The sequence below is a fragment of the Myxocyprinus asiaticus genome, chromosome 48 (genome assembly GCF_019703515.2).
Source record: "Myxocyprinus asiaticus isolate MX2 ecotype Aquarium Trade chromosome 48, UBuf_Myxa_2, whole genome shotgun sequence".
Lineage (NCBI taxonomy): Eukaryota > Metazoa > Chordata > Actinopteri > Cypriniformes > Catostomidae > Myxocyprinus > Myxocyprinus asiaticus.
The window spans coordinates 22087421-22159509 of record NC_059391.1 but is presented as its reverse complement, the minus strand read 5'-3'; the positions used below and the strand labels follow the sequence as shown (position 1 = coordinate 22159509).

General features: G+C 37.7%; 4 protein-coding genes across 4 annotated transcripts in view; all 4 read left to right on the top strand.

Moving 5' to 3' along the window:
- The window catches only part of LOC127437683 (aminopeptidase Ey-like), a 12459-nt gene extending 823 nt beyond the window's left edge, over window positions 1-11636 (top strand). The window contains exons 2-20 of the mRNA XM_051692751.1: window positions 474-616; window positions 797-933; window positions 1033-1159; window positions 1599-1753; window positions 1961-2074; window positions 2958-3101; window positions 3248-3313; window positions 3469-3534; window positions 3845-4017; window positions 5846-5922; window positions 6127-6260; window positions 6460-6515; window positions 6609-6756; window positions 8535-8623; window positions 8735-8845; window positions 9359-9526; window positions 9622-9762; window positions 9868-9949; window positions 10337-11636. Coding sequence (XP_051548711.1) covers window positions 474-616; window positions 797-933; window positions 1033-1159; window positions 1599-1753; window positions 1961-2074; window positions 2958-3101; window positions 3248-3313; window positions 3469-3534; window positions 3845-4017; window positions 5846-5922; window positions 6127-6260; window positions 6460-6515; window positions 6609-6756; window positions 8535-8623; window positions 8735-8845; window positions 9359-9526; window positions 9622-9762; window positions 9868-9949; window positions 10337-10492 — 2287 coding nt within the window. The 3' untranslated portion in view covers window positions 10493-11636. The remainder of the gene's footprint in view (window positions 1-473; window positions 617-796; window positions 934-1032; window positions 1160-1598; window positions 1754-1960; window positions 2075-2957; window positions 3102-3247; window positions 3314-3468; window positions 3535-3844; window positions 4018-5845; window positions 5923-6126; window positions 6261-6459; window positions 6516-6608; window positions 6757-8534; window positions 8624-8734; window positions 8846-9358; window positions 9527-9621; window positions 9763-9867; window positions 9950-10336) is intronic.
- Window positions 11637-12221: 585 nt separating this feature from the next.
- On the top strand, window positions 12222-24185 carry LOC127437684 (aminopeptidase N-like). Its single transcript, XM_051692752.1, has 20 exons — window positions 12222-12812; window positions 13252-13394; window positions 13653-13786; window positions 13957-14083; window positions 14377-14531; window positions 14634-14747; window positions 17598-17741; window positions 17851-17916; window positions 18047-18112; window positions 18311-18483; window positions 18577-18653; window positions 18909-19042; window positions 19154-19209; window positions 19548-19695; window positions 21033-21124; window positions 21275-21385; window positions 21559-21726; window positions 21867-22007; window positions 22325-22406; window positions 23304-24185. Exons 1-20 carry the CDS (start codon window positions 12283-12285, stop codon window positions 23454-23456), a joined length of 2814 nt encoding a protein of 937 aa, XP_051548712.1. The 5' UTR covers window positions 12222-12282; the 3' UTR covers window positions 23457-24185.
- A 16494-nt stretch (window positions 24186-40679) lies between these two features.
- LOC127437556 (major histocompatibility complex class I-related gene protein-like) lies at window positions 40680-46763 on the top strand. Its single transcript, XM_051692550.1, has 7 exons — window positions 40680-40786; window positions 43924-44166; window positions 44675-44941; window positions 45382-45662; window positions 45763-45877; window positions 46045-46077; window positions 46214-46763. Exons 1-7 carry the CDS (start codon window positions 40729-40731, stop codon window positions 46279-46281), a joined length of 1065 nt encoding a protein of 354 aa, XP_051548510.1. The 5' UTR covers window positions 40680-40728; the 3' UTR covers window positions 46282-46763.
- A 9087-nt stretch (window positions 46764-55850) lies between these two features.
- On the top strand, window positions 55851-57460 carry LOC127437363 (major histocompatibility complex class I-related gene protein-like). The gene is made up of 4 exons (XM_051692185.1): window positions 55851-56121; window positions 56544-56834; window positions 56928-57041; window positions 57417-57460. The coding sequence occupies exons 1-4, from the start codon at window positions 55905-55907 to the stop codon at window positions 57458-57460; spliced, it is 666 nt and encodes a 221-aa protein (XP_051548145.1). The 5' UTR covers window positions 55851-55904.
- The last annotated feature ends 14629 nt before the right edge of the window (window positions 57461-72089 follow it).

Genomic DNA, 72089 nt, shown 5'->3' with positions numbered 1-72089 from the left:
GGGTGGTACCCTCAACAAGACTTTTTTTTTTTTTTTTTTGTACACTGCAAAAGGAATTTTTTTTACTGGTACTTTTGCCTTTTTGTCTTGTTTTCAAAGAAATCAAACATAATTTGGTGGGGTTTATACTTAAAGCAAGAAAAAATATTTTGCCAATGGGTTAAGAAAAGAAATTTGTTTTCTTACTGAATCTTGAAATTTAGATATTTGACTGGAAAACGAGACAAATATATATATATATTTTTTTTATTTAACTTGTTTTAGGTTCATAATGGTTCCCTGAGGAATTATTTGCATACAGTTATATGGTGGTTCCTTTGGGAACAAAAATGTACCTGCACAGTACCTTTTTGTCCACTTAAGGGTACCACCCCAGTGACGGCCATTGTACGATTAAAAAACAAACAAACAAACAAAAAACATATAGTCTAGTAAAAAAATGTAATTAGTAGTTCAAATTCCTTCTTCTTCAGAATTGTCGCCACAACCCAGATGCAGCCAACAGATGCCAGGAAAGCTTTCCCCTGCTTTGATGAACCAGCAATGAAAGCTGTATTCCACATCACTATTCTACATGATTGTGGAACAACAGCCCTCTCCAATGGCATTGACACTGGTAACTAAAACACACTGTTTTGTACAATAACTTATTTTTGTCATTTGTAGGCCAATGGAGTGTAATAACCAAAAGATATAAAGTGCATTTAAGAAGCTGTAATATGAATTTATCTCTCACTATAATGATCAAAAATGTCATCAGTCAATATGTTCACATCTCTTTTTTCTTTATGTTTAGAAACCACCAACATTACAGTGGACGGCGTTAATGTAACCAGAACCATATTTGCAGCCACAGAAAAAATGTCAACATATTTGTTGGCATTTATTGTCAGTGATTTCGGTAGCATTGAAAAAGATGATAAAAATCCTCAGGTATGTATCTCCTTAAAAATTTTATGAGAAAACTTTAAACATCAATTCAAGATTCAAACCAATTTCCAACAGCTAAAATGTTGTATTTTTTGCATATAGATTCGAATTTTTGCCCGTCAGGAAGCCATAAACGCAGGCCAAGGACAATATGCACTTAACGTGACTGGACCAATTCTCAGATTCTTTGAGATATATTTTAATGCCACCTATCCACTGCTGAAATCAGGTGAGAGAGTATGAATTGAAGTTGAGAATGTTGTTCAGTATTTCATGATCAAAGTGAAAATTAATATATCATTGATTAATACTTTTAATTTGAGTTCAGCTGCTAAAACTTTAGATGAGATTGGGTTATTTCCATTTGTATTTTAAAGGGATAATTCACCTGAAGGGCTTGTTCAAAAATTACAATTCTGACATTATTTTCTCACTCTCATTTCATTTCAATACCATACGACTTAATTCAGAATCTCTCCTTCTGAGTTCCACGGAAGAAAGAAAGTCATATGGGTTTGGAATGACATGAGAGTTAGTAAATGATGGGAGAATTTTGGGTGACAATGCATTATATCAGTACATGTATTTAAGTGGCATTTTGCACACATAATCTTATATTTCAGTCTCAAAAATGGTAAGCTTTCTTCATTCCTCCCACTGTCGCACAGATCAAATCGCACTGCCAGACTTCAGCGCTGGGGCAATGGAAAACTGGGGCTTAATCACATACAGAGAGACTGCCTTACTGTATGATGAAGAAATATCCTCAAATGCAAACAAAGAGAGGATTGCTACTATTATTGCCCACGAACTTGCCCACCAGGTATCAGGTGTCTTTCTCCAATTTCAAACTGTCAATGTGCAATGAGATAAGAACCCCAACATCCTTCTTTGATATCTATTGTTGCTTTGCTTGAAGTTCCTTTTTTATCAGGTTCAAACTGTAAAGTTTACAACTCCTGTAAAGGTTGTGAATTCTTTCTCACAGTATCTCTCCCTCTCTCTCTCTCCCTGCCTGTTTCTTTATAAGTGGTTTGGAAATCTTGTGACTCTAAGATGGTGGAACGACTTGTGGCTCAATGAAGGTTTTGCATCCTACGTCACATATCTCGGGGCGCATGAAGCTGAACCAGACTGGAACATTGTGAGTGCTTGAAGTTAAAGCCAAAGCCATACAAACACTATATGAAAAAGCCATTGGTGTGTTTCTACATAATTTTGTAATCTTATCTTAATTTAGCAAAGGATTGATTGTTGCGTTTGCTTATGTACAAACACAACTACCCCCTTTTAGACTGCCAGCCAGTGTTGATGAGGGTTGGGCAAAACACAGAAAAGTCTTGCTATGAAACTTAAATTTTGTCTAACCTTTTGACTAATTGAACCTACTGATTCCCTGAAGCATTTTAGAGACTATATTCTCTAAACTAAGGTCAATATTGTCAAAAAAATGAACGCAGCCAACAAACAGACTTTATGATTTTCTTCCAAACTGAACGAACCAACGAACAATGTTATTTCGAATCGATTTTTCCTAAGTTTAAGCCTGAACTCAAAACTAAACATAACCATAAAGTCAAGCCCCTTACCCAAACCCCAAACCTAATCATGATTTTAATAGGAAAATAACTGTTGTGTACTAAAGAAGAAAGAAAACATTGAGGTTTGGAGAGAGATGAGGGAAGCGTACTACAGGTTATTGACATACATCAGTCATTTGTAGTCCATAAATAAATATGGAATGAATGAGTAACCTAATTTGATGTTTCCTTAAAAAAATGTTGGAAAGGAGGCTAGCTCAAATTTGATGCCCGTATTGTGTCGATTTGAAATTCTGTTTGTTTATTGGTTGGTCTCTATGGCAATAGTAGTCGTACCTTTTTGTATGATATTTTACGATTTCGCATTCTCATACAATTTATTACAAGTTGACATGATGAGACTGTTGGTGGTTCAGATAGCTTTTTTTATTTTATTTCAGTATATCTATCTATCTATCTATCTATCTATATGTATCTATCCCACAGAAAGACTTGATTGTTCTGAATGATGTGCACCGAGTTTTTGCCTTAGATGCACTGGCCTCCTCTCACCCTTTGTCCTCTAAAGAAGAGGAAATCCAAAGACCAGAGCAAATTAATGAAGTGTTTGATGCAATCTCCTACAGTAAGGTAGCGTGTTAGAACTGTTTGCTAAATTTGAATGTTTATGACATTAATGTCTAATAATGAAGAACAACATGCTGAATATTATGTGGCATGTTGTTGGAAAGTTCAACCACCTTCAAAGCGTGATAATGTGTGCTCTCTTCCTCTAGGGGGCATCAGTACTAAGGATGCTATCTGATTTCCTCAGTGAAACAGTGTTTACTGATGGACTCAAAGTAAGTTCCCTCAGTACACTAACCCTTGTTGTAATGTACATTTGAAAATAAGGTCAAAATTCAATATCCCTTTTTTTGTGTGTGTTCAATGTGAGTTGAATTTTTATTTTTTTATTATTATTTTTTTAACATTCATGACCAATTTATTTCAACAGACCTATCTAGATTATTTCAAATTCAACAACACGGTTTACACAGACCTTTGGGACCATCTTCAAATGGTATGTAACATTAAGATAAAATACAATTTCATCTATTAAGCAAAATAAGAATGTTCCTTTAAAGGTGATTTTTTTCAATATTAAAATACTTTCTCCCTTCCAAGATTAATACTGTATGCAGAGACAACTATGTATAGTAGGTTGTAGGTTGATTTCCTTGAAAATTGTAAACATTAAGAAATTGTAAATTGTGACTCTGTGGTCACAAGATTCATGTTGAATGAAGGCTAATATCGACATCATATGTACTGTACATTGATTTGCCGAGACAAAAGACAAGTACTCATGAGTCATGATGAAAATGTTATAGGCTGTGAACAGGACCGGCACCAGTCTCCCCAGATCTGTGCATGACATTATGGACCGTTGGGTTCTTCAAATGGGCTTCCCTGTGGTCACTATCAACACTACAACTGGCCAGATCTCACAGAAACACTTCCTCCTGGATCCTGACTCTGTTCTTAAAAGGCCATCAGAATTCAAGTATGTAAAAAAAAAAAAAAAAGGTAACACTTTACAATAAGGTTCCATTTGTTAACATTAGTTAATCAGAATCAGAATCAGAATCAGCTTTATTGCCAAGTATGCTTACACATACAAGGAATTTGTCTTGGTGACAGGAGCTTCCAGTGTACAACAATACAAAATCAATACAAAAATAGCAGCAAGACATAGATAATAATAAAAAATAAAAAATAAAAAATAATTATACACATACGTACAGACACACACACACACACATAGATACACACATACACATGGGTAGTGCAAATCTAATACAAATCTGTTATGTACAGTGCAAATTATTTTTATTTTTTTTTCTCAGAGGAATGAAACGGTAGAAGAGGTTGGATGTGTTGGATAAATATAAGAAAGACTAAACTGTGTATTGCACATAGTTATTGCTCAATGGGGCAATTTATCTGTTCATGAGCCTGACGGTTCTGGTGCTCAGAGCTCTGAAGCGTCGGCCAGAAGGCAACAGTTCAAAAAGGTAGTGGGCAGGGTGAGTGGGGTCCAGAGTGATTTTTTCCAGCCATTTCCTCACTCTGGAAGTGTATGGTTCTTGAAGGGGGGTGGGGGGGGGCAACCAATGATCCTCTCAGCAGTCCGAACTGTCCTTTGTAGTCTTCTGATGTCTGATTTCGTAGATGAACCAAACCAGACAGTTATTGAAGTGCAGAGGACAGACTCAATGACTGCTGAGTAAAACTGTATCAGCAGCACCTGTGGCAGGTTGAATTTTCTCAGCTGGCGAAGGAAGTACAACCTCTGCTGGGCCTTTTTCACAATGGAGTCAATGTGGGTCTCCCACTTCAGGTCCTGTGAGATGGTAGTGCCCAGGAATCTGAATGACCCCACTGCTGCCACAGTGTTGTTTAGAATGTTGAGGGGAGACAGTGTTGGGGGGTTCCTCCTAAAGTCCACAATAATTTCCACTGTTTTGAGCGTGTTTAGCTCAAGGTTGTTTTGACTGCACCAGACAGCCAGCTGTTCAACCTCCCTTCTGTACGCAGACTTATCGTCATCTCGGATGAAGCCGATGACAATGGTGTCGTCTGCAAACTTCAGGAGCTTGACAGAGGGGTCCTTGGTGATGCAGTCATTGGTGTAGAGGGAGAAGAGTAGTGGGGAGAGCACCAATGCTGATTGTACAGGTGCTGGAAGTGAGTTTCGCCTGTCTCACAAGCTGCTGCCTGTCCATCAGAAAGCTGGTAATCAACTGACAGATAGACATTGGAAGAGAGAGTTGATGTAATTTATTCTGGAGTATAGCTGGGATGATGGTGTTGAAAGCCGAACTGAAGTTCACAAAAAGGATCCTTGCATATGTCCCTGGTCTGTCCAGATGTTGCAGGATATTATGCAATCCTATGTTGACAGCATCATCCACAGACCTGTTTGCTCGATAAGCAATACCTAATGCATTTGGTATCATGAATAAACAATGAACATTGTATTTTTTACAGCATTTATCAATCTTGTTAATGTTAGTTAATAAAAGTACAACTGTTCATTGTTAGTTCATTTTAAAGCATGGTGCATAATGTTAACAAATACAACATTTTACAAATGTAATGGTGTATGTTAAAATTAACATTAACCAAGACGAACAAATGCTGTAAAAGTATTGTTCATTTTTAGTTCACGTTAACTAATGTTAACAAATGGAACCTTATTATAAAGTGTTTTATTGGACCAATTACTGTTTAATTACATTAAGGATAAATATAATTTCCTTAAGAATCCATCATTTAGTGTTTGCTCAAATGTTGGATAACTATATAAGAATATTTATTTATTTTTTCAGTTATGAGTGGTTTGTACCAATTAAATGGATGAAAACAGGAGCATTGCAAGAACCATATTGGCTGCTACAAAAAACTGGTGAGTTTGGAAACTCCAGTGGTCTCAGTAAAGACCTAAAATTATTACTAAAAAGACCATCATTCTTCAGGAGTCAATGCTGTCAATCCTTTTGTTAAATATCATTGCAAATGACGATTGGGTTGAAAAAGGACAATATTCTATCTGCTTCTCTGAATATAAAGCCATTGCATTTCTGCTTCAACTATATTTTTTGTAATTTAGCTCAAAACAATGAAATGAAAACAAATGCAAATGAGTGGATTCTGGCCAACATCAATGTGGTAGGATACTACAGGGTAAACTATGATAATGAAAACTGGGAACGCCTCCTTAATGCTCTCCAGACATCTAAGGAGGTAAGAAGAAATACACTGAGTGAGTTGAAAGAAAAAGAGTTGTAAAATGTAATTTAGGCAAGCACTCTCATGTTGTTCACAACTCAAAATATCGATTCAACAATATTTGAAAATATTTGGATTGTTTTTTTGTTTTTCAATGTTGAATTTGTTCTTTTACAATAATTGACAGCAACTGTTTAATTTGTTTTCAATTTAGAGGATCCTCGTTATTAACCGAGCACAGATAATTGATGATGCATTCAACCTTGCCAAGTAAAATAAGAAATCCTACTCCTTTCCTCAATGTTTCAAGTATAATTTTCATTACTCAGTCCAAATGCTCAATTGTATTTCTACCCTAAACAGAGCAAGAATTGTTCCAACAACATTGGCTCTCAGGACCACAAAGTATCTCTCCTCTGAAACTGAGTACATGCCTTGGGAGGCAGCCCTTGATAACCTGGATTACTTTTACCTGATGTTTGATCGCACTGAGGTTTACGGCCCCATGCAGGTAAGCTTGCTTTCAACTGTCAGGATCCTGCCACTTGTTCAGTTATGTTTATTGTGGTGATAGTATCCTGACACTCTTGTTGTTTGTGTTGAGTGCATAGCTCAGGGGTACTCTTTTGACCATGTGCTCTACCTGTTCTTGTTTTTTCTCTCTGTGTGAGCACACTGCTTCAGTCGGCTTTGTGTCCACGCCAGCGGTCACCGCCCTTCTTGACCCTGTCCAGCTCCCAGCAGTCACCACCCATACTGATCCTATCCCTGTCCCCTGCCTGACTGACTTTTTGCCAGACTGACTGTGCCTATCCAGTCCCCTCCAGCTGCTGTCCAGCCTGTCCAGATTCTGTCCCTGTACCCAGTGGCGTTACAGTTCGTTCCAGTTCTTATTTTGCCTGAGGCCACAGGTCTAGTCTCATCCCCAGCCACTTCACATACCTTCCTCTTCAAGACTGAGAATTTCCCTACCCTTACCTTATCCCTGACCTCAGTCTGCCTCCTCACCAACCCATTTCCCTACAGCTGTACTAGTCCCCTTTTTGGTCCCTTACCATTTCCCGAATCTCAGGTCATCTAGTCTGTCCCCTGTAGTCTTCCTTCCCTGTCAGGATCTGCTTCCTTGTCTGCCCAGCCTGTTCTCTGCTCGTTACCTGATCTCGCACCTTGGTCAGATCCGCTAGATCTGCCCTGGTCTGTCCGGTTGGTTCTCTGGCCGCTCACCGGAATGGTCCTGGCTCCCTGCCTCGTTCCTGAGGCCTCCTCCCAGGCCGCCGGACCCACCCATAACCTAGAGCCACCTTTATGGTTTCCCCCACCCTTCCCCCCATGGATGGTACCTTCTGTGCCTCCATCTAGCCATACTCTGTCTGTTTGTCGGTGTTGTCTGGTCTTGTCTGTTGTTTGATGTTCCCCTTTTGGGACACCAGGAAGCATCCCTTTGAGGGGAGGTAGTGTCAGGATCCTGTCACTTGGTCAGTCATGTTTATTGTGGTGACTGGTTTCTGGCACTCTTGTTCTGTGTTTGTGTTGCGTGCATGGCTTAGGGGTACTTTCCTGACCATGTGCTCTACCTGTTCTTGTTTTTTTGTCTCTGTGTGAGCGCACGGCTTCGGTTTGTAGTTTCCCTGCCATGCGCACTTCGGTTGGTTTTGTGTTTCATGTTCAGAGCATGGTGTCTGGATCCTTGCTCTCCTGTCTGGTTCGGTTTCGTTTCTGGTGTCGGGATCCGGACACTCATGTCCACCCTCCCTGGTTAGTTCGTTTTATTTTGGTCTGTCTCTTGTGGATGCCAGAAGGTGTCTCGTCTGAGTTTTTTCTCTGTGTTTGCCTTGTCTCTCAAGCCCTCTTGTGTCTTGCAGGTGCCATGTTGAGTTTGCTAGCTCCAGTTGCCTTGGAAACAGTCATTACTCCAATCAGCTGATCATCTGTGGCACCTGCTCTCCCAATTACCTCTCCCTATACCAGCTCCCTTTGTGTTGAGTCCTGTGCTGAATCATTTTGAGTGTTTGTGAGTGTGTTGGTCTGTTCCCTGAGTCTGTCGGTTTGCTATTGAGTCTTTGGTTGGTTCTAGTATTTTACTAGTTCTGTTTTCAGTTCACCTTTTTCTCCATTGAGAGTTTTTGTTTGTATTTTGTCTTTTGCTTAATATAGCTCATTTTTGCCTCATCTCTGCAACTGGGTCCTTCTTGTCTGAGACAACCATGACAGAAACTGTTTCTTTAAGAAAATTAAACAAAGGGAACAGGTCTTGATGTCTAACATGCATTTTTTTATTTTTACCTGTAGGCATACGTTAGAAAACAGGTGGAACCCTTGTATAATTACTTCAAAGATCTTACAAACTGGACAGATGTTGCAAAAGGACATACTGATCAGTAAGTCAAACACATACAGGCATGATTTAGATTTGTTTAGATTTGCTCTTGGGAATTTATTTGGAATATTTTGGGGTGGTTTCAATTGATCTAATTCATTTATATATGCAGATATAACCAAGTAAATGCACTCAGAGTTGCCTGCAGCACTGGTGTGGAAGCCTGTAACACTCTAGTCAAAACATGGTTCCAAGAGTTGAGGGACAATCCTGCCGTCAACCTGTGAGTTTCATTTTTTATAACCTCATAGTTAAAAACTGTACTGAATCAGATTCTTGTTGCATCTTTGTTGAAATAGATAATACAACTTATAAAAATGTCATTATTTATAAAAAATAATAATAATTGCCAATATTATTAACAATCAATCATATATAATTGCTATTTTGTTTTATAAGCATTTTCAGTAGTGATCGAACAATATAGGTTTTAAATGGCCAATGCCGATACCAATATTTAGACAGCAGGGTGGCCGATGGTCGATACAATGCTGATATATATAAAACACTTTAATGAAAGCAAATTAAGTTTACAAAATTCTACACAATATTTAAACAACATTCACTAAAAAATATGGTGAAATACTGGCCAATTAATCAGGCTGGCCGATATATCGGTCTATCACTAATTTTCAGTATTTTCAGTACTTTTATAGATCATAAAAATAGCAGCCAATTATCTTAAATTAGTAGATCACTAGAAAACTAAAATTTTCATAATTGGTTCCTCCAACAGTATAAAGCCCAACTTGAGGTCTACAGTGTACTGTAGCGCCATTGCTGCAGGTGGTGCTGAGGAATGGGACTTTGCCTGGGAAATGTTCAGAAATGCCACCATTGCCTCAGAGGCTGAGAAACTGAGAGCTGCACTGGCATGTGCCACCCAGCCCTGGTTACTGAACAGGTAAGCTCACTACAGGCTGACTAGGTCATTTTTTTCTCATGTGTATTGCCATAATTACATTGTTCTAAATCCACATTCTTTGATTTATTTTGTAGGTATCTGGAATACACTTTGAACACAACTCTAATTCGGAAGCAAGATGCCACCTCTACAATTATCAGCATTGCAAGCAATGTGGTCGGCCAACCTTTGGCTTGGGACTTTGTTAGGACCAACTGGGCATACATTTTCAATCAGTGAGTAGGACTCTAATACTTTTATTTAAATTGATTATGTTATTATATGCTTAAAAATTTTGACAGCCATGTTCTGTAATGTACTGTTCTATTCTTTCCCATCAGATATGGAGGTGGATCTTTCTCTTTCTCCAATCTGATCAATGGTGTAACAAAGAGATTCTCAACTGAATTTGAACTACAACAAGTATGTGATCTACCCCAGGACTAATATATTTCCTGCAATCAGTGGAGTTTGATGTACATTACTTGGCCAAAAGTACAGTATTTGGGCACCCCCTCTACTGTAATTAATGGGTATGGCTAAGCCCCTTAATTCCAGTAAAGACCAATTTTCAATGCTCATATAACAAACAAGCACATGTAGGTGTTGTGTTTGCGTCTACATAATTTTGGCCATATATTGTGTAAGTTCTAAGTTTAGTACATGTTGTACCATCAAGCCAACATGATAAAGAGGAAGAAACAATGACTAACAGTTTAACAAATGTCATCTTGCACAGCAGATTCTTATACCTGAATGTTCTATTTTACACCCTGTGAAATAATCCACTTCCCTGTTTCAAAAACACAGCTGAAGCAGTTCAGGGATGACAGTGCTGACGTAGGTTTCGGTTCCGGCACCCTCGCCATCGAGCAGTCCATCGAGAGGACTAGAGCAAACATCAAATGGGTCAAAGACCACAAGAAATCCGTCTTGGAATGGTTCAAGGAAGAAACCAAGTCCTGACTGATGCACATACTGTAGTTTGTTTCCTTCAAGGAGAAGAGGAACACTGAATTTCACAGAACACATCTCAAAGACCGCAAGATCATTTAGATTTACACTCTACAATATCAGGAAGATAAGACCCTTCCTCTCTGAACATCCCACACAACTTCTTGTTCAGTCACTTGTCATAACTAGACTGGACTACTGTAATGCTCTCATTGCAGGCCTCCCTGCATGTGCAATTAGACCCCTGCAGAATGCAGCAGCACATCTGGTCTTTAATCAACAAAAGAGAGCGCATGTTACACCACTCCTTGTCTCTCTTCACTGGCTGCCGGTTGATGCAAGTATTAAGTTCAAGGCTCTGATGCTGGCATACAAAACAGTCACTGGGTCTGCTCCAGCATACCTAAAATCATTTCTACAGAGCTACGCACCCACTAGAAACCTGCAGTCAGCTAATGAACGTCGCCTTGTTGTACCAACGCAAAGTGGCACCAAAACACTTTTCCGGACTTTCGGCTTCATCATACCACGTTGGTGGAATGACCTTCCCAACTCCATCCGTGAAACTCATTTTCTGTCTTCAAAAAACGGCTAAAAACACATCTTTTCCATGAGCACTTAACCAGTCACAAAAAAAAAAAAAAATAAAAAAAAATCCTTGTTGCACTTTAATCTGTTTTGAATGCTATTCTGATGCTAGTGAAACTTTGTAATATGGCACGTTTCATACCACTGTCTCCTTAAGATGATTCGCTTATGTTTTCCTCTTTTGTAAGTCGCTTTGGATGAAAGCGTCTGCCAAATGAATAAATGTAAATGTAAACACTGGGACTTATTGGTTTGCTAAGTCTAGATGTCTAGACTTAGCAAACTAGATGTCTAGTCTAGAACATGAAAGGAATGGCTGTTTATTCTTGCAATCTATATGTTTTAGATTGCAATATTTTCCAGAGGTGACGTTTCCTATGACGTTGTATACTGTATAAAGACTTTCCTTAAAGAGTGCTTAGTGTTATGATTGTTACATTTTCCCAGTTGATTATTTTTGTAAAAATTTGATTTTTCTAATGATGTGATAACTTTTTTTTTTTTTTGTAAAATTTATAATTTTGGTATTTTGTCCAATGAAAATAAACCACGTTTTTTGAAACACTGAGTTCCCTCTGTGCATGAATAATAACTAACAATACCCTTGTAAACTCTTGCACTTTTATAATCTACACTGCTGTTTATCTGTTAAACCTATAACTGTGAACTACTTTGTACATTTCTAGCTAATTTTTGAACTTTTCATTGTGGTAATTTATGGTACGGTATTCTTCAGATTAATCCCTTGTGTTGTATCATTCCTTATTTGTAATTAAAATGTATTAGTTAATTAATTATAACTTATAATAATTGTTTACCTACATATATGGCATATTCTTTCAACAAATATCAAAACCAATTTGTAATCTAAACATATGACCAAAATTCATGTTAATCCGAACGACTATAATGTTGCCGTGTTTGTTTTTCGCACAGAAAATGTGAGCTTCTTCCCACGGTTCTCACCACCACGTTTTTACTGAAGAGTAATGGCTGCATAAACATGTCAGGGAAGAAGTATGCTAAAATAATAAATTATCTCTGTGCTCCTCATCTTATCAGGTTCTCACATTCTTTCACTGGCTAGTCTCCATGTTAATAGATGAGCCATTATACCCTTTGGGAGGAGAGAAGATAGAAAAATTAAATACAGTAAAATGCTCCTCACAGTTTGGTCTGATCTCTGCTGACTTCTGGTGAATTCGATAGGGAACATGGCGAGAATCTATTTCAGTGCAATGTGTGTTGGATGCACTCTACTGGGGATTGCATCAGTAGCCACCATAGTTGGGTTGTGGACAGTTCAGATTCTTCCTTCAACTGAACCTCCTAATGAGCCATGGAATGAGTACCGTCTTCCAGACACTCTGGTTCCAGACTCCTACAACATCTCTCTCTGGCCTCGACTCCAGCCAAACATTGATGGTCTTTTTGTCTTCACTGGAAAGTCCATTGTGGTCTTCAGATGTGTGAAGGAGACAGATCTCATCCTCATTCACTCCAATAAGCTGAACCTGACCTCAACAGATGGATATCTAGCAAGACTGTTGGGACTTGGTACCACAGTGGTGCCCGCAATACAGAAAACCTGGATGCAGGAGACAACTCAGTTCCTTGTCATAGAGTTGAAGGGCAAACTGAAACCTGGGGACTTTTATGCACTTTACACAGAGTTTGTAGGGGAGCTTGCAGATGACCTGGCGGGTTTTTACAGGAGTGAATACGATGAGAACGGAGTAAAAAAGTAAGTCCAATCATCATTTTTTAAAGCAACAAACTCATATCTGCAATTAAACGAGGCAGGTACATAGTAAACTCTCAGGTGGCAGATGGGAAATGAAGCTATCAAGAGCATCAAGTCCACTGCAATGAGCAGGTCACATGTTTGTTTGATGAATCCCTCAATAGCTTTATGTCAGTTTGACCTTTGTACCATTAAAAGAGGATAATAACTAACTGGATCTCTAAAGCTGTTTTTATGTGTACTTGGGCATTACATAACATACATAAGGATATCTCAGTCAGGCATGATTAAATAATCATGTGCTTTAACATGTTCGTTGCTCACTGAAATGGCATTCTAAAAACCCTACTCTTGTTGTATATTTTCTATCTACCTTTGGTGTAAATGTTGGGGACACTGTCCTTATCTTAATGTGATATAATAGAGTTATTTTCTCCAGGATAGTTGCCACCAGCCAGATGCATCCCACACATGCTCGCAAAACTTTCCCATGTTTCGATGAGCCTGCAATGAGAGCGGTTTTCAACATCACTCTTATTCATGACATGGGAACCGTTGCCCTGTCCAATGGAATGGAAACTGGTCAGTTCTCTTAACACACACTTAATGTTAACTATTGTAATGTCAATGAGAGCAATGAACAAGGCCAGAACAGGATCACTTGTCTACTGTAGTAGTCTGTACTGAAAATCAAATATGTGCGCTTCACAGCATGATGGTAGTTACAACATAGCAGTAGTTTTAAAAATGTGTAAGCAATTTGATCAATATATGACATAGATTTAATTGAGATTGAGCTGAATCCATGCATTTCAACTAACCTTGTGTTTTTCAATGTAGAGAAAGTGGACACCATTCTTGAGGGCCAAGCTGTTACGGTGACAACATTTGAATCCACAAAGAAAATGTCCTCCTATCTATTAGCACTGGTTGTCAGTGACTACACAAATGTTACATCAGCGGAACAGACTTTGGTACGGAAATCATATTTAACACATTTTTACAGCTGGAATGATCAATAAAAGTTTCAGATGTGCTGTACAGCTGTTTTACAAGATAAAAATCTCACATTTATTGGCCACAAAATGTGCCTTAAAGCATATTTGCTTTAGTGCATTTACTTAATTATGTTTACTCTGAATAGATACGGATATGGGCCCGTAAGAAAGCCATTGAGGATGGCCATGGTGATTATGCCTTGAGTATAACTGGACCAATACTCATGTTCTTTGAAAAATATTATAATGTACCATATCCACTCTCTAAATCAGGTATGTTTAAATGTCTAAATCATCTCATAAGGTTCATCTTTGGAAAGGAACTGCTGTCCATTTCTGTTAGATCCAAATATACTTGAAAAAACTGATTATTTAGTGTGACTGCTAACAAGTAAGAAAAAACCTTATTCCTTAGATTAAACTCACCTGTACAATGTTGGTTAGGCTGAGAAACAGATCAGGGATGTTTCATCCATCTTCAAAATTTGGTGCAACCCACTCCAAGATTTGTTTTAACCAGAAATGCATTTGATATTGGTGCTTAATTTAAAATCTCCATCTTGAAGACCAGATTGCTCTGCCTGATTTTTACTTTGGGGCAATGGAGAACTGGGGGCTTGTGACATACAGAGAGACAAACCTTCTGTATGATTCAGTCATCTCTTCCAATGCAAACAAGGAGAGAACAGCTACCATTATAGCCCATGAACTGGCACACATGGTAGTCATTTTTTAAAATCTTGATATATCAGTATCTTTCACATTCTTACTATTGTATGTTATCATATGGTGTAATGGCTTGTTTATGCTCTTATTTGGTCAGTGGTTTGGCAACCTTGTGACTCTGAGGTGGTGGAATGAAGTTTGGCTGAATGAAGGTTTTGCCTCTTATGTATCATATCTTGGTGCAGACTTTGCTGAACCATCTTGGAATGTGGTGAGTTTTTACAGACTAATAAAGCTGTCAAACAAATGATAACATGCAATGGTCCAAATTAACTTACAGCCACAACTGTCAAAATGAGAACATTGCAGACCATAAATATATATTGCCACACTTGGAATTGTATTTTGTATTATTTCATTGTGGAGGGGGGGGGGTGATAAATTTGCATATATATAAATATATACACACACATTTAGTTTCCTCTTCAATATTTGCTGCAAACAGGTCTGTTTACATGCTCAACTATATGCTAATAACTATCAAAAATATGCTTGTTCTAAAAATTCAAGATAAAATAACACAAGAAAACCATGTTTGTCGGTTTTTGCATGAAAACAGTTAATATTTTAGAAGCCGCCATACTGTCGGAAAAGGTAAAAATATAGATGTACCGGTATACCATTTACAACCTTACCCTGATAAAAGAAAACTGTTTAATGTGTTTACGTGACCAAACATTGTCGGGCTATTAGGTATAATCAATGTGACTGTGAGATCGTGAGCATATCTACAGGTCTCACGTCGTGTCTCGTCATCAAATCTCAAAAGACCTGTTGGGATTTTGCTCTTCAGTCCTTATATTTACATATTGTTTGCTTGTGTCTTCATGTGGACATCTCACATTTCAATAAAAAATGCTTTTTTGCTTCTTAGATAAACTGTTGTTGGTAACCATCCCTCTGAGGTAATTTTGAGTACGCTCAACTCGCAGCAGTCATACTTCAGCTGACCATTTTTCACGTTGCTTACATCACAAAAGGTTTTGATATAAAAGCCATGCCGTCAATTTGCAGGCGAACCAACATTTCCTATGGGTTGTTAAAAACGTTTTTTTTTTTTTTATGTTGCTAACAAGTTTCTAGAAAAGAACTACAAATACTATTAGCATTTGACTAGACTGTACATGCCTGATGAAGTGGAAGACTCTTTTAGGCCATTTAACAACTTGTTGGCAACATTGTGTTTATAAAAAAATAAATAAAATAGGCTTTAAAATTCACTTTTGGGACATGACTGTGTGTAATTTCTTTTGTAGAACAAAACGTCCAAGTATCTTGAAGTATTTAGCACAGACCTTATTTTACTGCCATTATAAAACCCCACAGGAAAATTCTGAGAGCCAATGGCTCAAGAATGATAATTCTCTGCTGGGTTTTTGGAATACAACCCAAACAGCTTGTCACGAGTAGTTGCTATGATGAGAGGTAGGATCTATTTGCAGGCTTTTAATAAAAATTATGACAGTGAAACAAACAAACAGGAACTCAAAACAACAACAAACAAAAACTAACAAAAGAATACAAAAACTAAGGGGTATTTATATAAACAAAAGCTAATGATGAAATTGAAAACAGGTGAGAACAATCAGAAGCAGACGGGAGTGATGAGAGCACTGCATGATGGGTAATGTAGTCCGGTGGAAACACTTTAAAATAAGAGTCCTTTGAAACACGAGGAAGACAGACTGTGACACAGCTCTATTATTTTAGACATTATCTTTTTCAATCATGAGATTTGTAAGATTAATAAAAAAAAACTTTATTTTTAATTGTACTTAATTATAAACAAAATCTCTTAAAACGTCCTCATATTTTCATTTTGTTTGCTTGTGTCACCACGTGGACATATCGAATTTTGATAAAAACGCTCTTTTTGCTTTTTAGATAAACTGTTGTTGGTAACCGTCCTTCCAGTGAGGTACAAGTTTGAGAATGTGAGCAACTTGCAACGGTCACTATTCATTTGACAGTTTATCACGTTGCTTACATCACAAAGGGTTTTGAAATAAAAGAACATAATTATTTTAGACCTTGTTTTTTTCTTTTTTTTAAATCAGAATCAGAATCAGAATGAGCTTTATTGCCAAGTATGCTTACACATACAAGGAATTTGTCTTGGTGACAGGAGCTTCCAGTACACAACAATACAAAAACAGCAACAAGACTTTTAAAAAATAATTAAAATTGAATAAATAATAGATAAATATTGAAAAGAAAAAAGTATATATAGAATACACAATAGACAATATATATATATATATATATATATATATATATATATATATATATATATATATATATATATATACATATATATATATACATACATACATACATATACACATATATGTTTATATATATATATATATATATATATATATATATATATATATATATATACACATACATACATATACATACATATACACACACACATACACATATGTAGTACAAATCTAAATACAAATCGGTTATGTACAGTGCAAGGGAATGTAATGGCAGAAGAGGTAGGATGTGTTGGATAATACAAAAAGACTAAGCTATGTATTGCATATTAATTATTGCTCAAAGGGGCAGTTTTAACTGTTCATGAGATGGATAGCCTGGGGGAAAAAACTGTTCCTGTGCCTGACGGTTCTGGTGCTCAGAGCTCTGAAGCGTCGGCCAGAAGGCAACAGTTCAAAAAGGTAATGGGCAGGGTGAGTGCGGTCCAGAGTGATTTTTCCAGCCTTTTTCCTCACTCTGGAAGTGTATAGTTCTTGAAGGGGGGTCAATAATCATGAGAGTTGTCATATTCATCAGAAAAATTGGTACTTTGTAAGTGAAATTACATAAAAGTTCTACATTAATTTGAGTAATATGTCAGCCTGATTAAAGTGTCAAAAATCTAAACACTGAAAGCTTGTAGGCCCTAATATTATTAAGGAATTTAACTTGTTATTTAATCTCTGATATTTATTGTTACCTCTTTTCCTTTTTACACACAGGCTATATGTGCACACATATAGACATATAGCATTTCATCTTTTCTCTTCTTTTCTTTCTCTTATCACTCTCTCAGAAAGACCTGATTATCCTCAAAGATGTACACCGTGTTTTTTCTGTGGATGCTCTGGCTTCCTCTCATCCCCTGTCTTCTAAAGAGGAAGACATTATGAAGCCAGAGCAGATCAGTGAGCAGTTTGATGCAGTCTCTTATAGCAAGGTGCAAAGACATTTCATAACCTTGACTTTGGTCAATTCTTTTGTGGACTAATTCGGTTCTAAAATGGCTGACAAACTCAGTGTTATGCTCTCTTTTTATTTATCTGTAGGGGGCGTCAGTGCTGAGAATGCTCTCAGACTTCCTCACTGAACCTGTGTTTGTCCAAGGGCTAAATGTGAGTCATTTAATTTACAGTTTAGTTAAAACACATCGGATATTTCTGTGTATTGTTCCTCATTTTCTTGCTCTATATTTTCTGTTTCCTCATTTCAAGCTCTATATTTTCTGTTTCCCTCCTCTAAAAGACATATCTAGACATGTTTGCCTATCAAAACACAGTAGGTGAAGATCTGTGGAAGCACCTTCAAACCGTGAGTTGCATCAAAAATAAAAACATACTCTGTTCTCTTAATAAATCCAAATGATGATTGAACTAACATTTAAATATTTCATTAAAGAGTTATTAAATCTCACTACTCAGGCCTTACTCATTTACGTTTGTCAATGCTGTCATCTAGTGGATGAGTGTGACCACATTGAATATAATTACTCTAAATTTACGCCATTAGGCTGTTGATAAGACTGGAACAGTTCTTCCCTTAAGTGTCAAAGAAATAATGGACCGTTGGGTTCTTCAAATGGGCTTCCCAGTGGTCATTGTCAACACTACAACTGGCCAGGTCTCCCAGAAGCACTTCCTTCTGGATCCTGACTCCATAGTGGAGCGACCATCTCCATTCAAGTAAGCATAAAGTCTTCTCCAGATCTACCTGAGAAGATATTATTGTTGTTGTGGTCAGTTCAGTTTAGTGTTCCCTCTTTCTGATCCTTGTAGTTATGAATGGATTGTGCCCATCAACTGGATGAAGGCAGAAGTGGAGCAGTCACGATTTTGGCTCCTGGAAAGAAATGGTATTTGTGAATCCCCCCAAAACATGATATTTTTGTCCTAAGAGCTTCTAATAAATGTTGTATTTCTTTTTATCCTGTCATTTGGTCTTAAAGCCCCTTGACAATCTTGGCATTGTACAGACTCAAGAGGGAGCAAAAAAACAAAACAAAAACAAAAAAACAGCAATTGTGAAATTTAGCAATTTCACACACACACACACACACACACACACACACACACACATATATAAGGGTTGTAATTCTTTCAATACGCAGCTTTTCACATTGAAATGAAGACGACTGGAAATGAGTGGGTGTTGGTAAATCTGAACATCACAGGATATTACAGAGTGAATTATGACACTGACAACTGGGAGCATCTACTGAATCAGTTGACTGAGAACCACAAGGTAAAGACACAGAAACATATAAGCTACTGAAATCACAGTAACTCGGTTCTGATGAATGAAATTGCCCATGTTTATCTCTTTCTTTCTTTTTTTCTTTTTTTCTTTTTACAGGTCATCCCAGTCATCAACAGGGCTCAAATTGTGGATGATGCTTTTAACCTTGCAAGGTAGAAATGTGTAAAATACTATATTTTACAACAGAACATGCCTTTATCCCATGCACCTAAATATATATGATATTATATTATATTTATATTAAACTAATATTTATTCATGCACAATCATTGATTTAAAGAAATGCATAAAGTACCATATTTTTAAATATAGAACATGCTTTTGTCCCACTAATCAAAATATATATTATATTATATGATATTATATTATATTATATTGTTTTAGATGGTTTTAAATTATATTATATAATATTATACATATTTATTTATGCATGATCATTGAAATTAAATTATTTGCATACTGAATCTAAAAATAGTTGTTCTTTTTCAAGGGCAAAGATGATTCCTGTCACTTTAGCACTCAGCACTACAAAATACTTATTTCAAGAAAGAGAATATATGCCATGGCAGTCTGCTCTTGACAATCTGGATTATTTCTACCTGATGTTTACACAAACTGATGTCAATGGACTTTTACAGGTCCGTTCTTAACAATGATTTACTAAAATATTGAATATACATTAAATGTATGTACTGTGTGTGTGTGTGTGTGTGTATATATATATATATATATATATATATATATATATATATATATATATATATATATATATATATATATATGCACACACACACACACACTGGTTGGCAAAAGTTTTTTTGCTGTTTCGGAAGGAAATTGGTACTTTAATTCACCAAAGTGGCATTCAACTGATCACAAACTATAGTCAGGGCATTACTGATGTAAAAAAACAGCACCATCACTATTTGAAAAAAGTCATTTTTGATCAAATCTAGACAGGCCCCATTTCCAGCAGCCATCACTCTAACACCTTATCCTTGAGTAATCATGCTAAATTTCTAATTTGGTTCTAGAAAAGAACCATTATATCAAACAATGCTGAAAGCTATTTGGTTCGTTAAATGAAGCTTAACATTGTCTTTGTGTTCGTTTTTGAGTTGCCACAGTATGCAATAGACTGGCATGTCTTAAGGTCAATATTAGGTCAAAAATGGCAAAAAAAGAAACAGCTTTCTCTAGAAACTCATCAGTCAATCATTGCTTTGAGGAATGAAGGCTAAAACTGAAGTTTTCATACAAAGGTGTACACTACAGTCTTCAAAGACAAAGGACATCTGGCTCTAACAAGGACAGAAAGAGATGTGGAAGGCCAGATGCCTCACATGTCCTCAGCTGACAGCTTCATTGAATTCTACCCGCTCAACACCAGTTTCATGTACAACAGTAAAGAGAAGACTCAGGGGTGCAATCCTTATGGGAAGAATTGCAAAAAAAAAAAGCCACTTTTGAAACAGAAAAACAAAAAGAAAAGGTTAGAGTGGGCAAAGAAACACAGACATTGGACAACAGATAATTGGAAAAGAGTTTTATGGATCTTAACACCATTGAACTTTTGTGGGATCAGCTAGACTGTAAGGTGCGACAAGACAGCCACATCTATGGCAAGTGCTACAGGAAGTGTGGGTGAAATGTCAACTGAGTATCTGGACAAACTGACAGCTAGAATGCCAAGGATCTGCAAAGCTGTCATTGCTGCACATGGAGGATTTTTTGATGAGAACACTTTGAAGTAGTTTAAGAAGTTCTGAACATTTTTTTCACATTTTAATAGTAATATTTCATGTTATTAATGTCTTGACTATACACTGTTATCAGCTGAATTTCTTTCCATAAGGGCAAAATCTGTACATTATTCCAAACTTTTGGCTACCAGTGTGTGTGTGTGTGTGTGTGTGTGTGTGTGTGTGTGTGTGTGTATATATATATATATAATGGTTTTTTTTTTTTTTTGTAGAACTACCTCAAGAAGCAAGTGACCCCCCTTTTTGCATATTTCAAGAACATTACAGAGGATTGGTCACATGTACCCTTTGGACATACAGAGCAGTATGTAAACTTTACTGTATTTCTGAATGTAACTGATGATGAAAGTTTCATGTCAGCATTTTGTTTCATTAGAACAACAGTTGGATGATTATGTTTATTGGGTAAAAAGTTATAAATATTTTACACTGTTTACATTATTATTTCATGTAGATACAATCAGGTAAATGCAATTAGAGTTGCATGCAGCACTGGTGTAGATGGCTGTCAAAGTCTCACCTCAAGCTGGTTCAGACAGTGGATGGACCAACCAAACCACAACCCGTGAGTTTACACACTTTGCTTTACAGGAAGACCAAAATACGGAGAGTGCCCTAAAGTAATCTAAATTTAGAAGGAACAAACTTTTAAATAATCAAACTAGACAAACTCTTAAGTGATTTTCAATCTAGCCTTGAATGTTTGTCATAGATCTAATTTATGTCTCTGTTTGAAAGGATTCACCCCAACTTGAGGTCTACAGTGTATTGCAGTGCTATTGCTGCAGGTGGCCCTGATGAGTGGGATTTTGGCTGGCAAATGTTTAAGGATGCCACCATTGCTATAGAAGCTGATAAACTCATGTCATCCCTGTCTTGTACAAAAGATCACAATCTTTTAGAAAGGTTTGTATTAAAGATTTCATTCAGTGTGACCATAAATAAGTTTTTTTTTTTTTTTTTTTTTTATTTAAGGTATTTTAGGAAGATCATTGTACAAATTAATTTACAAAAATGGTTTCCTCCCTCCATTTTCATAACTCTAGGTACCTTGAATATACGCTTGATGCATCAAAGATCCGTAAACAGGATGCTACATCTGTTATTGTGTATATTGCCAGCAACCCAAATGGTCAGACACTAGCTTGGGAATTTGTCAGAAAGAACTGGGAGTACATGTTCACAGAGTGAGCACAAACATTCATATACAATATATATATATATATATGTATTGCAGAACTTTTCATGGTAATTAATGAACTGGAGTAAACTGTAAAGGAATACAGTATGACCAACAAACATGATAAACAGGATGAACCTTCTTTCTGTAGCTTCTTCCTGTAGCTTGACTGGTAGATAATGGCATTTGAAATGCAAAGGTCATCTGTTTTATTCCCAAGGAATGCACATTCTGATCAAATGTACACATTAACTGCACTGTAAATTGCTTTGGATAGAAGCATCTGTCAAATGCACATGTAAAATAAATGATTTCTCTCCCTAGGTATGGTGTTGGGTCCTTTAACTTTGCCAACCTTATAAGTGGCATAACCAAAACATTTTCAACAGAATCAGAACTTGAGCAGGTTTGTATGGAATTAACATACTGTATTTGTTCATCTGTTTAGTTAAAGGGATAGTTCACCCAAAAATGTTCTCATTATTTACTCACCCCCATGCCATCCCAGATGTGTATGTCTTTCTGTCTTCTACAAAACACAGACAAAGATTTTTAGAAGAATATCTCAGCTCTGTTGGTCCTCACAATGCAAGTGAATGGTGAACAGGACTTTGAAGTTCCAAAAAGCACATAAAGACAGCATAAAAGTAAACTATAAGACTCCAGTGTTTAAATCTATGTCTTCTGAAATGATATAATAGATGTGGGTAAGAAACACATCAATCCATTTTTAATGAAAATGTAAACTTCCACATTCTGGTGTGGAAGTGACTTTCACATTCACATTGAGCCACCTACTGGTTGGGTCTGGTCAAAGGTGGAGGTTGATGGTAAAAAGGACTTAAATATTGATCTGTTTCTCACCATGACCTATCATATCGCTTCTGAAGACATGGATTTAACCATTGGAGTTATATGGATTACTTTTATGCTGCCTTTATGTCCTTTTTGGAGCTTCTGAATTCTGGTCACCATTCACTTGCATTGTGATGACCAACAGAGCTGCAACATTCTTCTAAAAATATTAATTTGTGTTCTGCAGAAGAAAGAAAGTCATACACATCTGGGATGGCATGAGGGTGAATAAATGTTGAGAGAATTTTAGTTTTTGGGTGAACTATTCCTTTAATGCAATAGCATGATAAATGGGTTAATTGATCACCTTTCCTAAATGGTTAGCTCCAAACTGATGTTGCTCAGAGGAAGTAAACACAATTCATTCAGTACTTGGACACTATATCAAATTGTAACACATGACATGTCTAATTCATTTCTGTTTCCACATCTCTTAATCTGTGTAAAGCTTCTGCAGTTTAAGAGTGACAATGCAGAGATTGGATTTGGCCCGGGGGCAGCAGCTCTGGAACAGGCCATTGAGAAGACAAAAGCCAATATAAAATGGGTGGCTGAAAACCTGAGAGAAATTAAAGACTGGCTTATGGCTGAAACAGCTTAAACACAATGGACTCTCTACAACTGACATTATTAAAAAAAAATGTAATGAAATAATGAAAAAACTAGTTTAATTATTTAGTAAATAATTAATATTGTTTATAAGTTTTTGGATGTTTGTTAAATTGTAATTTGCTCTGTATTGATATAGATGTTTGTTTGTATTAAAAAAAAAATGGCTTACCATATCAACACTTTTAAATGCTCATTTCTATGAAGAGGCCCCTCTTTGTAGAGCTCAAACTCTCTTTGTCAACTTGTAATAGCCAACTTGCTTATAACTTGCTAATATGTCATACACTTGACAAATTTGCCAAAGTTGAAAGTAAAATTGTGATTGGTTTGCCTACATGACCATTATCCGGCTCAACTTATTTCAATCTGAGTTCAGAGTCCTTTGCATGACATGAAATCTGAAGTTTTTATAGACACGAGACAAACAAGTTCTACCCAGATTCTCTGATAGGTTATGAAGGTGGGACAAAGCTGAATAAAAGATATTTGAGCCTGAGCTTCCAGTCTTCTGCATATGAACAGTGCTCAATTTTTCTTACAGTACAATGGTCAGATTTTCTATTCTTCTTGTCCTTGTACTTCCAACAGTGACTAAGATTGCTACATTAACAAATTCATTGCTTCATAATGTGTATGTTTCAATTTCAAGCAGTGTAGCAGTTCCTCCACCTAATTTGTCAAAAATGAGCTTTAAATAAATGTAAAAGCATGACTTGTGTTGGACTAAAACCTTTTTATGTTATGTTGAAGTAGCTTTTGTAAGACATCATACAAATGCAGTATCTTTGCTGAATCCTGTGTAACAGTAAATTGAAAGTAAAAGTCCTACAATATCTTTCAAGTACTTAAAAAATCTTTGAACCATTTTTAACGTTTGTGTCACAGACAATAATTCCTGCTCCTCAATCAGAAATGATACCAAACTATAATTGTATATTATAAATTCTATACTGTGTGTGTGTGTGTATATATATATATATATATATATACAGTTGTGCTCAAAAGTTTGCATACCCTGGCAGAAATTGTGAAATTTTTAAATGAATTGTCTTTTATTTAAGGATAGTGATCATATGAAGCCATTTATTATCACATAGTTGTTGGGCTCCTTTTTAAATCATAATGGTAACAGAAATCACCCAAATGGCTCTGATCAAAAGTTTACATACCCTTGAATGTTTGGCCTTGTTACAGACACACAAGGTGACACACACAGGTTTAAATGGCAATTAAAGGTTAATTTCCCACACCTGTGTCTTTTTAAATTGCAATTAGTGTCTGTGTATAAATAGTCAATGAATTTGTTAGCTCTCACGTGGATGCACTGAGCAGGCTAGATACTGAGCCATGGGGAGCAGAAAAGAACTGTCAAAACACCTGCGTAACAAAGTAATGGAACTTTATAATGATGGAAAAGGATATAAAAAGATATCCAAAACCTTGAAAATGCCAGTCAGTACTGTTCAATCACTTAATAAGAAGTGGAAAATTCGGGGATCTCTTGATACCAAGCCAAGGTCAGGTAGACCAAGAAAGATTTCAGCCACAACTTCCAGAAGAATTGTTCGGGATACAAAGAATAACCCACTGGTAACCTCAGGAGAAATACAGTCTGCTCTTGAAAAAGACGGTGTGGTTGTTTCAAGGAGCACAATACGACGATACTTGAACAAAAATTAGCTGCATGGTCGAGTTGCCAGAAAGAAGCCTTTACTGCACCAATGCCACAAAAAACAACACCTTGACATGCCTCACAGCTTCTGGCACACTGTAATTTGGAGTGATGAGACCAAAATAGAGCTTTATGGTCACAACCATAAGCACTATGTTTGAAGAGGTGTCAACAAGGCCTATAGTGAAAAGAATACCATCCCCACTGTGAAGCATGGGGGTGGTTCACTGATGTTTTGATGTTTTGAACTCTAAAGGCACAGGGAATCTTCTGAAAATTGATGGCAAGATGAATGCATCATGTTATCAGAAAATACTGGCAGACAATTTGCATTCTTCTGCACGAAAGCTGCGCATGGGACGCTCTTGGACTTTCCAGCATGACAATGACCCTAAGCACAAGGCCAAGTTGACCCTCCAGTGGTTACAGCAGAAAAAGGTGAAGGTTCTGGAGTGGCCATCACAGTCTCCTGACCTTAATATCATCAAGCCACTCTGGGGAGATCTCAAATGTGTGGTTCATGCAAGACGACCAAAGACTTTGCATGACCTGGAGGCATTTTGCCAAGACGAACTGGCAGCTATACCACCTGCAAGAATTTGGGGTCTCATAGACAACTATTACAAAATTCTGCACGCTGTCATTGATGCTTTGAGGGGGCAATACACAGTATTAAGAACTAAGGGTATGCAGACTTTTGAACAGGGGTCATTTCTTTTTTTTCTTTGTTGTCATGTTTTGTTTTATGATTGTGGCATTCTGTTATAACCTACAGTTGAATATGAATCCCATAAGAAATAAAAGAAATGTGTTTTGCCTGCTCAGTCATGTTTTCTTTAAAAATGGTACATATATTACCAATTCTCCAAAGATATGCAAACTTTTGAGCACAATTGTGTATCTATCTATCTATCTATCTATCTATATATATATATATATATATATATATATATATATATATATATATATATATATATATATATATATACACACACAGTATATATACACAGTATATATATTAACAATATTAATGATGGAACAAACTCTGCTTCGTCTTTGATAGTTTTCTTTCAGAAGAAACAAGAGTTATAGTTCAGAATAAAGCATGCTGTAAAGAGCAAATATTATTAATTTGTACCACTTGTCTGAGAAAAATAATTTTTTAGCCATATATTGTGCAGAATTGTTATTCACCAACATTATACATTCAATAATTGTGGTAGTTTTAGTGCAAACATGTTTCATAAACTACTGTTGTTAAATATTCTCATCAGATTCTTTCTACTGCTTTGCTTCTTATTTTAGTCTTTTCTTTATATAAAAAGTGTCATTTGAAAATAATGAATTTTTTTTTTACGCAGGTTCTCACTCTTTGTGGCTACTAGGGGACTTACATTAAAGGAGAAACCCAATTTTCTGAATTTAGTGCCACAGTGATGTTGGATGACATCATTGCAGCGTATTATAATTCAGAGACGAGGATGTTCCAAGAGGAAATACTACAAATGAAGATGATGTAATTTATCCAGATCACAATGATGCTATAAGCGATTATATGATGAGTTCTTTTGAGAAAAGATCAAATCTAGTGAGACGTGACAATGTTATAATGGGTAAGTAAGCAACATGTTTAATATACAACTGAAAGTTCTCAGAACAATGCATTTCTTTTTAATAAATGTCAGGTCGGGGCAAGTTTTCACATAATAAATTCAGAATATTTTATGACAATGTTTCTTTGGCAAAACAATGGTTTGATTTTAATTGTAATCTTTTCAAGGAATGTTTGATGAACTGTAATTTTTGCCCCCTGGGCAATAATGATGGAAATGTTTAATAGTGTTTGTCGCCAAAACTAATATACATTCTTACGGGTCTGCTAGTTCATCAGAGAACAGTTCTGTGTGAGCAGTCGGACAATGACAAACCTGGGAAAATGATGTCGAGATGAGCATCACAGATGAGCTGCATTATTTGGGCAGCAGATTTTATTACCATGGCTCTTTAAATATCACAGCAGAAGAGCTCAAATGAGAGCTAGAAATGACTAAGTGGTGGTATGAGAATTTTTACATTCCATCCTGCAAGAAAACTTTGACATATTACCTGAAAAAGAGAGGAAATCAAGTGAACAGGATTGGTAAGTTTTAACAGCATCTTTTCTCCAGTTCCTTCGTTGAACACATATAAAGCCACTGAAGCCATTTAGCAAATTAGGGTTCAGTGTTCCAGTTTTTATTAAACAAATTAAAACAGTTAGAAAAGGACAGATGTAGAATAATGTTGGCATGTTGGGGTTTGAACTGCTAAAACCTCATTATAAATTTATAATGAGATACAAAATCCTTCTTGTCCAATTGCTTTATTATCTTCATAATAAATATAATTATCATTGGGTATATTTTTCTATTACTTAAAATCAATGTTCCATTTTAAATGTGTTCACTCTTAAGACAAGTAAGGATATAAAGTCAGAGAACATCGTAAGAATATGGAAATAAGCAGTTATGTACAATGATCTCTTCGTTTAAACAAATATTTTATATTCTGATAGACTGGATACCTTTAAGAGAGATGACTTCCTTTTACAGTGAAACCCAGATTTAGACTCATCCAGAAAGCAAACACAGATTCTGGAGGATCTCTGGTGAGTTATTTAGCAACAAGATTTTACCCTTGTCACATCAACCTGACCCTGTTCAAAGATTGGCAGCCTATATCTGATCATTTAAATCATTTAAATAAATAAATACAGTTAAAAATTGTAAAAATAAAATTTATGTTGGATACTATATCAAATCAAATCACTTTTATTGTCACACAACCATATACACAAGTGCAATAGTGTGTGAAATTCTTGGGTGCAGTTCCGAGCAACATAGTAGTCGTGACAGTGATGAGACATATACCAATTTACAATAAACATCAGATTTACACAACACAATTTAAACATCTGTTATACACATAATTACACATAACACAATATACAAATAATAACATACACTGTACAGTATACAATACACACAATATAGATACACATTATTCAATAAAAATAGTATATATATAGTATATATAAAATGTACAGTAGGTTGTATTGTACTGTATTGACATTCAGGCTGTCGGTTGATAGTAAGTTACCAGTGTGTTGTTAAGAGAGAATATCATTTATGACAGTCCGGTGTGAGATATAAGAGTAATAAAGTGCAGTGCTGGTGTATTTGACTGTGAGAGATCAAGAGTTCAAAAGGCTGATTGCTTGGGGGAAGAAGCTGTCATGGAGTCGGCTGGTGCGGGTCCTGATGCTGCGATACCGCCTGCCTGATGGTAGCAGTGAGAACAGCCCATGGCTCGGGTGGCTGGAGTCTCTGATGATCCTCCGAGCTTTTTTCACACACCGCAAGGCTTTGCGGTTGTGGGCGGTGCTATTGCCGTACCAGGCGGAGATGCAGCCAGTCAGGATGCTCTCTACAGTGCTGGTGTAGAACCGTGTGAGGATGTGGCGGTTCATTCCAAACTTCCTCAGCCATCTCAGGAAGAAGATGCGCTGATGAGCCTTCTTCACGACGGCCTCAGTGTGGACGGACCATGTGAGTTCCTCAGTGATGTGGACACCTAGGAACTTGAAGCTGCTGACTCTCTCCACTGGTGCTCCTTTGATGGTGATGGGGCTGTGTTCTCTATCTCTTCTCCTGAAGTCCACCACAAGCTCCTTTGTCTTACTGATGTTGAGGGAGAGGTTGTGCTCCTGACACCAGTGTGTCAGAGTGTGCACCTCCTCTCTGTAAGCTGTTTCTCATTGTCAGTGATCAGACCTACCATCATCGTATCATCAGCAAACTTAATGATGGCATTGGAGCTGTGTGTTGCCACACAGTCGTGTGTGTACTGAGAATACAGGAGTGGGCTGAGAACACAGCCCTGCGGGGCTCGAGTGCTGAGGGTCAGTGATGAGGAGATGTTGCTGCCCATTCTAACCACCTGGCGTCTGCTTGGCAGGAAGTCCAGGATCCAGCTGCACAGTGAGCTGTTTAAGCCAAGAGCCCAGGGTTTCTCATCAAGCTTGGAGGGCACTATGGTGTTGAATACTGAGCTGTAGACTGCAAACAACATTCTCACATATGTGTTCCTTTTTTCCAGGTGGGAGAGAGCAGTGTGTAATGTAAGTGCAATGGCATCATCAATGAAGCGGTTGTTGTGTTAAGCAAACTGCAGTGAGTCCAGTGAGGCAGGCAGCACAGAGCAGATGTAATCTCTGATTAGCCTCTCAAAGCATTTGCTGATGATGGGGGTCAGAGCAACAGGACGCCAGTCATTTAAGCAAGTGATTTTGAGTTGCTTTGATACAGGCACAATGGTGGATGTTTTAAAGTATGTGGGGACTACAGACAAAGAGAGGGAAAGGTTGAAAATGTCAGTAAAAACACCAGCCAGTTGGTTCGCGCACGCTCTGATGACGTGGCCCGGAATGTCGTCTGGACTAGGGATGTGCAAAACTAGTCGACTAAACGGTTCAGATGCTGCTAGTCGACACTGGAATTACTAGTCGGTTAATATTTCCCCCCATTAAACTGATAATTTACGTGTGGCTTTATATTTTTACAGAGGCTGCACTTAAATTACTGTCATATTAATGTTACATATTTTAAATAGAATTAATAATACAAATATTATTTAAAAAAGAGGATATCTGGAGCAGATACAGAGTTTAATTTCACCTCAGGCTGCGCATGCTTCTTCCCTCTCTCACTTGCGGCGCGCACAGGAAAATGTCCTCTCGCTAGACAAGCAAACTCAGCAAAGTAGTTATGAAATCACTTCGGTGGTGCGGGAATCGGCTTTCCAAATGTTTGAAAGTCCCTAAGGATGTTTTCACATTTGAGTCTTCTTTGCATCTGTGCATTTTCCGCAGAGCAGGCTTTTTCAAGCGCAGGACAGCCACCTTAGATGAGTTAAGTCCCGTCTTTCACCGGACCACGTCGACGTGTTAACGTACTTATCAAACAAATTATGCTTTTGAGTTAGTAGCCTAGAAAATAACTGTTTTAGACTAGGTATGCAATTTTTTTAATCTGCTGATTAAGAAGGCTATTTTCAACAAGGTGCCGACTGCTTAACGTGTTAAACTATCTTTTATTCTGTGTGCATGTCATGTTAAGTATACATTAGGTTTATTGTAGGCTACATCACAGGCATATTTTTTCTATCCTATAGCTACTTTTTTTTTTTTTTTTTTTTACATCTTAACTGTTATTGGTTGACGTTCTTTACCGAACAGCTGTCATATTAGATCAATGGCTAATGCACGTCTGCACGTAGTGAAATACGTGCAACTTTCAGCACATTTTTTTTTCTCTCTCATAGATTTGGCTTACCTTTAAATTATTTTCAACAATGTCCTGACTGTTTTAATATGTTAAGTAACTTTTACTTGGTGATTTCCGTTTAGAACAGGCATTTAACGGTTGTTCCATTAATCCTGCACTATTCATTCAATTGTTTTCAATCAATATATCTATTAAATATTCGCTAACGTTGATTCAGTGAATGCATGTCATGTTCTATATTTAATGTACAATGATCATAATTCAAGGCGAGCACGTCGCAGATAAATGCCCCTTTTCAGTGGAATTTAGCATCGGATTTGGAATAGATTAAGTATTTTAAATGGGTCGCATACATTTTTTTTTTTATTTACTGTTTTCTGAAGGTTAACAGTAAACTTCAGTTTAAACGACAGTCAAATTAGTCGTAGCGCACATCCCTAGTCTGGACACATGGCTTTATGGCTATTCACCCATCGGAAGGATCAATTTGCATCCGCTACAGAGATGGAGAGTGAACTAACCTCTGTAGCTTCGGCCGCGAGAGCTCTCTCCACGAGGGTGGTGTTATTTCCCTCGAAATGAGTATTAAGCTCATCCGGGAGAGAGGTAGCGGTGTTTACAGCGGAATTTTTATTCCCTTTGAAGTCCGTGATGATATGAATTCCCTGCCACATGCTTCTAGAGTCGGTGTTGAACTGTCCTTCAATCTTGTCCCTGTACTGCCGTTTGACTGCTCTAATAGTTTTGCGGAGGGCATAACTGGCTTATTTATGCTCCTCTGCGTTCCCAGAATTAAAAGCGGAGGTCCGTGCATTAAGTGCCGCACGAACATCGCTATTAATCCACGGTTTCTGGTTAGGATAGATCTGTATTTTTTTGGTCGGCACTACATCATCTATGCACTTCCTGATGAAACACGTAACGGTATCAGCGTATAGACCTCGATGTCATCATCAGAGGCAGACGGGAACACCTCCCAGTCCACGTGATCAAAACAGTCTTGAAGCATAGATTGGTCTGACCAGCACTGAAACGTTCTGAGGGCGGGTGCTTCCTGTTTCAGTTTCTGCCTTTAAGCGGGCAGAAGGAGAATGGTAGATTGGTCCGATTTGCCAAATGGTGGGTGGGGGAGGGGTTTGTAGCCATCCTGGAAGGGAGAGTAGAAAATGGTCCAATACCTGGTCCCCTCGTGTGTTGCAACTGATGTGTTGGAAGTATTTTGGTGCGATTGATTTGAAGCTGGCTTTGTTAAAGTCCCCGGTCACAATGAACTGCTAGTTTCCTGCTCACTTATACTCCCATACAGTTCCTAGAGTGCCTGGTCTGTGTCAGCTTGTGGGGGGATGTACACAGCTGTGATAATGACCGCTGTGAATTCCCTCGGTAGCCAGAATGGTCGACACAGAAGCAAGAGAAATTCCAGATCAGGAGAGCAGAAGGACTTGACAGAATGTACATTCCTCTGATCACACCAGGATTTGTTGATCAAAAAACATACACCACCTCCTCTGCTTTTACCTGAGAGGTCTTTCACTCTGTCCGCTCGGTGCACTGAGAACCCCACGGGTTCGATGGCTGAGTCTGGATCCTCCGCAGACATCCAAGTTTCTGTAAGGCAGATAATGCAGCAGTCCCTCGTCTCTTGTTGGAAAGAGATCCGCGCTCTCAGCTCGCAGAGCTTGTTTTCCAGAGACTGAACATTTGCCAGTAGAATACTGGGTAGCGGGGGTTGATTTGCGCGACATCTTAGTCTGACGAGAACGCCTGCTCTCCTTCCCCTTTTCCGGCTACGCTTCCGCGGCCGGGCAGCCCAGAAAAAGGGCTCCGCTGTTGTGTTTGAAAACAGGAAGGAATTTAAAGTCTGATTTCTGGTGTGCTATTGAAGAACTAATGTCCAAAACTGTTTGTCTATCATATACAATAAGGCAGACGACATCCAAGATGAAAAACACAAGAATTGTAGACAAAACAAACAAAAAACTGCAACATTGGGTCGGATGGTTGGGAAATGTAAGAGAATATTGAATGTAATGAGGTATGTGTCAGGTCAAATATGGGGAGCACATAGAATGGCATTAAAGACTTTATATACATCAATTATACGGTCTGTACTGGACTACGGTTGTGCTGTATATGGATCAACAAGTAAAAATCAATTAATTAAACTGGACAGAATTCAGTATCAAGCTTTAAGAATCTGCTGTGGAGCATATTTAACATTTCCAGTTTCAGCTCTTCAAGTTGAAATGGGTGAAATGCCTCTACAATTAAGAAGACAGCAGTTAATGGTGGCGTATTGGGCAGACTTAGGAGGCCAGAGTGAAAGTCACCCTACAAAAAAGGTAGTGGGTCCTAGTTGGGAACATGGGAAAAGTAAATGCAACAGTTTTGGCTGGGTTGTTGGAGATTTAGTTAAAGATATGGGATTAGAGGAGTATAGATATGCATCAGTAGTATCTTTGCCGCCATGCAGTGCCGTTATGGGTCATGCCACAGCCCAATGTTGATCTGACTTTATTAGTAATAAGACAAAATGAAGGACATAGTGAATCAGAAGAATATAAGGTTAGGGAGTATGTGGGGTTGAGATATGGGGATTTCACACACATTTTCACAGATGCTTCAAAAGATCTAAAAAATGGTCACGTAGGGGTTGCATACACAATTCCAAAGTTGAAAGTGTCTAGGATAAGTAGGATATCAGATAATTTATTGGTGTTTACTGGAAAAATGATTGCTATAATGATGGCAGTAAAATGGGTAAATGAAGTTAGACCTCAATGTGTAAACATATGCTCAGACTCTAAAGTCTGAATGTTCAGCAATCAGATACAAGACAGGATTTGGTAGTAGAGATTCTTCAGGATTTATATTCATTACTGCAGTATAATATACATGTTTAGTTTTTGTGGGTTCTGGCGCATGTGGGGTTGAAAGGAAATTAAGAGGCAGATACATTGGCTAAGAAGGCATTAAAGAGGGAAACAGTTGATATCTAAGTGTCTTTTAATAGATCAGAGATAATCAAAAAGAATATAAATAACATATGGCAACAGCAATGGGATAATGAAATAAAAGTCAGACATTTGAATGCAATTCAACCAGCAGTAGGAAAGGGTAGGTTATCAGGAGGGAGAAGAAGAGAAGAGAATATAATAGAAGAGTTAAGCAGAAAGGGAGATCAGATTACATTAACACATTTTTTAAATCCACAAATAGGAAGTAATAAAATATCTATAGTGATGAAATATCTGGGATAGTTTATCGAATATAAGGTGAAATTATTATTATTATTTTTTAGGGGCTGCATGTGGAAGCTGGAGGAGCTGAACATGCAGCGCCAGCTAAAGCTGCAGCCTGACGGGGTTAGGAAATTAGGTGTGAAGGTAGGTAGAGTGGTGTACTATAGGTAGTTTATTTTTAAATAAGAGTGCCGATGGTCCAAAGGGAGATAATGCACCAATAGGTTTGCAAACCACCGTAAAACAGCAAGAAGAAGAACATTGGGTCGGAAAATGTGACGTGGTAGTGTAGGTGTTTTCTTAATTTAGAATTTGCATAGGTCACCGATCATGCGCACTAAAAGTGTATGAGGATAACCCACATCACTAACGGTTGAACTGTTTTCTTTTTTGCCGCTAATGGAAACAGATGTTGAAATTGAATTTATCCCACTGAATTACATGTGCATGAAATACCTGTCTGTGTTTACAGGGGTTTTGAGCGAGCTACACCTGTCCCCACTGAATTACATGTGTAAAAAATACCTGTCTGTGTTTACAGGGGTATCGAGCGAGATATACCTGTCCCCACTGAATTACATGTGCATGAAATACCTGTCTGTGTTTACAGGGGTTTCGAGCGAGATGCCTGTCCCCACGGAATTACATGCGCATGAAATACCTGTCTGTTTACAGGTGTTTCGAGTGATAGACCTGTCCCCACTGAATTAAATGCACATGAAATACCTGTCTGTGTTTACAGGGGTTGAGCGATAGACCTGTCCCCACTGAATTACATGCACATGAAATACTTGTTATTATGAAATACCTGTTAAATACTGCTATTCTAAGAAACAAACTGACAACTAGGTGTTCATACTCAACTTTATTCAAAAAAAAAAAAAAAAAAAAGATCAAATGTTGACAGCAGGCAGAACAAGAAGACAAGACTTCATCTCCCACACCATCACCTTTCGTAGGACAGGAATGTCACACTACATAGAAAGAGAGAAAAAAAAAAAAAGGAAAAGGAAAACTTTTGACGGTTTAGCAGTGAGGATATAGTTGCCTAGGTTATCCATCTTGTTACTATACTAAGTGTTAGTCTTAAGTTTACAGTGAGTTAGATACAAGGGTGTTAGTGGATAGATATGGTTACTGATAAAGTGAGAAAAATAGACAGACAAACAGACCAACTGAATAATCTCAATCTCTGTCTCAACAGCAAAAATAAGGATTGCGAGAAATAAAAATATTGTAGCTTGGTCATGTACCTGTCTGAAAATAAGTGGCTTTCCTTGAGAAATGAAGTCTGTGTATTTACAGGCAAAAACACCACAGTCATTTTCATTTGTGTTTGGGAATTGCCTAGACACACAATTACAACACTTAGCATAAAAGGACAGTTTGAAGAATATTTGTAAAATGTATTACATGGTGGTATGCATACATTGGTTCTCATTCGGCCGATGGTCCATCTGGAAGCCTCCATGATGCAGCTTTTTTTGATTTTGTACTCCTCCATGAGGTATTTCCTGTCAATTAATCGCACATGAGACATGCATACATGCCTTCAAAAGACATTTGATGATCAAACCAAACTTGCAGCAATCATTTGGACATAACTCACAACAATATGTGGCAGATATCACCATGTCTCTGACCTATGGAGTCATAGAACCTGATTGTCTGGGATTTGAAATCAATTACCTGGTGATAAGAAATGGAGGTAAAAGTTAAAGACATAAGCAAAAGAGAAAAAATATAGTGTTTTACACTTTTAATTATACAGTATAGATATGGAAACAATGTGTTATAAAGCCATTGTTCTTCATAAATTACTTACAGCCAAAGCCCAGTGCAAGCCAAGGTGCAAAGGAACAAGAACCAGATCATAGAAGAAGAGATCCACTGTTTTTGTCCATTTCTTCACTGCTGCATGTCCGTCACCACTCTGAAGCTTTGGGAAGAAAAATGTGCTTAAACAGTAGACCTTAAGGCCTTCCTGCTGATCATTGCTCCTCTTCATTAGCAGGGACAAATAGAAGTTGATAACCTTGAGAACATAAGAGTAAAAATATTCATGACGAGGGATACATAAACTCCGCAAAAACAGAAACGTCCCTTTTTCAGGACACTGTATTTTAAAGATAATTTTGTAAAAATCCAAATAACTTTACAGATCTTTATTGTAAAGTGTTTAAACAATGTTTTCCATGCTTGTTCAATGAACCACAAACAATTAAGGAACTTGCACCTGTGGAACGGTCGTTAAGACAATAACAACTTACAGATGGTAGACAATTAAGGTCACAGTTATAAAAACTTAGGACACTAAAGAGACCCTCCTACTGACTCTGAAAAACACCAAACGAAAGATGCCCAGGGTCCCTGCTCATCTGCGTGAACGTGCCTTAGGCATGCTGCATGGAGGCATGAGGACTGCAGATGTGGCCAGGGCAATAAATTGCAATGTCCGTACTGTGAGACAACGAAGACAGCGCTACAGGGAGACAGGAAGGACAGCTGATCGTCCTCGCAGTGGCAGACCATATGTAACAACACCTGCACAGGATCGGTACATTCGAATATCACACCTGCGGAACCGATACAGGATGGCAACAACAACAACTGCCAGAGTTACACCAGGAACGCACAATCCCTCCATCAGTGCTCAGACTGTCCGCAATAGGCTGAGAGAGGCTGGACTGAGGGCTTGTAGGCCTGTTGTAAGGCAGGTCCTTACCAGATATCACTGGCAACAATGTCGCCTATGGGCACAAACCCACCTTTGCTGGACCAGAAAGGACTGGCAAAAAGTGCTCTTCACTGACGAGTCCCGGTTTTGTCTCACCAGTGGTGACGGTTGGACTCGCGTTTATCGTTGAAGGAATGAGCGTTACACCAAGGCATGTACTCTGTCTGGAGTGGGATCGATTTGGAGGTGGAGGGTCCGTCATGGTCTGGGACGGTGTGTCACAGCATCATTGGACTGAGCATGTTGTCACTGCAGGCGATCTCAACGCTGTGCGTTACAGGGAGGACATCCTCCTCCCTCATGTGGTACCCTTCCTGCAGGCTCATCCTGATATGACCCTCCAGCATGACAATGCCACCAGCCTTACTGCTCGTTCTGTGCGTGATTTCCTGCAAGACAGGAATGTCAGTGTTCTGCCATGGCCAGGGAAGAGCCCGGATTGTAGTCCCATTGAGCAGTCTGGGACCTGTTGGATCAAAGGGTGAGGGCTAGGGCATTCCCCCCAGAAATGTCCGGGAACTTGCAAGTGCCTTGGTGAAAGATTGGGGTAACATCTCACAGCAAGAACTGGCAAATCTGGTGCAGTCCATGAGGAGGAGATGCACTGCAGTATTTAATGCAGCTGGTGGCCACACCAGATACTGACTGTTACTTTTGAGTTTGACCCCCCCTTTGTTCAGGGACACATTATTCCATTTCTGTTAGTCACATGTCTGTGAAACTTGTTCAGTTTATGTCTTAGTTGTTGAATCTTTATGTTCATACAAATATTTACACATGTTAAGTTTGCTGAAAATAAAAGCAGTTGAAAGTGAGAGGAGGTCTCCTCTTTTCTGAGTTTATATCCATGACAGTCCACATTACAGCTTTTTAAAATGATCAGATTAAGCAGACCAATGCCAATATTTAAAGAAAATCAGGGATTATTTTGTCTAATTCAACTGTTCACATTACATCTTTAACTTTATTTTTACTGTACATTGTTTTGATGTCTGTGGGCTTTTAATGCAAAACAGTGTAGATTTATAACAATGATTATTGTCTACAGTATTATTTATCCTAATTTTGTCTATTTATTGCACCTTCAAAAGCAAGGCAAGTTAACTAAAATAATTATGCTGGACGAATTTAAGTCAAAGTGAATAATACCCAATTACAACTGATTTTACTTCTATAAAGTTACTTTCCTGAAGAAGAAGAAAAAAAAGAGAGATATTTAAACAAAAAACAAAATGTATAACAGGCCCTGGTTTTATCCATCAGGAATTGAACAGATCATGAAAAGAGATGTATCTAACTGGGATGGTATTTGGTCAGAGGGGAGGGGTTGAAAAAGTGCAATTTGTGCAGTCATCCAAAAAAGAAAGCCACTTCTTACATCAAGCAAGTAGTTGCATTTTGATTCATTATGAATAGAAACATTTTTATTTCTTTTTTGAGAAAAAAGTGTACTGAATAAGCATTCAAATAAGACAAAGAATGTGAATAAAGGTAATTTATTCATCTCATGTTCACTTTCACTCTTACCATGTCATTGAGCCAGCAACCCTCCTCCAACATTGCCAGGTCGCTCTGTCTAATGCATAGTTTGAAAGCTGTGCTTATCACCATGTTTGGGTTATCTTGTTCCAGAATATGACATCCACCTGTGAATCATTAAAGTTGCAATCACATTTTCTGGATAAAAAACCTATTTTTGAAGGATCATTGGTCAGGCTGTGAATCTGAAGGAAAATGAAGACCAAAGAGCATTCCACAGAAGCTAGAGATAAAGTAATAAAAATGCATAGATTATGGAAAGGGTACAAAATAATATCCAAATGTTTGGATATCCCAGTGAGCACAGTTGGATCAATAATCAGGAAGTGGAAACTGCACCACACCACCCAGGCACTGCCAAGAAAAGGCCTCAAAACTCAGCGCTCTAACAAAAGGAGACTTGTGAGAGAAGCCACAGAGAGGCCAACAATCACTTTGAAGGAGCTACAGAGTTTAGTGGCTGGGAGTGGAGTGATGGTGCACCAGTCAACCATATCAAGAGCACTGCATAACGCTGGCCAACCTGGAGCAAATCTGTCAAGAAGAATGAGCAAAAATCACTTTGTCACTGTGTGCAAAGCTGGTACATATGTACCCCAAAAGACTTAAAGCAGTTATTGCAGCAAAAGGTGGCTCAACCAAATCATAATGTGGGGGATGAATATTTATGCAAGAAAGATATTTCACTTTTTTATTTTATCATCAAGCTAATGTTTTGATCTCACTGTAATGCTTTTAAATGCTTTATCTTTTAGATAATGTCCATTACAGATTTGGGATTGTTGGGTGTGTTTTTGGTGTCCTGGTGCTGGTGTGCATCATTTTGGCTATAAGATGGAGACTGCCAGGTAACATGATGTTCTTGTGTGTTTTCTTTGAAAATAAATGTTATCTATTTTAATTTTCAAAACATAATTTTAAGTGTAATAGAATATATTTGGACTCATTTTGACTTTTACAATAACGTTAAGGCTGATGTTGAGGAATGTAATGTTTCTGATGTTATATGCAGAGTCAGCTATGATAAAGCCATTTCTAGGTTGATTTAAATAGTTATGACTGAACAATCCTGAGGATTGACAGGTATTTTAAATCAGGGTTGTGTCAATTTACAGATGCTGAAGACAATGGTCTTGAAGACAGTGGATTATGATTCAACATTTTTCATAACAATCAATCTAACTAGCAATGTGTTGAGTGTTAGGAGATCATACCATCACATCTTCTGTTTGATTAAATTTCATATGGCACAGTAATAACCTCAGATTGGTTTAGAAGTACCAGTTGAACCGTTGCAGAGACTTTTGCAATTTAACAAGCTGTGAGATTTCTATTGAGATCAGCCTACATTCTTATGTAATCTAAGATGAGAGCAGAACATACACAAACTGCTGTCTGTTTCGTACTTGGGTGTAAATGTGTTTGTTTAATATTTTCACGGTTACAAACATTTTAAAGAATTTACTGATGTCAAGAAAGCATGTATGTATGGTATTATTGCTGTGTGTTTCTGGTTTTGTTTTTGTGCATTCTACAATAGGCCTTGCTCTTTTGCATTGGAATTTTCCTTAGAGAATCAGCAAAGTCTGTCTGCCTGTATATCTTATGTTTGCCTGCGTCACAACATTAGTTGTATTTTCTGTTATTTTTAATTTATTGCTTGGATGAAAAACAAGGATATTGGGTGGCTCCCAGGGAGCAAATAAGCATGTTTTTGTAAAAAACAAATGTCAATAATCTTATTAAAAAATTTATTTTTGCACATAAAACTCCATAATATGAATACTGTTACTCAGCTAATTATTATAATGTTTGAGGTGACAGTTAGTTGATTGATTGATTTCAACTGCAAAGGTTTCAACTGAGCTACATCAACAGAGAGAGTGTCACCTGTCCAAAAAACCAAACTTATTTCTCAGAAGAGAAAGAGACTGATTGCACATTGCATCCCATAGTAAGTTTCAAACAACCCCTCAGCATATTAGATTTGTATTTTTGTAATTTTGTAATTTTATTTGATTACAGAGCTATATTGAAGACCTGCCAAATGACTGGTTTTGTAGTTGTAACTGTATTAATAGCCAATAAATTTTTTTTTTTTTTTTAAATAATAATGCCTATTGGTTAGAAAGCACCTAGTGGTGAGGGAAAATCAAGGTGTAGCCTAATATTAGCGAGCAAGGTTAAAAAAACTTGGCTATCATGCCAGCAACCTTGAAAAAACTGTTTAAGTGTACCTAGGAGAATTGGTGCAGTTTTTAAGGCATAAGGTGGTAACAGCAAATGTTTATTTCGTTTTAATGTTTATTACACTTTGACGAACTCAATGAACTAAATAAAACTTAAAATTTTGTACCATTTTGTGTGTAAATATGAGTTGATTTATGTGACAACTATAATTCACCAGCCACAAAGCCTATAGAGTATGTAGGTTGAAGCAAACCATTTGTCCACCACACACCATTGTAAGCGTTGTTTAAACCCCACTGATATCTCCAGATGCATCATTCACCACCCACAATTGGAATTTAAGACATTTAAGAGGAGCAACTTTTCATGCATTTCTTTTTTTCACCATGATCGTACCTCCCCACATTTGTTTTAATGACGTTCCTTGTTCCCTCTCAACAAAAACAATATAAACAGCTTCTCTGAAAGACTTGCAGGACTTGTTTCATGCCTCACTACCTGTCTCATGTAATGAATGAAACTTCAGAGAAGAATATTTGTGGCAGTTTGAGAACAAGATGATCAAATTATTAATTTTTCTGTGTGTGTTTTCAGTTCCGACATCTGTTTTAACAGGTACAGTAAATTTCATGTGATTTTACTGCATGCACACTTCTTAAATGTGTGCACAATTTTATAATAACTTCTATTTAGTTTTGTTGTGGGAGCTCAACATACTGACTGTTTCTCAGATTCTAGTGTCCTCTGGGTCATGCAAGATAGATCTTAATGGTTTATACTGTATATAAAGTATTATATATAAAAAGTCAGAAGCTAGATAGTCTCAGGTGTCATTGTTTTGCTTAGAAATCTGTTGGATAAAATTGTATTTACATGTGTTTTCCTTATATTATGTACATTTTTGCATAATATGAATTATTGTAGCTGTTTTGTATATACTGTAGCTGACCTTTAAACATTATGAAATGTGACCAGCAGAAATAGAAAATGAAAGTCACAAACACTTGCTTAGTGTTGCTTAAAGGTTTTTTTTTTTCTTTCTTTTTTTTTTTTAAACAAAGAGAAACAGTAAAAATGATGACACTTGCACATTTTAATATCATTTAATTAGGCTCAGATGTTGTCTCGGTGGTTTTAAAAATCACAAACCATGATTAATTAAAATAGCATAATCTGCAAATCACATGCTATTTACTCAGACTGCCTATGCCACTTCAACATTGTCAGCTCATTCATTACATGTTTGTCAGTCCATTACAATAAATGTCACATCTAAAGATGATTATATATATATTTTCTCTTAAGACAAAATCACACATTTGTTTTTCTCCTACCTTCCTTGTTTGGACTAAGTGTTCAAAAAAAAAAAAAAATTGGCAGACTAGATCTGCTATGCTGCTGCTGCTGCTGCAGAGCAAGTATAGAGACTACTGCTCAAAAATACATATACATGCATAGCTGCGGGAAGTAGGTGTGCTGAGGGTGCTGCAGCACCCCATTCCAGCCCACCCTGTGAAGTGCTTTCAAAACAGTGTAGGCTTTGCATGAAAAACAGATGATAATTAATTAATGTTATTTAAAAACTGTTGTAATCTGTGTTAATCTCGTTAACAAAAGTAATGACGAAAATTTACTGGGGTATTTTTATTTAATAAACAACAAAGGTGACAAGAAAAAGAAGATTATGACAAAAATGTAATTCTTTTAATTGAAACTTTTTTTTTACTCTTCACAAAAGTGCATGTGAGGACAGAATAAAAAAAAAGAATACTGAAAGACATTAACAGTGCACTAACAATGTTTTCAAAAAGGATAATCAAGAAAGATTGTATTAAATACTCCAGGCATAGTGTTGTGGATTTCCCTGCTTGGGCTGCGTGAATTAATCTGATCAATGAACACCTGTCTAAAACACAGAAAATTAATAACAGTCCCTAAAATGATTAACAACACCACAACTTCTAAAAAGATAATGCTAATACTAGCTACTACTTTATACACTTTAAATGCTATTATTTCAGGAGCACAGGACATTTTGCTGTTGCACAATTAGACAAAAACACACAACATGCTGCATCAAGCATGTATGAACATATACAGTATACATTTAAAGAATAAACATTTCAAACAGTCCCCCAACAAAGCAAAATACACAACCTGCCAACCAAGCAGATGTATCACCAAGACTTGTGTACTGCTGCTGCTCCGAAGAGCCATGTTTTGGCTTGCTTGGCCGAATGGCTTAAACGGCTAGTGACCTAACTCATAATAGGTGTCTGAATCAGGAAAGTCCTGAGCTTATTAAACTAGAGATTTAGACTTCCTTTGTGTGGATTTATTTAATCTAATGACAGATAGAGATGTGTGCCAGCCAGATTTGACTAAGGCATACCTTGTAAAAGATGCACATTTATGTGTCATGGCCAAAAGCTGACCGTCCCATGCAAGCTGGTAGAAAAAAAGCCCCAGCAAACCACCTGAGCAAATAGTATTTTCAGAGAAAAAACTCTCGCTGCGCACTGCAGTGAACCCGGCTTGTCTGCTAAACTGAGCAATTTAAACGTTACACAAAGAGAAACACTTTCAGACCAGATTAGATGTCAAAGGATCAATCAATTTGCACCATGCGAGCCAACTTTCTTCACATGTCACATGTGAGTGAGCCGATTGGCTGACAGATAACAAACTCGAAGAACCTATCGGCTTGCACTAAATAGAGTTTCATGTCTGAACTTTGGTAATTTTTTTCAGGTTCTCAATTTCTGTAGTAAATGTTACCATCTCATTCTTTATTTATTTTCCTTAAAGTCTCGGTGCCCCCCACCCCCCTTAATTTCATTATAACATATAGTCAGGTTTGGGGAGTAACGGAATACATGTAACGGGATTACGTATTTAAAATACAAAATATAAGTAACTGTATTCCACTACAGTTACAATTTAAATCATTGGTAATTAGAATACAGTTACATTCAAAAAGTATTTTGATTACTGAAGAGATTACTTTGCATTTTATTGTCATTTGTTTCATTTAATATTTAGTCCTTTCAGATGGAAAACATTTATACATATAAATGATGCGATCCAAAGAGCATTTGAACAGTGGTGAAACACTTTCTTATGATGTGTTACATTCATACGAGCAGACAGAGAAGTACGTTTTAAATAAGTTTGGAGCAGAAGAAATAGAAATAAACCTTGTGTAAACTGTCAACTTTACGCTAAGCTAAAATGCTATTTCTAGCCATTTTACATGCATGTTACCAGGCACGATCATGTTTTTTCAAGAAAATTCATGTTAGATCATAATTTCTTTTTTTCTAGTAAGACCTTTGATATTAGGGCAAAAATCATATTCTTGATAATAATTTTTTTATTGTTTTCCTGTAAAAATATCTAAAAATCCTTAAAAAATTATGAATTTGATTTATCTTTTTTTAGAAACAACACTGCATAAGATATTTAGGTTTTTCAGAGAATGTATTTTTAACATGTGTATTTTGTCTTACTGTACTGGCAGAGTTTTTATAGTCAAAACAAGTGAAAATATCTACCAGTGCTGAGGAAAAAATCAGAAGTATTTAGAATACGTTACTGACCTTGAGTAATCTAACGGAATATGTTACAAATGACATTTTACAGCATGTATTCTGTAATCTGTAGTGGAATACATTTCAAAAGTAACCCTCCCAACCCTGCATACAGTACAGTAGATTGATTAAATGAAAATGTTTTTTTATTGTTTCTCACAGTTTCTCACTCTTTGTGGTTGCTTGTAACTTACATTAAGGGAGTGATACCATTTCCTGAATTTAGTGCTACATTTATGTTGGATGACGTCACAGTAGGACACTACAATTCAGAGACGATGAGATACATTCCAAGAGAAAATACTACAAATGAAGATGAGATGGTTCAGTACATCATGTATAGAATGAAGAATGATTTGCATCCTTTTGTTGTGGGAAGATCAAGACATGACAACCATACAGAAGGTAAGACAAATTGGTTTGAGACAGAAAGACATACATAATGTTTAGAAACATCTAAGCAAAATACAAATATAAATTGAAATGAAACATATTTGGGTTTTGTTTGGTGCTATTTTATCAGAGTCAGTCTCAAATATCTGTTGACATCATTGAAATGGAACCAGACCACTGTAAAAATAATAAGATACTTGAGGCACTATTTGGGGTTCCTCAGATCACCACATGGGTGAAACCATCTGAAGAACCTCAAGGAACCCTTTTCAGGGTTCCTCAAACATCCTATACTTAAATAACTTCGATATGTCTTTCAAGTTCCTCAAAACCTTTCATTTATGATGGGGTCGCTGGAGAAGCCATTGACAGTCTTTAGAGTACTTGCTGGAATTCAAGGGTTCCATTCCTCTGAGAAATGTTCTTTTGAAACTGTGCCTAGAAGTTCTCCAAAAGGTTCTGCCAGAGTTCATATAGTGTTCCTACAGTGTTCCATTCTGCCTCTTCTGTTCTATAATAGGTCCTCAAATTTGTCAGCTGTTGACTATTTGTGAACTCTGGGACGATGACAAACCTGGACAAATGATCTCTAAGATTGCTTTTGGCGGCTCCACTACAGATGAATTGAGTGTTTTTGATAACAAATTTACCTATCAAGGCACAAAAGAAATGACAAGACTGTATCTGGAGCTGTACAGGTGGCGTCATGAGACTATAAATTATCCTGGCTGCATAACAACTCTTAAGAATTACCTTAAAAAGAGAGCAACTCAAGTTAATAGAAAAGGTATGGCTCCATATTTGCTCTTTTCTCCATTTTTTAAAAGACAGACAAAAATGAAAATTGTCATCACTGAAATAATTAGTCCCATTTATTGTAGTTGCATGGAAAAGAGCGTGGAAGTCTTCAACAGTTTTCAAAATTCCTCCATTTGTGTTCCACCTGACATAAGTGTAAATAATGACAGAATTTTAAATTTTTGTGTCAACTATTCCTTTAATCCATTCTGCCCTGTTTTGTCAAATACAATTTTCTATGCTTTCATTTAGAAATAGGTCTCAGCCTCCATAGTGCTTGAATTACGCATGGACACAAAAGAGAATTCTGAGCCCATTATCAAGATACAGATTTAATTAGTCACTTTTAATGTTACTTGATGTATTGTTTAATGAAAATGCATTGTATCATAAATGTTTATCTTTTCTTTCCTCTCCTCTCTTCAACAGTAAAACCCAGAGTTAGACTCATCCAGAAAGCAAACACACATTCCAGAGGGTATCAAGTGATTTGTCTGGCAACAGGATTTTACCCTCGTCACATCAGCCTAACCTTGTTCAGAGATGGGCAGCCTGTATTGGATCATGAAATCACTGGAGGAGATCTGCTGCCCAATGGTGACGGGACATACCAAATGAGGAAGAGTCTGGAGATCAGTGCAGAGGAACAGAGAGAGAAACACAATTACACCTGTTCTGCTACACACCTCAGTCTGGACAACAAACTGGACGTCTATTTGGTTAATGCAATCTCAGGGAAAAGAAAAAATACTAAAGAGCGAACTTTTTTAATATGTTTGTGACCTTTTTAATATGTCTGATTTTTCAGAGTTTGATCCAGGTGAACCATTTCAATCAGTTATTCCCTACGTGCTGACAGTTTTGGCATTAGTGTTGGGGTTTGGGACTGGAGTTATCATATATAATTGCAGGAGAAGACGTAAAGGTAGAACAAGAACTAAAATAAATAAAAAAATGATCTTGTGAGCTCAGTATGTGTGATGCTGTGAGAAATCCAAAAGATACTTTTGTTTATGATTCAGTGCTGCTAGCCATTAATAAATGTGATGTTTTTATTTTATTTTATTTTTTTTACTTCCTTTAATGTTATAGCTTCCTCTAAAAGAGAATATTCTGCTGCTTCTAGTGAGTACTTAGTTTTTACATTTTGTATTATTTACAGTACTTTTGTTGATGTTTAAATTAGTTCCAATTTGACACCACTGTATAAAGAATACACATTACAGTTATTTATCACTCATTAAACTATTTCATTTTACAGCTTCTGATGAACATGTGGACTCAACATCATCACATGAAGCACAGCATGAATCTACACAGATAGAGTGAAAAAAGTTTAATCAGCATGGCCTCTCATACCATATTGCTTAATTTTATTTTATTATAAATGAATTATAAATATTAGTGAGAGTAAAATTTTGTACATTTGAAGTGTAAATGCATGTAAGTGCCTGCAACAGACCAGGTAAGAGGATCATGAGAGTTTCCTAGGACAGTTCTGATATAAATGAGGTAAACAAAGAGATGTTTATGTTTACAAAATATAGCTATTAATTAAAGGACATGTTTGTGTGTTTTTATTTTATATTTACTGTGCTATTTCACAATGAACACATTTAAATGTGAAGTTAAACAAGATTTATCTTCTTAAATGTTGAGACACAAAGAGTTTTCTTTTCTCACTTCAAATCACCATTAGCTATTTAGACACTGATTTCTTCTGTTGCTACTTTTCAGAATCCAAACTCTAAAGAATATGGAATTATACTAAAATAACTTTTATTTTATGGACTAAACTACTGGTGGATTTGGCTGAGACATAAAGTGCAATTTTGAAAGAATCAAAGGCACAACTGAAGAACGTGAATAATATATATATATATATATATATATATTTCTCTCAAATGTAGGGAATGTTGCTGTAAGCACTATGGGGAAGTGTCCTTACACAACCTTGTTGAAACCCTTATACAATCACCTCAATCTTCAGATTGGCAATGGTGTCTGAGCCCCACCCTTTTGGGCACACAGTAGGCCTATATAAGTGGGCGTTCAATCACCATTTCTTCAGAGGGACAAGAGTGAGTCACTCGTATTAAAAAACTCTGAAGTAGTAGTGTGGCCAGCTTTCGCATGTCTCGTTCCCTTTCGATTCAGTTCACTCGACATTGCTGTAAACAATATGGGGCCACAGTCCAATGACTTATGTCATATTAAAGTGTACAGTATAGGAATAGTCCCACGTGGTGGATGCCAGATGGAAACTAATGTAGTCTGGGATCTATATGAACCATATACTGTAGATATACACAGTATGGATTATTAACCCTCTCACTGACTGAGCTCGTCCAATGTGCTCCGTTCCGGGGCCACACATGTAGGTTCCACAGCTCTGGCTGGGGATGCCAAATCATGCCTTGTACTTGAGAGAGTAGGTCTCTCCTCAGTGGTATTTCCCATGGAGGGCTGTCTAGTATTTCTATCATTTCCGGAAACCAGGACTGATTTGGCCATTTCGCCAGAACTGTTTCCATGTCTTCTTAGACTTTGCTGATGATAGAATGAAGGAGGCGCACCGGAGGAAACACATACTTGCTTTTCGTGGCCATTTGTGAGCCAGCACATCCACACCCAACAGGGCTTGGGACATGGAGTACCAGAGGGGACAGTGGGTGTTCTCCACGGAGACAAATAGGTCGACTTCCGCTTTGCCGAATATCTCCCAAATCCTCATCACTGTCTGAGGATGAAGTCTCCATTTCCTTGGTAATACTCCCTGGTGTGACAACAGATCTGCTCCGAAATTCAGATGGCCTGGGATATGTGTCACACGCAATGAGAGTAGGTGATCCTATGGAGCAGGCGTTGTGTCATGCTCATTAATTGTGGCGATCGGAGTCCACCCTGCCGATTTATGTACGCCACTACTATTGTGCTGTCTGAATGAATCAGAACATGGTGATTCACAATGTTGGAATGAAAAGCTCTCAAAGCTAGAAAGACAGCCAGTAGTTCTAGGTTTTTGATGTGCCACGCCCGTTTCGCACCTGTCCAGGTGCTGAAATTTGGGTGTCCATCGCACACCACGCCACAAGCTGTGTTGGATTTTCTTCTGAAAATTTGACCCAGAATAACACCCTGTTGGTAGAAGACCAGCGCTGTCCATGGTGCTAGAGCAGCCAGATAGCAGCGAGTCACCGTGATGGCAATGCGCCCGAGGCTCCAGGCGCGATGTGGAATGTGCCGCTTAAGCCAGTATTGGAGAGGTCTCAAGTATAACAGACCTAACGGTATGATGGTGGATGCTGCTGCCATAAAACCCAGCATTCTTTGAAATGACTTCAGTGGCAATGTTTTCCCCAGTTTGAACTGAGACAGACACCGAAGAATGGTCTGTACGCGCTCGTTCGTGAGGTGCGCGCGCATGCTCACGGAGTTGAGATGAACCCCTAAAAAGGAAATTTGCTGGCTGGGGAAAAATATGCTTTTCACCCAATTGACATTCAAACCCAGATTTTTCAGATGGCAAAGCAGCAAGTCCCTTTGTTCGCTCAATAGTGCCTCTGATTGGGCTAGTAATAGCCATCGTTGAGGTAATTCAAAACACGCACGGCGTTCATTTTCAAAGGAGCAAATGCTGCATTGATACATTTCGTGAATGTGCGGAGAGCCAGAGACAGACCGAAAGGAAGGACTTTGAATCGATACACAGTTCCCTCGAACACGAATCTCAAAAACTGCCTGTGACACGGTGCAATTGGTACATGAAAGTATGCGTCCTTCAGCTCTATTGACGCAAACCAGTCCTGAGGACAGATGTGCGATAAGATCTATTTCTGAGTTATCATATTGAATGTGCACCAACATCCTCCGTGAACCACTCGCCTGAAGCTGCATCATCCCCATCATCAGAGCCACCAAAGGTAATGAGGCTGTGTGCTCCAATAGAGGACTGGAGCTCATCACGTGCATATTGCACAGGTGAGGATGTTAGATAGGAAGTTTGGGGGGCTTGCAGGACTGAACACAGCTCTCATGCTCATCAGACGGCGGGATGTGCCGTTTACATAGGAAACACTTGCGGAACGACATCTTTAAAAAGACACATACCACACAAGCGGTTCTTTCGTTAATAATGTATATATATAAAAAGGATACAGTAACTCCAGCCGGAGTGCTGTGGGAAGCAGGTAGAAGTTTCGCTGAAGCACCGTGTTGATCAACGACGAGTGTCTGAAGTGAAGAACCCGTTCACCGAGAGCATCTTCAACGGCGATGTGGAGAACTCTTTACCAGAACACATAGGGGAGTGGAAAGCTTCTCAGTGCAGGAACTGAGAACAGGCAACGAGTCTGTTCGCGTCTTGCTGAGAAGTTTCGTCCACTGTAAGTGTATATTGATGGTGAAGCAGAAGGGTTCCAAGATGAAGACGAAGTTTGTAGTCTTGAAAGAAGAAAATTCAGAAGAAATGGTGACTGAGCGGCCACTTATATAGGCTTACTGCGCACCTAAAAGGGCGGGGCTCAGACACCATTGCCAATCAGAAGATTGGTGTGATTGTATAAGGGTTTCAAGGTCGTGTAAGGACACTTCCCCATAGTGCTTACAGCAATGTCGATGTCACACCTGAGACTTTTGCCCTAGCGGCCACCAGAGGTCACTAGGTGTTTAAGAGACCTTTAGTTTGAAGTTTTGTTTTCCTTCTTGTGTCTCTGTTCCTGGTTCCTGCCCTGATTGTTTCCAGCTGTTTCTCATTTACCTTGTTTGCCCCAGTGTATTTAATGTCCTTGTTTTTGTTTGTGTCTTGGTCAGTTGTTGTTTCCTGTTATCCCCATGTATATGAAGTTTGTTCTGTTCCTGAGTTTTAGTTTTGTTTCGTTCTTGTGTTTTCCAAGTTTTGTATTTGGACTTATTGTCTTATTAAATCAAAGCTGCACTTAGATCCTGCTCTCTTGACTTCTTCCTGCATTCATCATTCATTCCTGCTTTGCAACTGCTGCATCTCAAACAGAGAGACCAAACCATAGAGCAGTATATGGAGCTTTTCTGCAGTCTCGCCCAGGATTTTGATTGGGGAGCTTTGTTTTAAGGACATCTATCGCCTTGGACTCAATGAGCCAGTGAAGTCCTGCATGCCTAGAGGCAGGTGTGAACTCTCTTTTGTAGAGTTCATTGACCTTGCTTTGATGTTCACATTCTCCCTTTACACTGTAGGGTATGGCGGGAACCCCGTGCTGCTACCGATGCTCATGCCTGCCATGGCCAACGAGCCAATGCACATGCCTCCCACGGCCAACGAGCCAATGCCTGCCATGACCAACACCCACGCCTGCCACGGCCAACAACCCTGTTCTTGAAGGCTCGTCCGTCCCAGAGCCAGCGTTGCCAGCCTCGTCCGTCCCAGAGTCAGCGTTCACACCCGTTTCAGCCCTAGTGGAATTTTCGGGGTTGCCACTATGGCTCTGCCCTTAAGTTGCTCCTTAAAGGGGGGGCTATGTCACACCTGAGACTTTTGCCCTAGCGGCCACCAGAGGTTGCTAGTTGTTTAAGAGACTTTTAGTTTGAAGTTTTGTTTACCCTCTTGTGTCTCTGTTCCTGGTTCCTGCCCTGATTGTTCCCAGCTGTTTCTTGTTTACCTTGTTTGCCCCAATGTATTTAATGTCCTTGTTTTTGTTTGTGTCTTGGTCAGTTGTTGTTTCCTGTTATCCCCATGGATGTGACGTTGGTTCTGTTCCTGAGTTTTAGTTTTGTTTCATTCCTGTGTTTTCCAAGTTTTGTATCTGGACTTATTTTCTTATTAAATCAAAGCTGCACTTAGATCCTGCTCTCTTGACTTCTTCCTGCATTCGTTACAGTCCAGTGAACTGAACTGAATCGAAAGGGAACTATTTTTATTTGATGTCACATGCATTTGAGTAGGATCATCTATACCATTTACTGTAAGCAACATAATTTTGCTTAAAAGCATATAAGACAACTTACCTAATAAATTAAGATATCAGAATTTATATAATTTTTGTGTTTTACTATCTATTTGTCAGTTACTGAGTGAAAAAGGCATTTAAAGAGCTATGAAACACAAAAACACATATTAATTGATACATATGTTTTGTCCAGATTGACAGAAAAAGATGGTGTAAATTATTCTTAGTTATATTTTTTTTTGTCCAGACTTCCAGAATCAACAATTAGGGAAGGTCACTGCATATGATGTAGACATAGTATTTCACAGCTATACATCTAGCAGTGTTTAGTTATTTGCGTAAGTATTCATCATGAGAAGGCATGTTCTACTCATTTGAGTGGTGCTTTTGTCCATGAATTCAGAAGCATGGATCGCAAATGTATTTACAAAGTGTAAAAATATTAAGGGAGTTGCATGTTTTCCCTCATCATGCTGATAGAGCTCCATGCCCTCCATCAATGACAGATTCAAGTATGTCTGAATTTAACAGGCATTTCTTTTTAGAGAGTTCCTAGAATTATGGACAGGTGGGTGCATTAAACAAATATGGTATTACTGCGGCAATTGTGGCATTACAGACAACATCCATGTTTGCTAACAGATCATACAGATCATTTCGAGATCTAAAAAAATCGCAAAGTTATCACCAGGGCTGTTTCTAGGCATATGTGAACTAGGCGGTTGCCTAGGGTGCCACCTGATGGGAGGGCACCAAAGAGGAGGCACCCTCCCCCCCACCCCACCCTGATGGGGGCGCCAATAGGGATCTCGCCTAGGGCGCAAGAGTGGTCTGAAATGGTACTGATTATCACAGAAGCAACATTTCAATTATTTACATTTTTGGAGCAGAGTAGAAAAGCTAAAACCAAACAAACCCTTTTGGAGCAGAGTAGAAAAGCTAAAATTAAACAAACCCTAACATTAGTGCAATAATGCAATAGTTTCAGCATTTATGTGTGGAGAATATTGTGAATATGAAATTACCTGTATTTGTGCATTTTGATATTTTTGATGGACAAAACCCTTCCAAAGACATATAGGGACAAATGGTAAAATGACAAACAGAGTGATAGTTCAAATAATATTTAAAATGTGTTCGTCGGGAGTTGGCTTGATTTAAGTACACATATACATATGTTTTCTTTAGATTTGATGTGGAATCGTTTGCAGTGGATAGGATATTACAGGTATAGTTCACCCAAAAACAAAAATTCTATCATCTTTACTCACCCTCATGCCATCCCAGAAGTGTATGACTTTCTTTCTTCTACAAAACACAAACAAAGATTTTTAAAAGAAAATTTCAGCTCTGTTGGTCCTCACAATGCAAGTGAATGGTGACCAGACATTTGATTGTAACATTATAAAAGTAATCCATAAGACTCCAGTGGTTATATCTATATCTTTTGAAGTGATATGATAGGTGTGGGTGAGAAACAGATCAATATTTAAGTTATTTTTTAACTGTAAATCTACACTTTCACTTCCACATTCAGCCACCTACTGATTGGGGCTGGTCACAGGTGGAGATTGAAAGTTAAAAATGACTTAAATATTGATCTGTTTCTCACCCACACCTATCATATCACTTCAGAAGATATGTATTTAACCACCAGAGTCTTATGGATTACTTTTATGCTGCTTTTATGGCATTTTTGGACCATCTGAGTTCTGGTCACCATTCACTTCACCAACAGAGCAGAAATATTCTTCTAAAAATCTTCATTTGTGTTCAGCTGAAGAAAGAAAGTCATACACGTCTGGGATGGCAGGAGGGTGAGTAAAAGATAAGAGGATTTTCATTTTTAGATGAAATATCCCTTTAAGTTTCGAAAGGCAGAGTTTACATTGAACAGTAATCTTTTTGCCCTATGCCTTTTTAAAAGTGAACTTATTTGAGTAATCCAGTGTTCAAATGCTGAGTGAGACGCTCCATTTTAGTGCAATTATAGTCACCAGGCTATAATCAGTTCCCTAACCCTCCCCTCCCAAAAACACTCAAAAACTTACCAAACTTACAGTATTTCAGTGGTAGGTTGATTTATAATATTTTTTTTTATTTTTTATAATAATATATAAAAATATTCATATGTAATCCATAACTGTGATTTGACTCTGAGCATTTTAAAATGTAACTTCATCTAATTACAAGTAATTGATTTTTGGAATACGATTACGTAATCCAGATTACATGTAATCCTTTAGCACATAGCACTGTATATACTATATATGTAATTCACAAATTCATGAGCCCATATAATCTTTAACATAAATGGTTAACAGGTTTGGCTTGCTGTCCTCAATGGAGGGGCTCGACTCAACTCAAATCAATGATACTGATATACCCCCCTACTACTGACGGATGGAGATGATTATATGGGTAAAAAATATAAAGGAGGAGTGGGGGAAGTGGAGGGATGCCAGGAGTACTGACACTGGGACAAAGTAAGCTAAGAGGTTGCTTACATACTCTGATAATTAATTGGAAGATTAGATGGGCATACTCCTCCTGAATTTACGTTTAGTAACTTCATATACTGCATATATACAGTATAACCCTTAGCTTGGTATTAATCTTTTTATTTGTTGTGTTTCTGAGAGCAGCAAACAAAAGAGCAATACACAGTAGCATATTTTAAATGAATACCACAGTTTTTAAGCCTTACAGTGTATAAGTTATGTGAGCAGCGAAAGCTTGAGTGACTGGCTGATCAATTAATTCACGGCTGGAGTCCACTCACGGCAGTAGGATGGTGACGTCAATGGTAATTGGAGTGAGGTTGAGGGGAGTGGCAGGATATCTATAAAAGTGAAACTGAAAGTAAAGAACAAGAGAGAGATAGCACATTACTGTGCGGAAGACTGACCCGTCCTCAAATCTCGTACATTTTCACACATTCAACAAAAATAGTGAAAATACACATAAGAACCGATGTGCGCAATTTACTTTCCTCTGCCGTTAAACTTTTGCCTGGCACCACAGCAGCGCATCCTGTGCGCACAGCTCTTGACAGCCCAAAGCATTGATGTCAGGTGCGCTCATGTAAACAAGGTCATTCTTGCGTGCGCGCCAGTTTCAAATGAGTGAGGAGGTGAATTAACTCTTAAATTTCTGTCTTTTCCTCACACAACACACTATATGACTTCAGAAGACACAGTATTGACATCTAAGGCATGAGTGTTATGGACGACTTTAAGATGTTTTGAAATGTGCTTTTGGAGCTTGGACAGCCACAAACACGATCCTCTCATCCCTCTATCTTGTGTATCACGGATGAAAAAGTAACACTGATTTTGAACGACGAAGGTGAGTAATGGCAGAAACGTCCACTTTTATTAAAGTTTATCAGTATCATTAATCAGGTGTTAATTATTGGCCAGAGGTCCCGACTGCTTCCGAATCAGCGCGTAGGCGGTGCTGTCACGTGATACTTGTTACTTTTTTCAGCGCTGGCTAGGATGCGACAGACTGGCTGTTTCAAATGCTGCGTGCTAGGTAGGATGTGTCCTTTGAAGGCTGCAGTATACTGAGCGTCCTCATTTAAACAAGCCTCGTTTAAACGAGATGGCCTTCATAGGACAAACGGAAACGGAACGTAACATGGTTGCTATGAAAGCACGCCACTCTTTAACAAGTGTGAGCACTTTGAGTGAGAAGGGAACAAAGTCCCGTTAGAAGGGAATGCATGAGGTACATTTTAAGAGAGTTATAATGATGTAAAGAGAAAAGAAAATAGATTTTACAGGTGTACATTTAGTCTAATACTTTATTTTAATTATATATTAATATAATTACACGTATTATATACTCTGCACCCATCTACTGAGGTACTTCAACTTGGGAATTAACATTACTTGCGTTCGAACATCATATTTACGGGCATTTTGGCGTAATGTTTTTTAGAGATTTCCGTTGAAGCAAAGAATTGTGGGTTGTGAGTGCCCACGAAGGATACACCTCATGCATCCTCTGAATTCCCATGAAATAAGGTCGCATTCGAATGCTGCATTCAAAGTGTCCTACTCGCTTTTATGAAACGAGACAGCCTCGAGACGTATGCGGCCGAGAAATGCGATCTCCAGAGGATGCATCCACCGAAATGAGACACAGCCAATCAATTATTATTACTGAATGAGGATTAAAAAAAAAACTTTTATAAAGACTGCTGAAGCTTAATTCCATTTATAGGTATGAATCCTTGCAATCGTCAATTTGTAGTAAAAAAAATAACTATTCTAGAGTACAATTGTCTCCAAAGAGATATAAAACTGTCTGGTAGTTAAATGCGGATGAATGGAGGATTTGGGTTTCTGAGCGGCCAAGCGTCCCCTGGAGTGAATTGTAACTTTCCATTCAGTTTTTATTGTATTTTAAATAAAACCTTTTTCAGTAAAAACAAAATGATTTTCGATTAGATTACTTGGATGAATATGAATAATGCCAGAATTTTATACCACCCCTTTAACCAACAGTGTTTAGTAAACTCATTACTTTTCGAATGTTGTTTCGTTCATTTTCTGTTTTCTATTAATTTCCTATAACGAAGATACTGTGTTTGATTCAAATCTTCTTATCATCATAAGTGACTTTATACAAACATCTTTTAAAGATAAATATACAGTAGCAGCAAACACTTAAAACCGACTGTATGTATTGTACAAGATTGTGTTCATAGCAGTTTGTTAGTCATTTGAATTTGGCTTCATAGACACTTCAATGAAGACAGTAAATTACAGGAATACAGGCTATCTGGCAGTTTTTATATTTACTATAACAAGAATATGAATAAGAATAAGTAATAGTAATATTTTGTTGTTTTGAAAGATATGTATAAAATGTGTGATAATGTTTGCAATAAATACAGGGAACATTTTCAATAAGTAGCATAATCTACCTTATGACTCATTCTCTTGAAAAGGTACAGTTGTTCTTGCCCTTCAGAGACTAGTTTTGTGTGAGCTGAGGGACAGCGGTGAACCGGGACAAATGATCACACGGGATGCATTTAGAGGCTCTACCACAGATGAGTTGAGATATGTTGACAAGACGTTTACATACCAGGGTACTTTAAATGTCCCAGAACAAGTGCTGAAATTACGTCTTGACTTCTCCATGTGGCGTCATGAAAATTTATACCTCCCATTCTGCATTAAAACTATCAAAGGTTATCTTGAAAAGAGGAGAAATCAAGTGAATAGAAAAGGTAAACTGACTTCCCAGCCTAACTAGTCAGACAATATTAATGCAGGAAACATACAACTTATAAAGCTACAAGTATTGTGATACATGTTAAGCTCCTGTTGTATATTGGGGGTCTTCAACTGCTTTCAGGCCAAGGACCCCTTGTTACATTTTGTATATAGTAACTAATAAACATTTAGCTGACCTGTAGCTTTTCAACTTTAGATCTAGTTTAAGTTAATTTAATCTTATTTTGTTTAACCCATACCCCCCCCCCCCCACCCCCACACACACACACAAAAGTTGGCAGAACCCCTTTTGAAGACCCCTGTTCTATACTGTACATGTCAAAGAAACAACCATCCCATCCATTTAAGGCTCAATTTTTCCCTCTTTAAAGCATTAAATGTGCATTTCTATGCAAATGCACAATTTTTTTTACAGAGAAACCCAGAGTCAGACTCATCCAGAAAGCAAACACAGATTCTGGAGGATCTCTGGTGAGTTGTCTGGCATCAGGATTTTACCCTTGTCACATCAACCTGACCCTGTTCAAAGATGGGCAGCCAGTATCTGATCATGAGATCACTGGAGGAGATCTGCTGCCCAATGGTGATGGGACGTACCAGATGAGGAAGAGTCTGGAGATCAGTGCAGAGGAACAGAGTGAGAAACACAATTACACCTGTTCTGCTACACACCTCCGTCTGGACAACAAGATGGATGTCAGTTTGGGTATGAATGGGATGAATGTTTACATATAAAAAAAGTAATATTTTAACCACAGTATTTGAGATTTTGTTTTCTCTAACTTCGTTCATGTTTTAGAGTATCCAGGGGAACCATTTAAATCAGTGATTTCCTCAGTCTTCGTGGTTTTGGCATTAGTGTTGGTGTTTGGGACTGTTATTGCTATAATTACATGGAAAAGGCGGCATGCAGGTACAACAAAAACTAAAGGAATAACAAATGGCCAAACAATCCTAAAACAGATATTAGATAAAAAATATTTGTATTTACTTTTTGCCATTAATAATTCTTACTCATTCTTAATCATTGATTAACTAATACATTTGTTGTTCATTTGTTGTTATAGATTCCTCTAAAAGTGAATATTTATCTGCTTCTAGTGATTACATATTTATTTATTTATTTATTTTTTGGATAATGTTGCACACTGACTGAAAGTTCCAGCTTGTTATTTTTATGACAGTTATTGTTAGTAAAATTCATATAATGAATAATTTCTCATGTAATTTTCCAATTAAGGAATTTAGTTTTTGATTTATTTGCCTATCCATCTTACTCATCAATCAGTTTCATTTTTAGCATCTGATGAACATGTGGACGCAACGCCATAAAGTTTATGTAATTCTGACATTGTGATGCTACATGGATGAGGGAAGCGACATCTTCAAACAATGAGAGCTAAAGTAATGAGAAGCTAATTCTGTACAATTCTTGCTCAATTCTTGCTCAGAAGCACAATTAAATTAAAATAAAGTAAAATTAAGTAAAACTACTTAAACATATACATTTAATGGAGAAACAATGTAACCGAACATATACATACCATAGAAATATTTGCTCTTGTAAACAGATATACAATGTTATGACTGCTTCAGATTTAGTATGTTGTGTGAACTGAGCATACGGAAAGCTTTTTACTATTTTCAATATAGTGCCCTAGCTAAATATGTCAGCTGCAGATAATGAAAGAAAGTTTTTAAGGGTTTATGTTCAAAACCTTAGCCAGGAGTTAGATTATCTCAAGCACAGTCAGCAAAGTCATTGTTTTATCTAGTATTAGCCTACATAACAAAGAATTAATTAGTTCCTCTGTGATGGCATGTGATAGCTAAATACAGTGCAGAATATATGCATTGTATCTCTCTGTCCACACCTTGGGACACCCATCAGGGACACCTCGCAGAGTATCTTCCAGTGTCAGCCATCAACCGATATTGTATCTGCTCTCAAAAAAGAGATGATTCTCATCACTGCCTGTATCTATCATGTTACATTATCACAAGATGAACTCTTATCTTACAATAATACACAAGATGATAGTATTTCTTCACCACATTTAAATACAGAGAACTGTAGCAAGTTCTTCAACATGCTTGGAACAGCCTATCTGTAAAAAAACTGCAAGTGTTCCTAGAAGCAATTATGATGTTTTAAAGGCATACTCACAGCAATTGTTGTTTGTTTTTTTGTTTAGTTTGCATGAAGTTAATTGATAAATAAGAAATATTCATGGCATTATCTTTGAAATTAACACACACACACACACACACACACACACACACACACACACACACAGACAGATAGATAGATATACACTGTATATATATTTAGATACTGTATATATATATTATGACTAATGAGTTTTGGTTCTCACAGTTTCTTACTTTACACTAAGGTTCCCTTTGTAAAGGGTTTATAAAGAGGTTCATTAATGACTAATAACTCATCTACAAATGCATTATAAATCATTTATATGCAGTTGTAACAACATGAAAAGGTTGACTTTCATGCAATACTTGTCAAATAGTGAGCCAATTTAAACTCACATGGTATATATGCTTAATAAAGGTACTAATCAATACTTCTTTTAATCAAAGTTGTAGTGAGAATATGAATGAAAGAATGAATGAATGTTACAGTTATATAGCGCATTTCTGACACTATACTCAAAGTGCTTTACACAGTGAATAGGGGACTCTCCTCAACCACCACCAGTGTGCAGCATCCACCTAGATGATGCGATGGTAGCCATAGTGCACCAGTGATTTGGGGGGATTTGGCCAGGACACCGGGTTACACCCTTACTCTATGTCAATGCATAATGCAAGAATAACGCTGGCACCAACTGAAATGAACTGGGCCTCTCACAACACACCAAAGTATGTGTGATCACCTGACACATAAGGTGTGTATGTGTGAGTGAGTATGAATATCAGACGGCCACTGCCTCAATCCTCTGGACACCAGCTAAGGTGTTTCAACTTAACAGTCTAAAAAATTATCCAAATGGATCATTCAATAAATTAGAAATATGTAAATTGGAGGGAGTTGGTCATCTGAATAATCTGAAGGATTTGTGAGATTCAGCCTAACCCTTTAGAGCTCTTCTGTATCATCAACACAAGGAACACACAGTTGTAATAAAATGTGTTTTATTTACAAAAAGATAAACAAGAATAACTAACAAAAACTACAAAATTGTACTAATAAGTTAAAGAATAATATAAATGAATAGGTAAATAAAAGCGCATAGCATGGAAAGATGTATGTGGTTGAATTTGATGCAGCAATGGCAAAGTATGACTATAATCTTATGAAAGATGAAGTGATGTTTCTCTGTTAATTAATAAGGTGAAAACATTCATAAACTGATAGTAAACTGATAGACCTATGAGTTCAGTGATTGCGACGTCTTCCACTGAGGCTCAGGGCCACATTACAGTGAGAAAAGAGCTGGATTCTGTTTCAACATCCTTGGTTACGAAGGAACTGAGAAATGCTGATCTCCTGGAAGCACAGAGAGGCTTCTTGCAATCCGGAACATACAGATATACAGCCCACATGTCAGCGCAAGTTTCTTTATCTGGAACATGTACAGTAGATGCATGAAACTTGAAGGTTTTCTCGCCAGAGCTAAACCTTGTCACTGAGGGTATCTCCCTGGTATGGGGATTCCGAACTTGCCTTTGCTAAAAGTCTCTTGTAGTGAGACTTGGTACTTGGTCGATCATCAACTCTCTCTCTCTCTGTCTCTCTCTATCTATCTATCTCTGTGAAGCAGAGCATTAGCACGTTGGATGGTTTTTATTTGTTACATCTCCTACCACTCTGGCCAGAGATTCAGAATAAAGGTTATCTGTTACAATCTCCTTCAGAGACTCAGAACGAAGTTTGTCATATTATGTTTTGTCTCCTTTCTCTTGAGAGTCGAGGCGCAGAACGTTGTATCTCTCATTGCCTTTGATGTTGCATTTTCTGTTATTGCCTCCCGGCTCGCCGGCCGGAAACACAGAATGTTGATTATTATTCTGTTATTGCCTCTCTCTCGTGGAGTAAGACCTGAATGGAGAAGTGTTATAGAAGTGTATCCTGTTAACGACCCTCTGGACGGGGAATCAGGACAAATGTGTGGCTGTTGTAAGTATGCTTTTTACCTTCATGATGAGGAGGAGATTTCAGTTTGATGCCTTCTTGTTTCAGAGTTCTGATTGGGTGTCAAGATCAGAGGTTGAACACAAAGTGTGGCCCATCCTTTGTCCTTTGTGTGGAACATTTGCATATTTTATAGTACATAGTTAGAACAGTGTCTTTAAAGTTTTATCTGTGCATTGTTACCTTTCCAAATCTCTTTAAAATACTCTTGGCATTTTTTTGAGGACATAGAGACCAAACATGATATTGAAAGATTAAGTATTACGCATACATTAATTTATACCATCATAGTTCAATTTGTGTGAACTATTGTGCTAATCAAACAACTGCAATTTTCATAACAGTTCTGTGAACAAACATGGAGTGGATGTGTTGCAGTTGGTGTCCATGTTAGGAGTAAAAGATTGTACATTTCTGTCTTTGTGATTTCTTTTTCTTCTTGATGCTTCGAGAGGTCTTAAAGAATTGTTATGGTCCTTAGCTCAACTCTGGTCTTAGGCCTTAGGATGGGGGTTTAAGATGTTACTAAGGAACCACTAATGGACCAATGAGAAGTCATTTCCAATGTGTTGTAAGGTGGAGGGCCTTCTTTATGAAGTATCTGGTAGTTGTCCGAGCAGCTTATCTGATGGCTGTGGTTGGCATTTGTTTGTGTTGGTCCTGCCATGATCCAATCAAAATGGAGCCACTCTTCTTTGCTGTGACAGTTAAGGAGAGGCTCTTCCATAAACTGGCTCCTGGAATGTCATCTGGTCCGATTGTTCACCACAAAATCATAAAATATCATAATTCATGATTTAGGCCATAATGCAGCAATTAAAGATTATTATAGACAGGATAAAAATTGTTGTGTTTGTATTCCTTAATCTAATGTATTGACTCACTTTGCTTATTGAGTTTGTGACAAACGAATGCCGCTACTCATAGTGGTAACCTATGAACCAAAGTTGGAATGTCTCGGCCAAAACACCTTTCAGGTCTTCATGTTCATCCACAGCAAGAACGCATACCTATAACTTTGATTTCTCTCACTTATCTAAAATATATCTATATTCATGAATTACTTTCATTTTATTGGTCATTTATGAAGTAAGTATCAATATCTGTATCTTTTAATACAAGTCTTAATGTAAGGTGGATTTACAAACTTATTTGGCAACCTAAAAAAAGTACCATAATGCAAGCTGGACAACCATGGCCTGTTTATTGAGTTACCCGTGAACCATTTACTGTATTAATGACTTACCAACATTAGTATGAAAGTGTACCCTAATGTAAAGTGGACATTATTGATTGTGAACCATTTATTAATTAATTACCAACATTAAAGCTGCACCAGTGGTTCTCCATTTTTTCAGTACACAACCTCCCTTTGTAACAAGAAAAACATTTCAGCCCCTCCCCAATAATGTAATCGAAAATTATAAAAAAATAAAATAAATATTGTTTCTCATTTTTAGTGAAAAAAATGCTTTTGAAAGATTTAACCACAATTTCATTCATGTTGTGAAAAAAAAGTTTTATTACACATACAATGAAAACTAAAGGATAAGTTACAATCTTCACTAAAAAATAATCTAAATGAATGAACTTTTGTCACTAGGTTATTCTGTTATTTTGTGAATACTTTATGTGTAACATATATACATAAAAATGGCAAATGTTGTCAGAAATGACTTTATTACATGAGACAGGGGGTGCTTGACCCCTCAGAAAACCGAATCCTCCATTAACCCACATTTAACAATGTGAATGTTTAATACTGTATCTCATTGGAGACATTTTTACACTAGAGACTAAATGGATAATTGCAAGGACTTGTACCTGTGAATGGAAATAACCCTCAACAGTCTCTATAAAAGTATTTTTAAAATCCTCATCCAGTAATATCAAACGACTGTGATTGGCCCATCCTGGCCAGCGCTGAAAGAAGTAAAAAGTATCATGTGACAGCGCCATTTACACTCCTGCCAAGTCTTCTGAAGCCATATGTAAGTGTTGTGAGAGGAACAGACTGAAATTTAAATGTTAATTCACCTCTTCACCCATTTGAAAATAGCGCGCAATCAAGAACGGCTTGTTTACATGAGTGCTGCGAGTGCACCTGACACCATGAACACTTTGAGATATCGAGAGTTGTGCGCGCAGGATGCGCAGCGGTGCCAGGTGAAAGTTTAAACAAGGCAGGAGAAAAGGCAGAGAAAAAGAAATTGCGCACATTGATACTTGTGTGTATTGTCACTATTTTTGTTGAATGTGTGAAAGTAAAAGAGACTTGAGGACAGGTCAGTTTTCTGTGCCCCCCTTGCAATACCTCCGCACCCCCCCTACAGGGCATGCCCCACACTTTGAAAACCACTGAGCTACACTATGTAACTTTTGACCCTCTAACAGTTGAAGCATAAAACTGCAAGTTACTTGCGGAGGAACACTTTACGTCAGTGATTCGGCACTGCTCTTGTGGTGGATGAATCTCATGGTTTAAGCGAGGACTCAGAGATTACCTGCAGAGCAGAGTCATGACAAGCTATTTTCATGTTGATATTATGTTATTCGCTTAAACATTTATAACTGATATTTCTTACTTTGAGGAAGATAAACAACACTCTTAATTATATTTTAATATGATTATTAAAGTGTTTCAACTACACCAGCATTTCCCACCCTTGGGTGCTGTCTGGCAGGGGTGCCGTGTGAAAAATAATTCTGTTAAACACATGATACATCTCCAGGGGCGTAGCTACGTGGTGACCATGGGTGGCCAGTGCCACCCTTGATTAAAACTTGGCCACCCCTCTGGCCACCCCTGTTGTGCAAAGCACTCTTACCGCACTGAGAGCTGACTTTTTTCTCTACTCAAAGTCCAATGATGCTGACACAGACAGTCTGTGAGCGTTTGAAGCCATCTGAAATCAAACACCGCATGGCTACAGAATTAAGTCAGAGCTTGATACTGCCGGTATTTTTTAGCATCGGTAGTTAATAAATTATTGAACTGAGCAGAGATTTCGTGGCACCATTAGCCAGTCGTTGCAGAACCCTGCAGTTTGGGAATCACTGAGCTAGACTAACGTCTTTGGCCGTTGTGTTTCCTAGTTTATTCAGCATCTTGAACAGGAGCACTGCTTTTTTATATGCCATATCAAGTTATAAAGAACTTCACTCTTTAAAAAAATGCATCTCGAAATTAATTACAAAATTAAATTTGACCGCCTTACAAAGGCATGCCACTGGAACGTTATCATACGTAGCTGAATCTATGTCATTTAGGAATAAGATCGCATGGGTGTCTGAATCGAGATCACAATCTTTTAAAGATTAATTGTGCCGCTCTACTATGTTGTTACAAATTAGGAACATTAGGCAAGTTATCGGAAACATTTTCTCTTTTTGTAATGCTATTTGACAGCTGTAACAAAAGTTTGATTGGCCAAACTAAGGAAAATTTGTATGGCATTGGAAATAGTTTGGTAACTTTACATTTCTTATGTTCATTTGTGATTCATCAAATATCATGTAACTTGGGTTCAGATCAGACAGAGTATAAAAATGCATGACAACACACATGGTCAGGAGGCACATTTGAGCAGCAGACAGTCTGGGGAAAATAGCTTAAAGGATAGTAAACTATAGGATTGGCCACCCCTGGAGTGCAACATTCACAATGGGTAATTAGGCAAAGAAATTAATAATGCAGCATTTTCCTTCAGGTTTAAAGCACACATTTAATTTTTTTGGGGCAATATGAAGTAGTGTAGTTCCAAAAATGTACTGTGATAAACTCTTTTGCCTTTGGTTTCATGAAAAAATGATCAGAATTAAATTAACTGGTTATAACTGGTTACCAGCATTTGCAGTTGAAGTCAGAAGTTTACATACACTTATGTTGAAGTCATTAAAACTCATTTTTTAACCACTCCACAGATTTAATATTAGCAAACTATAGTTTTGGGAAGTCGATTAGGACATCCACTTTGTGCACGACACAAGTATTTTTCCAAAAATTGTTTACAGAGTTATTATTTCACTTTTAATTGAATATATCACAATTCCAGTGGGTCAGATGTTTACATACACTTAGTTAACTGTGCCTTTAAGCAGCTTGGAAAATTCCTGAAAGTTATGTCAAGCTTTAGACAATTAGCCAATTAGTTTCTGCTAGGATGTGTAATAAATTGGAGGTGTACCTGTGGATGTACATTAAGGCCTACCTTCAAACTCAGTGCCTCTTTGCTTGACATCATGGGAAAATCAAAAGAAATCAGCCAAGACCTCATAAAAAATATTTTGGACCTCCACAAGTCTGGTTTATACTTGGGAGCAATTTCCAAATGCCTGAAAGTACCATGTTCATCTGTACAAACAATAGTACTCAAGTATAAACACCATGGGACCATGAAGACATCATACCGCTCAGGAAGGAGACACATTCTGTCTCCTAGAGATGAACGTAGTTTGGTTTGAAATGTGCAAATCAATCCCAGAATAACAGTAAAGGACCTTGTGAAGATGAAACAGGAGGAAACAGGTAGACAAGTATCTATATCCACAGTAAAACGAGTCCTATATTGACATAACCTGTAAGGCTGCTCAGCAAGAAAGAAGCCACTGCTCCACAACCGCCATAAAAAAGCCAGACTACAGTTTGCAAGTGCACATGGGGACAAAGATCGTACTTTTTGGAGATGTGTCCTCTGGTCTGATGAAACAAATATTGAACTGTTTTGCCATAATGACCATCGTTATGTTTGGAGGAAAAAGGGTGAGGCTTGCAAGCCGAAGAACACCATCCCAACTGTGAAGCATGGGGGTGGCAGCATCATTTTGTGGGTGTGCTTTGCTGTAGGAGGGACTGGTGCACTTCGCAAAATAGATGGCATCATGAGGAAGGAAAATTATGTGGATATATTGAAGCAGCAACTCAAGACATCAGCCAGGAAGTTAAAGCTCGGTCGCAAATGGGTCTTCCAAAAGAACAATGACCACAAGCATACCTCCAAAGTTGTGGAAAAATGGCTTAAGGACAACAAAGTCAATGTATTGGAGTGGCCATCACAAAGCCCTGACCTCAGTCCGATAGAAAATTTGTGGGCAGAACTGAAAAAGTGTGTGCGAGCAAGGAGGCCTACAAACTTGACTCTGCAAACTTGGTTTTGTCAGGTAGAATAGGCCGAAATTCCAGCATCTTATTGTGAGAAGCTTGTGGAAGGCTACCCAAAACGTTAGACCCAAGTTAAAACAATTTAAGGCAATGCTACCAAATACTAACAAAGTGTATGTAAACTTCTGACCCACTGGGAATGTGATGAAAGGAATAAAAGCTGAAATAAATAATTCTCTCTACTATTATTTTGACATTTCACAATAACTGACCTAAGACAGGGAATTTTTCTACGATTAAATGTCAGGAATTGTGAAAAACTGAGTTTAAATGTATTTGGCTAAGGTGTATGTAAACTTATGACTTCAACTGTATATATATATATATAAACAGAAAAAAACTGTTAAGCTGACATTTATGTGGATTCATACAGCCAAGGGGCTATCCAAAGTTGTAAGTTAAGTTTAAATGTTTAAAACGAAAATTTATTTTCAGACATTTTTCTACCCCAAAAGTGGACGTTTCTGTAGAATGACCCAGATATGGATTTAACCACTGAAGTTCATATGGATTACTTTTAAGCTTCTCTTATGCGATTTTTGGAGCTACAAAAGATCTGATCACCATTAACTTGCATTGTATGGACCAACAAAGCTGAGATAATCTTCTAAAAATCTTCATTTGTGTTCAGCAGAAAAAAAAGTCATACTCATCTGGGATGACATGAGGGTGAGTAAATGATGAGAGAATTTTCATTTTTGGGTGTCCTGTCCCTTTAATCGTTGTTGTACTGTGACCTTTTGTCCAAAACACATCATGTTTTACATGCTGCCTCAGACTCAAGCTTGGTTTGCAACTCCACTTTGTTGTAGGCTTTTAGTTTTAAGTGGAATATGTCAAGCCCAAAAAAATGATCCGGGGGCACTGAGACGTTTAATGCAAAATTTTAAATATAAATGAACAAATATTGAATAGGAAAAAGTTCCAATTTTGTGAGGTTGGTTGGCATAAGGTCGTGTTAGTGTATACGGTTGTGGTGATAGGGGCATAGCCGAGTGACATCTGTGGAGAGCGAGGCCGCAAGAGGAAGAACGTTAAGGATTGACACCTGTGGGAAATTATCTCTAACAGCTGTTTGTGTTTGCAGTGACAGCTGGGAGGGGAGAGAGAGAGACGCATGCAGCAGTGATCGTGTGCGCATTTAATGTTATGCTGAAAAGCAGGTCTTTGTGTGTGCAATAAAGTATTTACGTTGGACATTTTACCCGGCCCTCGTTTCCTCCTTCAAATGAAAGCTAGAGACTTATCACAACGGTATATGGTAGGCAATGTGGCATTCACCAGTTTTCTATAGGGCAGCACGCAGTGCTTGAAGTGGAAGAAAAAAAGTGTAGGTCCTCTCCTTGTATTAAACTTTATTTTATTTTTTAAAAATATATGATAATGTGAGACTGTTTTTGTTCACAATATATGTTTATTTATAAATAAATAAATAAACTTGGGGTTTTATAGTATACGGAAGGGCTCTTCAACTAATTTCTTGCAGGGGCCAGATTATCCAGATGAACACTGAACTGGGGCCAAACATTTTTTCCATATTAATTTTTCCTAACACTTTCACCTTTTTCTCCTAATTTGGAATGCCCAATTTCCAATGTGCTTTTTTAAGTCCTTATGGTCGTGTAGTGATTCACCTCAATCTGGGTGGTGGAGGACGAATCCCAGTTGCCTCCGCGTCTGAGATCGTCAACTTGTTGACTTGTTGAGCTTGTTGAGCACATAGTGCGGCTTCACGCCATCCACTGCGGCAATCACGCCCAACTCGCCACGTGCCCCACCGAGAACGAACCACATTATGGCGACCACGAGGAGGTTACCCCATGTGACCTACCCTCCCTAGCAACCGGGCCAATTTGGTTGCTTAGGAGACCTGGCTGGAGTCACTCAGCACGCCCTGGGATGCGAACTAGCGAACTCCAGGGGTGGTAGCCAGTGTCTTTACCACTGAGCTACCCAGGCCCCCCCACACTGGCATTTTTAACACAGAACCTAAAGATACAAAACAAAAGGCATAAGGATAAGGTCACAACCTGATTGGACAGCTTTTATGATGTATATTTTGCGATGGAATTTGCCGAACATCCAAAACAATGCTGGCTGCTGGGCTAAATGTGCTAAAAGTGATTGGCGGTCCTCATCGAATAAATGACTTGCATTATATAAAGACATTACATCATACCAGGAGAATCTGAGAAGTGGTTGTACATAAGAAAAACTGCCAGTACTCTGTAGACTAAATTAAAGAAGTGCAGGTACTGTGTACCGGCGAGTACCCGCCCACTCCAAGCACAGCAGCTAAGGAATTCCTGAATGGGAGGGGCCCTTTGGTAGAACTTTCCTGCTATTTTTACCTTTATAAACAATCACAGCCCAATACAGAGAGTGCTGTGATTGTGAAGGTAGACGGTCGGGTGGTTGGCAACACTGGCGTGTGACTGAAGTAGAGATGGAAGGAAGTGGTATAGATTCCGAAAGTGATCCGGAGATGGAGGATGGATTTTTTGGCAGGGAAATTGAAGGGGTCAGAAATAGTAACTGAAGTTTAGTTGAAAACTGAAAAAGAAAATTTGGAGTCAGGCTTCCAGAATTGATAACGAAAGAGAAAATCAACAGGTCAGAAGACGAAAGGGAGAGTACAAGGCGATGACAAATATTTGGTCAGAATCAGTGGGTACATTAAACCCAATAAGAGGAACCAAATCTCTGAAGGAAGTGGTTGGGAAGATCGAAAGTGCATAACTGATGTGAAATGGTAAACTGTTGCTGTTCTGTAAGGATAGCAAGCAACAAAAAGCAGCTATAGAATTGAAGTCACTCCTAGGAATTAAAGTGTCAAGTTCTTTAAATGGAAGAAAAGAAATGCGTAAGAGGAGTTATTACAGGGGTTCCTCCTGATGTCTTAATCGATTCAATCAAGCGAAATCTATCAGGGGTGGCAATGATAGGTGTAAAACACTTGGAATATGTTAGGAATAAGGAGAAGATAGACAGCCTCTTAGTTATTGTTCACTTTGATGAGGAAAAACTGTCTGATAGAGTGTTTTTGGGATTTCTAAGTTATGTGGTTCTAGTTACTAGATGCTATAAGTGTCAGAAGTACGGTCATGTGGCGGCTATATGCAAAGGGATAGCAGCGTTGCACAAGGTGCGGTGGAGACCATGAGTATTGGAAGTGTGGGCAAGGAGTGAATCTGAAATGCTGTAACTGCGGAGGCGATCATAGTACTGGTTATGGTGGCTGCCAGGTTAGGAAGGATGCTGTGAAAGTTCAAAACATAAAGTTTTCAGAGGGAATAAAATATGCCGAAGCAATAAAACGTGTTCAGGGGACTGCACAGCAGAAAGAACAGACGCAATTATCCCCACCTGTGCATGAGAAATGTATGAATTGCTGTAGAGTGGATGATAATTCAATGGTGGTTGATAAAATGTCATCTTTTGCGTTCATGGCAGAAGTAGTTAATTGCTCCGCACAAACGGAGAGCAAAACGGAAAGGATTAGAATCATTCTTAGGGCAGCTGGAAAGTATTTGGATGCAGAAGGAATTACAGTGGATCAAATAAATGAAAAGCTTAAGATACAAGTTTCAAACACACAGGAAGCATGTGGAGGCTCGTAATGGTCTTTATCATCTCGCAATGGAATGCTAGAAGTTTACTATCAAATGGACAAGAATTTAAGAAATGTATCAATGATTTTAATACCAAACCTCATATTATATGTATTCAGGAATCCTGCCTTAAACCACATTTGAATTTTGTGTTACAAGGTTATTCAGCAGTACGTAGGGATAGGAACACTGGATATGGTGGTGGGGTGATAACGTTTATTAAATTATGAGAAGGGTTCAAAGAAATCACTGGAAAGAATTTTGTGATAATATCGGTGAGATGACAAATATTAGTGAAATATGGGGAATGATCAGGAAGATGGGAGGGATCCAAACTTTCAGTAGTATACCTGCTCTTATTAGTGGGGATAAAAAAATTATCAATAACAGTGAAAAGGAAGAAGTGTTGGCTGAGGCCTTTGTTAAAGTTCATTGTAATGGAAATATATCAGATGATATGAGAAAGAACAGAGAACAAACTTGTGAGAAAATCTGGAAATCTTGGTTTAAAGAGGCCCCTCTGGAAGCTCAATAGATGTTGATTTCTCTTTGTATGAACTGAAACAGGCTCTTAAGGGGGTAAGACATATTTCTACTGGGAAGGATGAAGTGTGTTACGAAATGATTAAGCATCTTTCAGATATATAATTAAATACCATCCTAGAAATGTTTAATAACGTGTGGGAATTAGGGAAACTCCCTTCCTCTTGGAAGCACAGAGTCATAGTTCCTATAGCAAAACCTGGGAAGGATCATTCGTTACCAACAAAGTGTAGACCTATAGCCTTAACCTCTAACTTGTGCAAATTAATGGAATGAATGGTTATATCTTGGATGAATTATGCCCTTGAAACCAAGGGTCTTTTATACCCACATCAGAGTGGTTTCAGAAGGGGACGTAGCACATTGGATGCACTTCTTTGCCTAGAGGCTGAAATTAGAAAAGCTCAAGTGAATAAAAAAGTGTTAGTGGGACTGTTCTTTGACATTGAAAAAGTGCTGTGGAAGAGAGGACGAAATGTTCAATACGTGGAAAGAAGAACGCAGGATGCAGTAGGCGACGTAGAAAAGTGGGCTAATAATTGGGGATTTCGTTTCTCTATAGAGAAAACTCAAGTTATATGCTTCTCCAAAAAGAAGAAAACTCCCACTGTTAAATTAAATCAATCAGTTATTTGGGTGTATGGATGGACTCTAAACTGATATTTGGCATACACATTCAGCAGATAGTAGACAAATGTAAAAAAGGAATAAATGTGTTGCAGTGCTTGGCTGGCGTGGACTGGGGTGCTATAGGTCATTCTCTAAGGAGAATTTATTGTTTGTTTATTAGATCTACAGTTAGTATATAGTTCAGCATCAACATCATTGATTAGAAAGGTAAATATAATCCAGTCTCAGGCTTTGAGAACATGCTGTGGTGCTTTTAGATCATAACCAGTAACAGCATTACAAGAGGAAATGGGAGAAATGCCTTTATACATCAGTAGACACCAACTTAAAATGGTATATTAGACATCTATAAAATGTAATTTTAATAATCATCCCATTAAGAAGGTATTGGAGGATTGCTGGGAGTATGAGTACGCTCAGTTAGTAGCTTTGGATGGACTGCAAACAAAGAGGCTCAACACACTGGCATACATAACACTGATGTTAGCCCAGCTGTGGCTGTACCAGTTTCACCACTTTGGTTTTTCCCAATGCCATCAGTTGACCTCCAGCTGTTGAATATCATTAACCATAAACAAAGGTGTGATCCAAAGGAGTCAGTAGTGCATTTGGATGAGAAATACTTATTCTTTCTGAAAGTATACACTGATTGTTCAGGTATAATAGAATATTTTCATGGTATTAATAAGTTACAGCTTATTTTTTTTAATCCTATTTGCTGTTTCAGTTATTTCTGATAGAGGTCATGACTGCACCAAGTGAGAATTTTATTTTACTATTTATAAAATTTTTATTTAATGAGTTTGAGAAATCCAGCTTTTTAAATCAACACTACAACAGTATCACTAAGACCTAAATTTTGATGTATTCGAATAGACAATACATGCTTTACATTGTCACATTCAGTACCATAACTCTTTAGTCTGTATTTATCAGTTGACATAGTCAGTGTTTGGTAAATTCATTTGTGTGAAAAATTGTTGAGTAAATACAAGTAAGTTTAGTAACTTTTTGCCATTGAGGTGAATGTAAAAAGTGGTCCAGTTGACCTGAATTCTCTTTCGGTACTGATACATGTATGCGTTAAGTATAATATTTTCTAAGAGAAACAACCGTAAATTTTTAGCAATTTCTCTGAAATGTGATAACATGAAATTTTGACCATGATATACACTGATATTAAAGAGTTTATGACCTGTGGATTGAATAACACCTATATTAAATAAGGTTTATGTCAATTTACAGATGCTAAAGATAATGCTTCTGAAACACCTGAGCACAATGGATTATAATTCAACATTTTGTTCTAATCATTCTAGCTAGTAAACATTGGGAGTTTTGAGAGTGTGTTGCATTTGTATGGGTGGTATTTCATAACAGAGCTATGAACACCTGACATATGATTGGTTTTGTAGTTGTGACATAATTGAATAAATAAAGCTGCTTAGTGGAGAGGAACACCTTGTGGTGAGGGATACTTGAGCAGTATCACACGAGCATTAGTGCAATATGGCTCTACATCAGCACTGCTGTGATTTGTGTTAGAGACGTGAGAACATATGTTATGCAAGAGAGCTCCTGGTTTTGTTCATCGTTTGAGAATTCTTTGGGATGCATATGGATTACATGTGTGGCGTTTGACCACATTTTATGAACATGCGAGGACTGGCCTCTACCGTATTTCATTTCCATACTAAATTATTATAATTTTTTTAATTTTCTTTATTTTTATATTTTTTTAAATACAATACTAAATCTATATATTTTTTTAAATACAATACTAAATCTATATATATATATACAGGTGCATCTCAATAAATTAGAATGTCGTGGAAAAGTTCATTTATTTCAGTAATTCAACTC

Bases quoted from the DNA above. Each gene is read 5' to 3' on its own strand.
- LOC127437684 (XM_051692752.1), top strand. From the start codon at position 12,283: ATGGCGAGAATCTATTTCAGTGCAATGTGTGTTGGATGCACTCTACTG. The intron at 18,654-18,908 runs GTATTTGTGAAT...TTCAATACGCAG, and splicing joins TTGGCTCCTGGAAAGAAATG to CTTTTCACATTGAAATGAAG. The intron at 19,696-21,032 runs GTCCGTTCTTAA...TTTTTTTTGTAG, and splicing joins ATGTCAATGGACTTTTACAG to AACTACCTCAAGAAGCAAGT.
- LOC127437556 (XM_051692550.1), top strand. From the start codon at position 40,729: ATGATCAAATTATTAATTTTTCTGTGTGTGTTTTCAGTTCCGACATCT. The intron at 44,942-45,381 runs GTATGGCTCCAT...TCTCTTCAACAG, and splicing joins AACTCAAGTTAATAGAAAAG to TAAAACCCAGAGTTAGACTC. The intron at 46,078-46,213 runs GTGAGTACTTAG...TTCATTTTACAG, and splicing joins AGAATATTCTGCTGCTTCTA to CTTCTGATGAACATGTGGAC.
- LOC127437363 (XM_051692185.1), top strand. From the start codon at position 55,905: ATGATCACACGGGATGCATTTAGAGGCTCTACCACAGATGAGTTGAGA. The intron at 56,122-56,543 runs GTAAACTGACTT...TTTTTTTTACAG, and splicing joins AAATCAAGTGAATAGAAAAG to AGAAACCCAGAGTCAGACTC. The intron at 56,835-56,927 runs GTATGAATGGGA...TTCATGTTTTAG, and splicing joins CAAGATGGATGTCAGTTTGG to AGTATCCAGGGGAACCATTT.